Genomic DNA, 69228 nt, shown 5'->3' on the forward strand with positions numbered 1-69228 from the left:
TGTGTCATGTGTCGTCAATCACATACATACAGGAGTGTTTTCACTGTAAAAGGCCTTCTTTTCCAAAATCAGCGATATCACATCGCTAAAAATAAATCTACTCTAATCAAATCAGCTGTTGCACTTTGTGATTGCAAAGTCAATTAGTAGCACTTCAACAGTTCCGTAGTATTTACACGGTTGCGCCTCCTAAATTTATTACAGCTCGTGATAAGTTACTGGGGGTCAGACGATAAGACGGAACCCCAACGAATCTGCATGGATCACACTCGGGTCGGGATTTATATTCTTGCTTTCGCTTTCGTTATTTCGTAATGATATCTGTATTGCGCTTATCTACTGACTGTGAAACAGACGACAAAAAGCTATCTAGATTGGATTTTTAAACTCAAAAAACAATAAATTTTAAAGATTCCCATTAATGTATTTATAATGTACACATTTATACAGTAGTTTATTAAATAATTAGCAATATTGTATTATGTATACAAGATGATGAAAGAATATTTTATCTCATTGTTATCAGCGTTTATATATTGCCATAACGAGCATATATGTAATTGTGCTGCATCGATCAGTTATTGACGACAATTGATCAATAATAGCTTTATGAAATAAGCGGATTGTCTCGAATGCACCGATATTTCACATCAAATGGAATATTCTAGCTACACACTATCGCTTATCAGAAATCTGGATTTACTTCGATTCGATATACCTATTAAATACGACATAAACACATTCATTTTCAAAGATTCATATTTCTGGAATAAAAAACCCATTTTGTGTTTTGTAAAGAAGAAGAAATTAGAAAGTATTTCTCTTTTATTCTTTTAATTTTATTTAAGTAAAATATTTAAATCCTTGCAACGCTTGCGCTGTTTAAACGCAAACGACGTTTAAACGACAATAATGCTAACTCGGTGGTTACAAGATACGCGAAATGTTATTAATAAGTTAACTTAGCAATGAATAAAGATAGTACTAACTTAGAACAAGGACACTATTCGTATATATATTCTGTACATTACGCAACAAGTAGGAATATTCGAGACAGCCTATTTACCCTCGAGCTAACCAGCTGCTGATAGCGAACACACACACACACACACACACACACACACACACACACACACACACACACACACACACACACACACACACACACACACACACACACACACAAATGTCTCTTCTGGATAATTTTTTCACTTTCCATGTTGTTCCAAGCATATATCATCAATAATATACAGAATGTCCCGTTTAATTCATTCAAGTTAAAACTCACGTAACATATATTAAGAAATATTTTATTTTTCTTATTTTGTAATTAATTTTGTTGATATTATGTATCTGCATAATTACATATTAATCATTATTGCATATAACTATTATTTCGCAATTTTTAAACGGAATATTGTATCTCTGTTTCTCCTCTCTTTTTAATATTTAAAAAAATGAATGTTCTCTCTAAAGTTGAGATATTTTCTTTTAAATTAAACCTTGTATTTTATTATCTTACAATAAGATAACACTCTCGTAACAATTTCAATTTAATCAACAGATTGAATACGATATATCTCATTTCCAATTTGAATGATTAATTTGATTATCGAAGAAATATCATTGGATGCAGTGATGTGGAAATATGAGTCGCTATTTAAAAAGCTTGAAATAGCTCTGATAATTCAAGTGTGCATGATTGTCAAGAAATTTATCTAACTCATCATACTGGTCATCATATATACTTAAATCTGAATAAATACATTAATAAATATTCCATATTTTAGCTTTATTTACATTGAACACATAAAATCTCTATTTCTGCAGAACCAAATTATTAATCCGTTACATAAATACTAAATATTCTGCAACATATCAAGTAAATATCTTATTTATCACGCGAGAATTAGATATAAAATTAAATTTAACTACATGAGTTTAGGTTTCTTGCATTTCTCCCAATTTGAAATAAGACTAGAATATGTTTTCACATATTCTATAAAAAAGAAAACGGTAAAATATACAAATATACAAATACATCTCAAAGAAGCAGGTTTGTTATAAGCATAAGAATCAGATGTTTCTCGAATGTTAAGAGATGAAATACTCGCAATAATATGTTTATTCAGGTCACGACTGTATAGGAAAAATATAATGAAGATAGATAAATGACCTTTCTTCATTTTCTCTGTATAGCTTGATGAAGATTTAAAAGCCATTGTAATACACTTGGTTGCAACAATTTGAAGTCATCTATCAATCATAAATTATTATTTTGCAATATTGCAAATTTTCCACGGAAAATTTGTTTAGAGTAATCTCACTAATAGAGATATCATTATAAACAAAGCAGTTTTAGTCGTGACTATTGGCATCGATGGGATGTCATGTTATATTCAAAGAAATAAATTTAAAATATCGAGGTATACAATATCTTAACAATATAATTAATATTTTAAGATATTAAATATTAATATAATTAATATTTTTATTAAAATGATTATCTAAAAATGATATTTACACTTTTTAAAACATGTTTTATACATATTGCTACTGATATTACCAACTAACTATTTATTGATCAAGTGCAACTTTGTTATCGGTTTGTTCTCTAGCGATGTGACTAACCAACGCTCGGTCAATAAGAAACTTGATGTTATAATGTACATGTTTTTCATAAATTTAGTTATGACGAAAGTGACTAAAGTTCCAAAATTATATCATGTTGCCGTCATATTAATATAATTTATATATAAACAGGGTGTCGGACTTTTATAAAACTTGGTAAGAAAAAAATCTGAGAGCAGGTCATCTTGGCCTTTTAGTGACATCGTCGAAACAGCGCCCTCAAATTTCATTTTAACATTTTGAAATCAAATAGCCACTTCTATTTTCAGACACTGCCGATAAAATCCTATTCTAGTGCGTGCTATTTCCACTAGAGAGAAGCTTGAGCTATATAATTATATATTCTTATATGACAATTTATATATGTAAATTTTAAAATGACATACCATAATCAAATTTTTAGCAAGTACACCATTTTCATTTTTCAATTTTTTTAATATTTCGTATGATATGATTTATATTAACATATTTTTATTATTTAAAAGGAATTTATTGAGAATCCGAGAAATTTTTTCAATCCCGATAGATTTCTCCGTAAGAGATCTGGAGAATAAATTCCAGACATTCTATCCTCTAGATAATTTTACATAAATTTAATGTTGAATGTCGCCAAAAAAATGTAAGTGTTGCATTTTGTATTGCAACAAATAGAAATTATCTGTTTGAAGCATTGAAATCTGAACATACAAGTGCTCGATGTAAATTACAACCAAGTATTATCAGGTTAAACTAAGTATCGATTTAAAAACGAAGACATCGATGAAGCCTTTTAATACTGCACGATTAATTGATCAGCGCTTATTTTTTTTTTTCTTGAAGCATAATGATAATTCATGATCTTTGCAAACGATAATCCGTCCAACGGATATTGTCTTGACGTGGCGAAAAAGCTGCATTTTCTTAAGGAATTTTCTTTAATGATGGTCTAAACCATAAGATATACATCGACGTTTTAGAACTCTTCAGAATTTCGAAAAAATGAAGATAAGCGAAGCGATACAATTACCTGTTTCATGTGAGAGTCAGAGGCCTAAATGATAGCGCGCTGCGCGCGCGTCCACAATACCCAATATAGGCTTCTAATATTCATTGTCAGTACCGAAAATATATAGTTCAGGTCACGTATGTTACAGATTTTCAGTATACTGGCAGTGAATATCGGAACGCAGCCATAAACAAAGTGTCAAGGCTCTGCGCCATTGTTTCGCTATCTCAACATAAACGTTTCGACGTCTGCAACAAAATTAAATATTACAAGGTAATAATATTTTTCCATTACATCTTCTCAGGTTCTGCGCATGGAGGAAATATAAGAACAGCAAAAAATATTTTATTATTATATTATTTTCTCTTTTATTAAATTTTGGTTAAGTTAATTTAACTTTGCTTAAGTTTTATCAAATTTTATTTTATTATAACTTATTGTTCTATATTTACTTAAGATATATTTTAATTATGCTATTATAACTTTCATATTTAATCTGTTATTATATTTCTTTAATATTAAATTATATTGAATAAAAAATAGTAAATGTAAGAAAATTTAAATTGCACGTGTAAAGAAAAGAAGACTATTGACTAAAATCAACGGCGGACAGCTTCTATGCAAATTGATCAGTTCCTAAAAATTCGTAATTGATGCAAGATTGGTAATTGTTGGAATTTTGTTTTGAAATGTTACATAATTACATAATCATGTTACAATCTCAATTCTCAGCAAATTAATATTTTTTTAATCTTTAAGAATATAAAAAATTGTTTTGAAATCATAATTTTTAGCGCAAAACGCCAGGGGAATCGCAACAAATTTTTTATCTAATATATATATATATATATATGGAGTAATGTGAATATACTGGAAAAACATTCGGGTCTCGATTACCAAAAAAAAAAAACAAATTTTTTTCAAAACAATCGAATCATAGATGACTAATCGATGATGATTAATCGATGGACAGAGTCTTAATATCGAATAATTTTTCTTCGTTGAATTAATATATTTCAACGCAAATGCTTATATCGTGAATCACCTGTCGTTAAATTATCGAACTTGCAACGTAACTCAAAGCTGTTCGTGAACTACCCCGTTCTTATATAGATAATTAAATTTGAAATTAATTAATTCCCCACTCAATGAAATTCTTAGAGTCGTGGCGCATAAAAAAACTTAAGCAATTAAACTTAAGCAGTAAGCGAATCAACCAGTCACAGTCGAGAACGTAAGGCAATAACATATGAAGTAGCAAATTCATAACGTTGATTTTCATACTGCTTAAGTTTTTTATGTACTAAGGCCCTTATCATAAAAAACATCACTCCAGCCAGAAATCGAATCTAAATCGCTCACTTTCGAGTGTTACAGTGCAAGTGTCGCAACCACGTTATTTGATCATTAAAACATATGGTAATAAAATTTAATATTTATCGCAATAATTAGATAAATCCACTTATAATCAACTGTCTATGATTTTCTTGTTGCTTTAAAAACATATATTTTGTTAGATTATCGTTTATCGTTTATTCTTTACGGTACTGGCGGTACTGGCGAGCGTTTTTTCTCATTATTTGTCTAATTATTGCGATTCTTGAAAATCGATCCTTTTTGCGATTCCTGAAATCGATCCTTGAAATCGATCCTCGGTAACTTGGTGCCTCGTTTCTGAAAATCAATTCGATAAAAAAGACATATCGATTTTTAAAATCTATCCTTTCAAATTTTTGCACCAATGTGCACTAAGTGCAAACTTTTTCAGTGCCACACAGTCAATCGATGTGATTTGCAATGCTAAGTATTAGCAGTTCTAAGAAGTTCTCAGAAATCATAAAAAAAGAAAACTACATCTTTTGTATTTGCATTGTGAGTATTTTAAAATTTTTTAAATCTTCTTGAATTTTTTAATCTTTAATCAAATTTAAGAATTTAAGAAAAGTTTTATTATTTCTACACCGATAGTTTAACCAAAAATATAAGAAAAATTTGATTTTTATTTAGTCTGATCTCATTTTAATATTAAAAAAGTCTCTAACGGAAAAAGTATCTAATCATTCTTTTTTGGATAACGATAATGAGTTATTAAGAGTTATTCAGAATTAAGAATCAATAGTGATAACTAGTTATTTTGTGATCTCGGTAACGACGGTTATTTTTAAAAACTTTGCTTAACCAACCCTGCTTATAACAAAAATTATTACCAATAATTAATATAATAAGATCATGTATGTATATAATATAATTAAAATCGAGAAAACGTGCAATGGTTAAAACAAAATTTTAGTGCACGAATAATATTTCTTGTGATTTTTACACCAAGCCACACCAATTCTGTGCTATTCTATATCTTCAATATCATCCTTGTCAAATCTGCAATATGACTAATCGAGTTTATCCGAAGATCGTACTGTACTAGCATTATACTAGGGTAGCAATGCAGTTCATTGACCTGCATCAGTGCAAGTCTACCGAATTTTCTAGAACATATCCAAATATGCATTCACAAAAACGTGCTGACTCATTAACCTAATACAAAAGATTTTCCGAGCCATTAATTAATTCTGTCTTGGAAAACCTGAAAGGACGAGACTCTTGGGCTGACACGTGATCATTTTCGAAGCTGTAACCCGAAAAGTATTATCGGGATATAAAATTTTAAGAGAATATTTTCAGATAGTGCCATTATTGATTAAGAATTTTTACAGAAAATCGATTGTTTTGTACTCTCTAAACCAATTTCTTTTCATAACAGAATATAGTTGATGAAATGAATGTCTTCATCTTATTATAAAGTAATATTATATACTAATAAAAATAATAAAAATAAATACTATTAATATATAAATACTATTAATATTAATATTAATAAATATATACTAATAAATAATAATAAAAAATAAAAAAAATAATAATAAAGTATCATATATTTATCTACTTACTAATTGCTACATATTTGTGTAAAATAAAAATAATAGCGCGCGTGTGTGTGTGTGTGTGGGGGGGGGGTATGCGCGTCCATATCAGTGCGTGTCATTAAAAAATGCAATTTGATAATTAAACAAAACGTGTGAGAAGCGCACGTGCTATCGTATCGATATATTAATATATTGTATTTATTTGCAAAACTTTTATTCTTTTATTTTGATTTTTTTTAAAATTGGATTCCTCTTTCAGCGGACGAAGAACGATGATACACCGTTACAACAAAATCCTCGAGATCTTTGTTTTGCTCAACATAGTTGCAAAGATGCCAACGAATCAGATAGATTTGCCAAAAACGGATATAATCGAAGAAACGAAAGAATTTACTACAATCCAACGAATTCTATCCGACAAATGCCTTGTCAGGACAAAATCAGGACCTTGCAAGCAATATGTTCACAAGTGGACTTTCAATAAGACTGAAGGAAAATGCCAAACTTTTTCTTATGGTGGCTGTTTAGGAAATGAGAATCGGTTTAACTCAGAAGCGGAGTGCCTGTATTATTGCGGTGGTGCTGATTGTAAGAAACTTTTACAAAAATTTATTACAATGAAATTTATTAATTATTAATTAAGTGCAAGAAAAAGTGTAAAAGACTCAATTAATTAATTAATTAATTAAACATATTTAAATTAAAAAGATAAGTAATAGCATAATAAAATAGTAAAAATAACTGAACAATTAAACCAAAGTTAAAAAAATAAATGGGAAATATTCTGAATATATAAATCTTTTTAAATTACTAAATTACTAAACATGTCTATTTGTTGGTTGAAATAGATTGAAAACATACGAAAATTTTTAATGTAGAAAACTTCGACAATAGACAATATTTAATGATAGCAGAATTATCGAACTTATTGCTTACTTTTAGATATACCGCCTTTTCTTGTAACAAAGGACAGCGCCTTTGTCATAAACACCACCTCAACAACTAATACACGGCCGACCTTTACACTTCCGAAATCAACAAAAGCACAAATATCGAAGCATTTACCAGGAAAGGTAAAATTATCGTCATTTATACAAAAATATATCACATTTTACGCAAACGTTTTAAATGGAAAATTATTTCTATCGTGTATTTTTCAAAGGAATCAACTTTCATGGAATCCGACCGCGAAACATTTACGTTCACACAAAGCAACGCCTTCATCCAACTCAATGGCCCTGGCGTCAAAATCTTCCATCTAAGGTGATACATGGCAATTTAAATTATCTATTAAGATCTCTTTACATTGAATCTTCCAATTTACGAAACAAAATATATTACATACATGTTATTAAATTGCATTAATTTAGTTAATATCTCACATGTAATAATAATAATTTTATATTATTATTTTAATAACATAGAGAAACTAGATATGTTATTTTGTATATTTTATTATTTAATGTATCTTAACAGATTAAGTCGTTCACTATCCTTCAAGTTTCGCACCAAGCTTCCGCATGGCTTACTAATTTATCACAGCGTTAAAGATCGTCCGAAGGACTTCGCTCTTTATGTGATAGTAGAAAGTGGTCAGTTGAAAGTTATTCATCTGTTTGGCGAAGAGTCAACCAGCTTGACAGTAGGCCAAGGGCTCAATAGGGACGAGTGGCGTAGCGTTTTTGTACAAATCGACGTAAACGGAGCAAAATTAATCGCTAGAGTCGACGAAAAGGAAGCCGAGACTACTCTAAATGTTTCAGAACGTTACGTTAATTATGGAGTATCCGAAGTACTAACTTCAGTCGTTTTCGTCGGAGGTGAGCAAAATCTTTTTCTTTATATAAAAATTTCTTCATGTTTTTATTTCCATTTTACTTTTAGGACTGAATTCCGAAGAACGATTATATGGAATAAAATATATACCAGAATCCTTCGTTGGTTGTATCAGAGATATAGTGTTGAAGGCTGGAGAATCTGCCAATGATTTGCTACCCATTCAACCACTAATTGTGAACAAACACGAAAGTGTGAAGAAAGGATGTATCGATAAGTAAGCATTTTTCTTGAGAAAGAAAAGAAAAGAAGGTGTATAAAGTATAATTCGATAATTGTAAACATCAATTTAGATGCAAAACACGAGAAAACTTATGCTTCGTCCCCGATCAATGTGTGAATCATTATAACAGTTTGACATGTGATTGCTTCGGAACGAATTACGAGGGTGAACGTTGCGTGTACGGTACGTAAAGTAGTTGAATTTAATAAAACTATTTTTAACTAGAATATATTATATACCAATTGATCAAATAATTGATTATTTCTACTAAGATTCAATCTGAGATTCTTAGCTGTTATCTAAGAAAATGTCCGATTATAGAATATAGAAATAATGGATATCCTGTATAGATTATATTTATTCGTCGATGAAGACATAGGGCTTTTATGCATATTTAAAAGGGTTTAGATATTATTCCAATACGGGACTAATGGAGTTTAAGATGTAACATCATTTTTCAGCTGCGACGATACTGACATTGAGAGGTTCCTCATATGTGTCTTTCCACGTGTACGATTGGAAGGATCGCGTTCATTCGTCTGTCAACAGGATCAGCCTCTCTTTTAAGGTATTTGACCATAGGCGCTTATTGTAATGAGAATCATGCTTCTTTCTCTTGTCGCGGGCTCATTGAGTCATTAGAGTAAAACGTCATATCTCTTTTTTGGGGGTGCGAGAGGCGCGCATTTTGTATCTTCACGAACAGCTGCTTTTACTTATCGCCCCATCTCTATGACAAAAAATTCACCACAGTAAAACTCCGAGAGAGTATCGAATTCCGCTTTTCAAATTGATATAAACTCGCAAAAAATCATTGTGAGAATATAATGAAATTTATTACTATTTATGTTGAATATGCAATTATTTTCATTGAATATTTTCCCCACTAAGAAAAGATAAGAATATCAAATTTCATTAAATATTATGCTACAGTATCAGCTAAAAGTTTTATTTTTTTTCTTATTTTTTATTTCTTTTTTTATTTCTTTAGTTATTTCTTCTATAATAAAGGCTTATAAATTTTAGACAAAATGGGATGATTCCGCCTTGTTTTATGCTTCTGGTGAAATCAACAGCACTCTGCAATACATCGCGGCTTCCATTATAAACGAATCAATCCATGTTGAACTCGATTTCGGGCACTATTCGAAAATTTCCACTACATTAGGCAATTATGTCACATCTAACAATTGGAATAATTTGACCATCTTCCATAATGAATCTTCTGTTTTCATCAGCTTGAACAATGTTGTGAAGGTACTAAAAATACCGGGTAAAAATTGGAATATGATTTTTGATCCGGAAATATACATCGGTGGTGGTCCAGAGCTCCACAAAAAGAAGGGTCTTCTGTCGCACAATAATTTCGCAGGTTCGATGAAACTATTAATATCTGATATTAATTACAAAAAAATTACTAAAAAAAAATTTAATTGATAACTTCTAATTTTCTTAATTGATATAATTTTATATTTTTTCAGGTTCCTTAAAATATGTGTTTTTCAACGATAAATCAATTATATACGAATTAAAGCATTCCAATCCGATGGTGCACTATATTGGCGTGTTAGAGCCAGAATATTACGAAAACGACGTCGAAGCCATTCCGATCACATATCCTTTTGCAGGAAGTCATATCTGGTGGCCGATCGAACGAACCGATTCATTGAAATTAAACTTTGAGTTTAAAAGCTCAAAGCCGACCGCGATCATCGCTTCAGGAGATATAAAGAGCAGTCGCGGTGTTGGTTACTGGGAGGTATAGTTACAATATTGATCTATATATTTTTCTTATCTCTTTCACATTCTCGATTTCTAATAATTTTAATTGTATATGCTTATAGTTACGTCAAGTGAATGATGAAATACGTTTTCAATTGGTACCAGATATAACGGAAAATAGCACGATAACTTCAATAAAATTTTCGTTATACAACACCTCTTGGCACACGGTCGAATTGAACTACACAAAGGGCCAACTCGATATTCTCCTCGATTATAAGAATAAGCAGAGCAAGCTCTTCGCTATGACATTCGAACTGGGTGATAAAGTTATCATAGGAAGCGGCAAAAGTGATGCGGGTAAGTGAACTTGATATTTAATTGAAATATGAAAAATTTAATGTAAACATGATAAGGGGAAGATATTCTTATTCTGTCAACAATATAGGTTTAGTAGGATGTATGCGTGAGATAAAAGTAAATGGTCAAAGAATCGAACCTAGATACGTGATTCATACTGAGAGAATAGTCGGAGAAGTTTCTTTAGACGACTGTCAGTTTGTGGATCCGTGCAAAAGACCAAATATATGCGAACACGGTGGTAGATGCACAGTCGAGGAAGACAGAATCACATGCGATTGCAGAAACACTGGATATATCGGGAAAAACTGTCACTTTGGTAAGAGAAGTCATGATGAGTAATTGATAATAATTCAATAATAGATTCAGTATACGAAACTACAAATAAAGATTGTAACTTCTATAAAAACTTTCTTTAAGATCAAATTATTATTAGTAGACCAATCTTTTTAATGTTAACCAATTTTGTTAATTATATAGCTTTGGATTGGTCATGATATATTTTATAAACTAATTTAAAATGTTAAATAAAAGTAGTTTAAAATAGTATACGTTAATAGTATACATTAAGAAGTTTTTTTGTATCTTTGTATAAAAGTAGGTAGGTCATTTACACAAATAATTTTCTTATTATTTTAATAATGATATTATTTAATGATTCTAAATATTACGCAACGATGAAAAAATTAATATAATATAATATATAATATTATTAAAATAATATAATTTTATTATTTTTATCTCTACTATTTAAATCTAATTGTTAACACTATCTTTCTAGCACAATACCGAAAGACCTGTGAAGAATTGGCTCTTTTGGGATATACGCAAGATGATGTTTATAAAATTGACATTGATGGGAACGGTCGATTTCCGCCTGCGTTAGTAAAATGCGAATTTCAATCGATGGAAGATTCGACTAAAATAATTATCGAGCATAATTTACCCTCTCAAATGGACGTCAGATCCAGCACTGAGAATGACTTTTCCTTCAATGTCAAGTATAGACAGTTTACCGTCGAAATGCTTCAGAAGCTGATCTCGACTTCACTTTATTGTCGCCAATATATAAAATACGATTGTTACAAGGCACCCTTGGAACTGCGCAATGCTACGTGGTTCTTGGACTCCAAAGGCACTACTGTCGATTACATCGGAAATGTCAAACGCGGGTTTTGTCCTTGTGGTAGTAAGTTCTTTCTTGAATATATTTCTAATGTGACGTAAATGATTTTAAAAAAAAATCTGCATTTGCATTTGATCTAATTGTTGTCTTTGTTGTCGAAGAATGTTATTTATTAATTTTACTTAGTGAACAGAACATGCGTAAACTCCAATTTGAACTGTAATTGCGACGTGTCCGACGGAAAATGGTTATCAGATAAGGGATACTACAAGACAACTGATTCCTTGGTCATCATCGGGATGGAGTTCTTGCAACAGAGAGATCTCGTGAAAGATGCTCGGGGACGCATCACCTTAGGACCATTGGAATGCATTGAAAGAAGTAAGTATTTACGTATTTATGGATAGAAGCGATATATCTTAATTTCTCTTCTAAGGGTTAAACAACGAAAATGTAACATTTTTAAAGCAATTATTTATCGTAAATATTGTCATACAGAAAGTTGAAAATTGAAAAGAACAAATTTGCAAGATTAATTACTAATGACTTCTAGATACACAGAAATACGTGGTAAAATTCACGACGTCACAATCGTATATCGAAGTGCCTGGTTGGAGGAAAGGTGATATAGCCTTCAGTTTTCGAACGACGGACGAGAAAGCTATTCTTCTCTATCAACCGCCGATTCGCGATAACTATCCTTCGTTCATGATCGCGTTAACATCGGAATATCGATTGACCTTCAATTTCACTTTGAATTCTGGTACCAATCGCGAATTACAAATAGAAAGTCGACGAAAACTGAACGATGGCGAGTGGCAAAAGATTTGGATTGACTACAATGATTTTCAAATAAGATTCAAAATCAACGGCGACTTTCGGATGGTAGATTTGGTTCCGGAAGAAAAGTTTGGGCCTTTCGAAGGATCCATGTTTATCGGAGGTGCTAAGGCGTGAGTAACTTTGTACAAATTGATAATTAATTGTTACAGCAAATTTATATTTTATGATGAATAATAATAATATTCATATTTGATCTCGTATGATTAATGGTTTATTCGAATTACTCTTTGGCTTTTAGAGAGCACTTAAAGACTTTTTCCATTCAACAAGGACTTATTGGTTGTTTTCGAGGTCTTATTGTTAATGGAGAGATATTAAACATCCATGGTTATACGTCGAGACACTTGGCGGAAATCGTTAAAAATTGCAAGCCTTTGTGTCAATCGGCCAAGTGCCAGAACGGCGCCAGATGCGTCGAGCTGGGGAACAATTACAAGTGCTTATGCGAAAATCAATGGGCGCATTTAGGTGCTCATTGCGAGACAAGTAAATAATTTTATATAATTTAAGATGTTATTTCCAAATATTATCTTAGATTCATATTTTTCAAGAATGTATGTTCAATATGTGTAGGATTATTAATATACAACATGTCTCTAAAATTTGCCCCATGCTCTATATCTCGAAAACGGCTTTAGATAAAAATATTTCAGAGAAAAGTTGTAGGAGACATATGATGAAAATATGAACTTGATCTCGAGTGATCTCCTTAAGGAAAGGTCAATATAATTCGATGCTTTCTTAAACTGGACCACCATCATTTTTTATTGGATATTCTTGTAGTTTATCTCGAGAGATTTTCAAAATACGATCATAAAGTATTGTTTTATTAAGTACTTTTTGAGTTATGAGATTTGAATTTAATATACAATTTGGTAAAATATAAAATATAAAATACTTCGTAAGCTATTTATTTTTAATATAGCTTAATACTAAGCAATAGCTTAATATTTTTATACGCCGAATCATGAGGTGAATCAATTGGTGTAAACACATAATTGCTGTTTAAAAAAATGGAGATTTGCATATATAACGACATATTCTTTTTAAAAAATATCTATGTATTTTCTTTACATCAACTTAATATCTTACAACTTTAGTCTGAAACATTTTTCCATAAAGCCGTTTCCAAGATATAAGATCTCGGTCAGACTTTAGAGATATATTCACCTTGCATATGAGATATATTCGCTATCTGTGAGATAGGAGAGAACTTTTAAAAAATAATTTATTTCTTTAAATATTAATTTAAGACCAAAAATAAATTATTTAATTTGAAGACGATACTAAAATAATATTTCTAAATTTAGATATCAATAACAAAGCTCTGATGTTTACTTTACCCGGAGCGTTCTTGAACAAGACTTATTATGGATTGAACGACAATGAAGAGTACTTGCAGATGAGAAAAATGTTACTGGAAAATATTTTAATTAATTTAAGGACTTATGACACTTACTCTCTGATACTTTATGCAAATGATCACCTGAATAATTTTGTACAGCTCTACATCTCAAACGGTACCAACATTGTGTACCTTTTCAACATTGACAACGAGATAAAAAATATCACTGTGGAAAATCCAAGTAGGTTAAAATATTTATCTCATCCTCATATGCCTCCTAATGTAATATGCAACATACACAATAAGTGAATATGCGACATGCATATTAGAAGTTATAAGAAGGAATATTTCGCGTTTTCAGATATTAACACTGGAATCTCTGTACAAATCGCTATAATACGAGGCGAGAATTGGACTACGTTGTATGTGAATGAATATAACGTCACATTGAACGCGACACCAGTACTTCTAGATACATATTCAAATAAGCCTTGGACGAATCCGGAGAAAGAAGTTCTAACACCGCAACGGCCGCCTACACCTCCCACCGATTATTTTCAGGTAATGCTTTGAATAAATATTAATCTTTTGTTTCATATTAATCTAATATTAAGCTATCAAATAACACAAGAGTATTTAAAGATCTAAAAGAAACAACTTAAATATTATGATTTCTTTTAATCTTTAGAATATTATAAAATACATAATTATCATATGAAAAATGACTTCTTTGGCTATTTCTAATGCATAATAAGTGAATATGAAAACAAAATATAAATTCATGGACATATTTATTTAGGTAAATTTAGGGGGATTTGATTCTGACAATCTTCTCAGAATCGGAAAAGAAGGCGCTTTAATTCAAGGTTACGTTGGCTGCTTGCGAGGACTTATGATCGGCAAATACCTTGTCGATCTACCGAATTTAGCCAGCGAAACAAATCATGAAGGTGTTTTGCCGAATTGTCAAATGAAATGTGATGCAATGCCTTGCAAAAATTCAGGAATTTGCACAGAAGATTTCCATAGGCAGAAATCTTCTTGCAATTGTGAATTCACATCCTATTTTGGCGAACATTGTGCTAATGGTGAGTTTACTTGTCGCTTTAAGTAATATATTTTTCAAGTTGAAAATAAACAGGAAGATGCTACTGCGAGAGGTCGACATTTTCAAAAAGTATTCCTAAAGAATAAAATCTAAAGGTTGCAACAAAAAAAGATTCGCAGAATCAAAATTACAATCTAAAATAAATTTAAATATAAATAAATTTAATATAAATTTAATTTTTATGTTTTTTTAAAGATAGAAAAATCAAAAAGCCATTAAAATAACGTTTTGTGAGATAAAGTGCTTATTTTACAAAGAAACCATCAAATCAATACAGAGTTGTAGTATTTCTAAAAATTTTTTCCACAGAAAAAGGTGCCGACTTTAGCGGAGAAAGCGCCCTTCAGCGTGAATTCAAACTCGAGGGCGAAGTGAATCAGGTGAAAGTACAACTGGCATTCTCAACGAACGAATTACGACAGCGAACTACTGCATTGCTGCTGGTACAAACTGATAACAAGTAAAACATTGATTTTAATTTTTTCTTAGTACCTACATAATACTCAAAAATTTCTACACCATTCACCGATGCTTGAAATCCTGGACGTCTTTCGAAAAACTTTTTTCCAGAAGGAGCTACTACTTATTGGTGGCCTTAACGTCTGAAGGGCAGCTCATCTTTGAAGAAAACAGGAATGGTTCGGTGATTGGAGTGCGCCTGAACGATCGGAATTTCCTAAACGATGCACGTCATAGCATCTACTATAATCGCAACAACAATATAACCACTCTCTTAGTTAGTTTTTACTTTTTTTTTGTTTTAGAGAACTTTTTTTTTTGTTTTAGAGAATTTTTGCGTATTATAAACTGTAACTCATAATTTTAATTATACAATCCCAGATTGACCGCGAACCTGTTCAATTGCTGCCAATTCCAGGGATATCGATTCTAGACGAGGACAAAACTCTAGGTGCCACAGAAATACAACTTGGTGGATTGAATACGACTGATCCGCGATTTATCGCTTACAAAGGATACACTGGATGCCTTAGTAGTGAGTTTCTTGTCCGATCTCTCTAATTGAAAAACGACATTTTGAATCTTATTATATATCTTCTGTTTTTAAGACAAAACAAGCATAATCAGTAATACAAAATAAAAAAATAATTAAATTATACTTTTCTTTTAGATGTCGCGATATCAATCAATGGGGGTGCGAGTATAAAACCACTAGAGGAATATATGTCCTTTATGAAGCAGGGTAATAACACTGTGCGGGCAACGATACCCGCCGGCATTAGAAACATGCAATGTTCGGTGTTACACCTGGAACCGAACTTTAGCATGGTAAGAAACTCGAAAATTAAACACAGATATCCGTTATGTCATATTATTTTATTATTATCTCAATCTATTATCTCTTCTTGTTATATGAAGATATAAATAATGCAGTAAATTTACATTACGTTTTGAAATAGTTCGTAATCGTTAACTAAATGCAAAGATTGTTACGTAACTTTTTTCGATTATGTATTTAAGATATGTAATTATTATGTTTTTACAATCAAGCAAAAACTTTGAATCTATAACAAAATTTTCCTTAATATTTACACCAATAACCTAACAATATCATAAACAAATGTTTATTCGACGCAAAAAAATGATATCTCGAGTCACAAAGTATCTCTTTAAAGGGTCACAATAAAGCATGGGTCGAAGCTCCACCAGAAAGGACCCTGGACAAACGATATTTAACCACTACAAGATCACCGCAAGAGCAACAGGGTATCGGAATGTATATTTTTATAGTCCTATGCTGCATCTTTGTAGTTGCAGCAATAATCGGGTATGTTTACAAGATATGGCGAAGCAAGAAGAAGAATCGTCAACGACGTCGCGACGCGGCTTCGAGAACGGTTATGAGTACCGTTTTCGATTCACAACGGAGGCATCCGCAACAATATATGGAATCTTCATTAACCACGATCGACGTAAAAGCGATTGGTCTAAAAAACGTAATGGACATTGACAAAAAGTCGAATGGTATTTATGTGTCTAATGCCAAAGAATACAAACCACTGCCAAATATGGAAAGCAGAGACCTAATAAATAATAAAAAAGGTAAGATTCCAATTTGTTTTCATTTATAACAGAAAATATAGAAACAGTTGATGCTATAAAATAGGATATATTTTGTTTCAATCTTTCGGTTTCTGATATAAATTCAATAATAAGTCCAAATTCTTTCGAATTTCTTTCCTATAAAATATTTGAAACAAATCACTATCAATATGTGTCTGTGAAGTTTTATTAATTTTTAAAAAAACAACAAATATTATTTCCAGTAGCACTTTTTATAATTTTACAATTCCTGATAAATGTTAAACAAATTCCCGCATTTTCAGTACCAAAAAAAGAAAATAAGAAATGTACTAATTTCATGTTCCAGCGCGATACATCCTTCTTTAAAATATAAGAGAAAATCAAAACATTATGACGTTCATCAAGAATTCGCGTTAGATCTAGGCTAATTTCATTATTATATAGCACAGGGCAAAATTTCCATTATTCATAATATTTTGTTTTACATGTTATGATTTAATCGATATTTGTATTTTTGTGTGCATTGCAGCAGATGAAGAACGAGAGAAAAAGGAACTCCTAGGGGTAAATACATCATCACTAATCCTGTGAAATCAAACCACTCGTAAACCCTTTTTTTTGTTATAAAAAAAAATGTATATTTATAGCTTGGTCTGATTTGCAAAAAGGCTTTGCTTTGCATTTGTTAAAATCGTCTTTAAGATTCGTCACATTTGTATTTTCATTCACTTTGTGATTATTCCTGTGGATACATTGAATGCACGAAATAAAAATAAGCCGATTTGATTGCTTCTTCTTCAAAGCGTAGCAAGCCTTCTTGCACTCGACTTTACAATTCGTAATAAATTCACAACTTATTATCTATCAACATATTCCGTAGAAAAACATTCGAGCAGCATATCGAAACAATAATATTTCTAAATTTCTACATCCTTTAAAATTTCTCAAATGTGACTTTTTCATGAATTCGTACAAATTCATTGCTTTATTGTTATTTTTATATTATTATTATATTATATTGCTTTCCTCGCAATATCTGATAGTACAATATTTTCCGTATCATCATAATTGAAAACATAATTGTGCTTTCTATCTTTCTCCCACAGTCAACAATAGATCTAAGAGAAAAAGATGTGTTGGAAGAACATGAGAGAGAGGAAGAGGACACTCATGAGCCAGATGAAAATAAACCTGAAAAAAAAAAGGATACGAGAAATAACCAAGATGAATCTCATGTTATACCGATAAAAAAATAAAGTGGCAAGAACTTCCTTGATCGACAAATTGAACTTAAACGAAACGCAAGCCTTTCTCGACAAGCTTTTCCGTGACAGGTTTAAGTGAGTCAAAACTGAACATTTAAGACTGAGAGCGAATGGAATATCACGAGAAGTATCATGGCGAAAAGACCGATGAGTCTCGATCTCATCGAACGCGTCGATCAAGTTTAGAAAACTTGGAGGAGCTCGGCCTGAAAAGTCACAGCGAGGTTGATTAAGGGTGACAAAATGAGTCTCTCTGAGTTTTGAGGTAGAGGCTACATCGACGTCGCGTTTGAGTGCGTATATCACACTTAAAATTAATTAAATTGACTGACGATCATAATTAATATGCTCAAAAGTAGTCGCGCATTTCAATTGTAAGTAAGGAGTAAGAAGAAGATTGTTCTGAAATGACAATCACGTATCATGTAAATTTAAAAATATGATATGTGATATACAATTTATAGTCAAATTTCTAGCAAGCACTTTTATTAGCATTTTTATTTTTCAAGTTTTTTTTTGTGATATTTCTTATATCTCTACATTGACAATTTATAGTGGTATAGCTGGCGAATGATAAAGATATGTATTCGAATATACCTTCTTCTTTCGTTTCCTCCTTCTTCCTTCTTCTTTCTGTTATACATATGTTCTTTCAAACATATGTCTAACATATTATAACGCATCTTGTTCAGAATGACAAAAAGATTTTATGTTCTTTTAAATTTGCAATTTTTAGATATTATATGAATTCGAGATATATTTTATATATAACATGTTATATATAAATGAAATGACAAAGGAAATATATGATTTTTTTTTTTATTCGAGTTTATTGCATCGCTGTAACCATCTCTCAAACCTTCTCCTACATCACCAAACTTCTCCCAAATTCATCGCCTTTTCTCACAACGAAATCTTTAACCGAGGAATGAACAAATAATTCAACAGGTTGTATGTCACACGACAACCGCAGATTGTTATTTACGAATCATCTTTCCAAGCAATGTATTTTATATACCGAATTACTTTTTCTCCCGCTACTACGTAAGCGTAAATTATAAAAATAATCGTATATACAAGAAATCTAATACGAGGAATTTTATAGAAATGTGAAAATATTTATCATATATTATCTTTATTCTATACATATGAATATGAATTTGTCGGCAAAATGTTTGTTAGCAAATGTATATAGTAACGTTAATTAATGTTCATTAATACGTACAATACATTATCAATACATTATTAATACTTATTCTACGAAAAAATTACGCGAACGTAAGTAGATGTGTATATCTTATATATCTTATGTGTAATTATATATCTTATTATATATCTTCGAATTGTGAAAGTAGCATGGATATACTAGAATAGGATTTTATCGGTAGTGTCAGAGAATGGAAGTGGCTAATTAATTTCAGAATGCTAAAGTGGAACTTGGGGGCGCTAATGTATGAAAGTTTCGCCGATCCCATGAAAAAAAGGATGGCTGCTCTCAAGCTTATGTCAAACTTGTCAAAGCGATCAAACTCATGAGTTTCTAACCTACTGCAAACTGTTGACAATATTAAAAGTAAGAATAATAATATGTTAATCTAATAATACGAGAGGCGAGAGTCTTTTCTTTTATAAAATATCTGAGAATAAGTGCAATGTATGATAAGAAATTAATTTATGTAAAATAAGAATTCACGCGTTTCTCTAAAATAAATTTCTGAAAATAAATAATCAATTATTTAATACAATTCTTTAAGTCTGTTTGATTACTTAATAAATTTGACGTGAAATTTCTGTGTATTCTCAATTACAAGTATTAAGTTAAAGAATGGATGATCGTTTTGGTTATAATACCAATCACAAATTTTGTGTACTAACTTTGTATGTATATTATGTATGTACACTTAATCTGTCATTTTGTAAGATCAAAATTTTGAATTTCAAAGGTCATGTCAACATTGGAGGATAAAATTTTGGGAGAAAAATTGCACTACTATTGCAGTAGTTCTAGCGAAGATGAAGGAAATGATTCTGGAGATTCTGATAAAGAATGCGATGATGTAAAGTATACTGAAGAACCTGTGCAATATATCGCACCTTCATATTCAAAATGGGATGGCACTTGTAGTAACACAGGACCAAAAGGTGTTATAAAGGTATAACAATTGTATATATAATGCTATAATTATATTTTGAATGTGGAAAGATATCAAAATTTAGAAACAAAATGAAATACACATATATAAATTTGAATTTTATTGTCAGATATTTAGTAACTAATTTAATGTTAATCTAAAATGTTCATGAAAGGATTGGCAACGATATAAACAATTAGAAGCAGAAAAACGAGAATCACAAGAAAAAGAAAGGCTACAGTTAATCAAGAAACTGAGTTTAACGTGCCGCAGTACTTTAGATGAAGAAAAGGAAAAGCAAAATGAAGATCTAGAATTAGAAAACTTATTTGCTGATGAATTCCTTCTGGAATATCAGAGACAACGAATGAAGGAAATGCTTGCAAAAACACAAAAGCTTCATTTTGGAAAAGTTATTGATTTGGAGAATACAGACCAATTTCTGCAAGCCATTGATCAAGAAGATAAATCAGTGATAATTATTGTTCACATTTACGAGGATAATATACCTGGCTGTGAAACTATGAATGGCTGTCTGATATCTCTTGCAGAAGAATATCCTCATGTCAAATTTTGCAAAATTCTAGGTTTGTTAATTTTAAAATTATACAAATTTTAAATTATTTTCAACAAATTATTTCAATATCTACTATTTGTATAATTAAATTTTTTTATTTGCAGTTTGAATATTTATTTTTTCATCATTCTCATGAATCTTCAAACTGCAAACAAAAAAACAAAATCTTATTTTAATCATGGCTTTGACACTTTAAAATTTATATATACATATATTTTTATATCAATTTTTTCAAAATTTCAGGAAAAATTGTCTTTTTATCAAAATTCAAATATATATTTGAACAAACATATATTTTTTATCACAATATACTTTGTTCATAATATTCTATGTCTTTAGGTTCAACTGCAGGCCTCAGCAAACAGTTCAAGAAGTTTGGTGTACCAACGTTGTTAGCATACAAAAATGGGCAAGTGATAGGAAACTTTGTGCGTGTTACAGATCATCTAGGAATTGATTTTTATTCATCAGATGTGGAAACGTTTCTCACTGAGCATGGAATTCTCACAGATAAAAACTGCGTACCACTTATTATTTTAAACAATGAAAATAGAACTTCTGATAGTGAATAAAAAAATTATCATTCATTATCAATAATCAAATATATATCAAAGTATAATAATTATAAGACAAATACAAACTTTTAAATCAAATATACATCATTTTAATCATTCAAATCGCAAAATCTTCCATTTATTTACAGCATACCCAAGATGTGTCTTTTCTTTTTTATTGCATTGCACAACTGTAAATAGATAGATAATATCTGATCGTATTCTGTATTTTTCAAATTATCATAACATTTCTTCAAGTCTTCCTTTTGGTAGATTTCATCCGTGATTGTTTTTAATTTTTCTTCAACTAATTGATTTAATATTTTAAAAGCATCAATAGTAGTTGGAGTTTCTTTGAACATTCTGATCGTGCAAGAAAGCTTTGTTATCTTTGCTTGTAATTCGGCAACTTGTGCCTGCAGTAATAAATATCCTGTTTTTTCTAAATATGCTTGGCTTGTATCTTCATATTTTAGCTTATTCCATTTATCAATTAAGTTTATATATTTCAGCAAGTTATTTTCATATTGCAAAATCAAATCTTCATTTTTATTTTTCCATTGTACTGCTGATACATCATAACATTTTAAGAATTTGTTGCGCGTGTTACATTCGTTATCCTTCAATGCTTTTTTAACATTTCCACCTAAGGCTTCATATCTTGTAACATAGATATCAAGATGGCTTTATTAATCTTTGTACATATTTAACAACATAAAAATCAATTAATACAAAATTTCACATTTGATAAAATTTCTTCTTTTACTATGATAAAATGCTTACCTTAATATTGTATCATGTATTATTTCTCGTAGCATTGTCTCGATGCAACATTTTATTTCTAATTTCTCATCAGAATTTAAATCACATGATGGTAAATCAATAATTCCCAAAAGTTTTAGTTCATCTGGTATATGTTTCGTTGTTGAAGGAAGATTCATATATTTGTCTAATTGATAAATCAAAAGCAATGTTTGTAATTTGTTCGCTGTGCTTTTCGACAGAACATCTTTGTGATTCAAAGATGCTTTCTTTATACACTGATAGACAATATTGGTTTTTATACGCTCACTAATATTTTCTTCACATAATACCAAAGAGTTTATTGCTTTTTCGACTGTACTTGTTTCTTGAGTTATCGCAAACTTATGATTACTTCTTACAACATTAGAATGATTGTTTAAACTTAAACTTTGTGACAAATCGACTCTATCGATTAATGTGCTGGATGGGGGGATTGTCGAAATACTAGAAATATCTGCAAATAAAAGTATAAAAAATATCATAATATAATTACATGATCAAAACTTTACGCAAATAAATGTGTAAAAAATATACTTTTTTAATATAAATTTATTAGATTTTCTTCAATTATATTTGCTTTAATATTTATTTTAGAAATGAAAATATATTACTCGCCTGATATTTGATGCAGATCGCTAAAATAACTCATGACTTACGTCTCTGCGTAACAATTATTTAATTTTAAATTATAAAAACACAACGTTAATAATAATCAATCTTCCTTTCTCTTCTTTTCTTTTTTTTTTTTACTTTATAGATAAATTATAGATAGATTATTGCTAGCAAGTAGTACTTTTATGTTTTAATAGTTGATATAATACAATTTCTCTCTGTATAATAATTATTTGGTGTAAATGTATACATCCAAATTCAAAACTATCACGTCAACAAAACGACGGATCCAGAACCATTGAATAGAAAGAAATAAGAGATAATGATAATAGAGAGAAATAAAACATAAGCAAAATACGTCAATCCTATAGTCTTTTTGGATGTATTGATTGGCTGCAGGATAAAATATTTCTAGAAAACTCCACTGCTCTATAACCAATCAACACGTTCGAAAAACATTTTATCGTATGACAAATATGAGGACCGATCTCACTATCAGGACCACTTTCATCAATTCCGGTTAATTTAATCGATCGATTATTTCATTGGAATTGACTAATCGTATTTGTTGTTAAATTTGCGGATAAATTGCGATTGGTCAATTCCAATAGAATAACCTGTCGATTGCTCGTTGGAAACTTTTTTATAAGAAATAGTTTATTAATATTTGAATATCTCATTTCATTTCGCATTTTTTGTACTCACACAAATTATTCCATTGCACCCTGCAAAGGAGCTTAATAATCATCATAAATAAATAGACAATATTCAATTGTCAATTCAACATACTCGTCCTTCTTCGAATTTGATCAGTCCGGTTCGAGATTTAAATCGAATCGAATCGAATTTAAAAGGGCGGGAGTTAAGAGCGGGCCCAAAGTTATGTTCCAAAATTCTCGACGGATAGAGTAGCATTTAATTATCCAATCAAGAAATCTTTATTCTTTTTGTTCTACTTGAGCCGATATTCATAGTCAATTCTTACATTTAAAATCGTCTTAAATAAATTCATACAACTATCCTGGTTGGTTGAAATGTTAAATCTTAAGACGATCTTAAATATAAGAACTGATTGTGAATATCGGCCTGAGAACACCGGCCTTGGTCAAGTAAATGCTACTCTATCCATCGAGTAGAATTTTGGAACGTAGCTAGTATTTATAATTAATTCTTATATTTAAGATCGATATCTAAAATTCGATTTAAGATTTCTTAAATTTCTTAAATAAAGTTTTAGATTGATCTTAAAATCCTTGTTCGGCCAAATGAAATGACTGTATAACTTGTCTTGAGCACGTGCTTAAGATAATTTTAAATATGTGTGAGGAACTGACTGTGAATACCCAGTAGTGTAATCCTCTGGTTGTCTACGTTCCCATGGCAAGCGAGCGGCGCTAATCCGCGCGCGAAATGTCAAGTTGGCAACCGTTGCCGATCGGCTTGCAGTGGTTTCCGGCCGTGCGATATATATTATCGTACAACGTATGTGTATGTGCTATACATACGGGCGGCCAGGTGCGCGAGGCGCGTATACCGTTGAATCGTGCGTCGACGATCGGGTGAGATTGCCGTTGGGTGAGATCGTTGCGTAGCTCTGTTATGAGATTACCACGGGGTCGGGGGAGATCCGCCGCGCGGTTGCGTCGCCGATCGGTGTCGGCGTGCCTCGCGGTCTGACGTCGGGTTCCCGGTCCTGGCGCGCGAACCGACTTCCATCCATCAGCTCGTGCCACTTGGCGTGCGTCGCGCGTAAGAGAGAAAGAGAGAGGGAGAGGCGAGAGCGTACGGCGTACGTTGTTCGTACGTCCGTGACGCGGGTCGGCGCGGATCTTCGACAACGCGAGGAGAAGGAAAGAGTTAGCGGACGGAGGAGGAACAGAGCGGCGGCAGAGGTAGAAGAGGATCATCGTCGTCGCGGTCGTCGTCGCCGTCAAGATGCCGCTGCTCCGCAAACAGCCGTTCCAACGGCTTCACGTCTCCTCGGACTTCAGAGACGACGACGAGGTGTACCATTGCGAGGTTACGAACGAGATATTCAAGAATTATACGTGAGTAACGCGGGAGTAACTTTTTTTTTTTTTTTTTTTTTTTTTCCTGAATTCTGCAGAGACTTGACGGCGGACCATCGCGAATCGCACCCGGATGACTTCGTCGGTTTCCGCGGAATTTGGAATAGATATGGATCGCATCTCGCCATGCCGCGTGGTGAACCGCGTTCTTCGAGAATTTGTGAGAACATTGTTGAAGCGTAATCAATCGTTTATCACGAACCACCTCGCAGCAGCTCGCGTTCACCGGCCCGAGTCTGCTGAATTACAGGGGAAAAAAAAAAGTTGATTAATCTTGCTGCAAGGTTAGATCGCGACGCGCGAAATTTCGAGACTTGTTTGCAACAAAATTCAGCGGCGGCGACAGCGAGAGTCTGTACAAAAATTGTGGATAATGGGAATTTTGACCAGATTGACCTGATTAACTCGATCGACAGTTAATTTATCGGCGAAATCGTGATCAAATTACGAATTGTAACATTCGCTATTGTACGTGTTTAATCTAATCTTCCTTCAGTGAAAAGATTGGTATTCCGGTTTATGTCAAATTGAATATCAATTATATAATATTTGACAAATTTTATTTGCTGATTGTCTGTTTCAATGTATATTCATTTTCATAAATAGGCAATGTTCTGTAATTTTGTATATTTTCACGAATAGAATATATTTTGAAAAAGAAAATTATCATTCAAGTCCTGTTTTTAATTTCAAAATTTTTTAATAATGAACTTAAAAAGAATGAAAAAGATATAAATTTTGACTTATAAACTATTTGCTATAATTTAAATTATATAAGAAAATAATTTGTTTAATTTTTAATTGATTAAAGTAGAGAATATGATAAATGTAAATATACAGCCATAAATTAAATTATCATTTCCTAACTTATCAACCTCAAAAAACTTTGAAAATAAAAAAAATCTAGATCGACGATTTTCCTTCTCAGAATATATTTTACACATAAAAATACACAAATTTACAAAATTACAGAAAAATTGAAGGAGACTGCATTATACTGCACATTTATCTTAATTTTAATCTCGATTTTATTTCTTTTGTATACCATTTCTTAATTTTTAAGAACTAACGAAGATAAAAGACAATAGCGAATTTGTTTGGTAAATTAATGCACATTAAATGTTTTTATGAAATTATTGAAATATAAAAATAACAAATATTTCAAACGACTATGTAAGTAGAATATATCTTGTATGTTACATCGTTAGTTTATAAATATAAGTGGATCTTATTATTATTATTGCGTATTCAGTATTCATCTTTACTATCAATAATGGGAATCGATTGTGTATTTTGAAACAAGGTGAAAATTACAGGTATTTAGGTGAAAAATAAGGAAATTCACTAGAATATTTACTTCATATATTAAAAGTTGGCAAATTTCTTCCCCTTTATAATTTTCATTTCATTTTCAAACTATGGACTCTCTGAAAATCCTTAATATACATAAAGACACAAACTATACATTTTTAGTGTTGGCGTGAATATTGGAACGTAGCCTATTGGGTACATTCAGAAGCACAGGGTGCTTTCCATTTAGTGACACAAGTCGACACAAGTTCTATCTTTCTTGACTTTCAATGATTAACAAGGACAAAATGATATTTATGTCGACTTGTGTCACTAAATGGAAAGCATTCACAATCACTCATTGAGTGCTTAGTGAGCTCTTGTATTCGATTGATATATTCTGGTATAAAAAAATATACCAATTAGATGCAAAAGCTCACTAAGTACTCAGTAAACGATTGCACTTCTATGTATCTATTTTATATTATTTATTACTTTGTTTTACGTGAATATTTTATTTGCTATATGATAAAATTTATTTAATAAGATAAGAATTTTTTGAAAATCTGAAAACTTTACTGTATTTACATAGTCAATTGATACGTTCAAAAAATTTGTTGTACAACACATGAAATATCAGTCTTATAAAATAGAAAATTTCTGAAAAAATTAAGAAATTTTTTATTTTGTAGCCAATTAACACATTCAAAAAATTTGTTGTACGACAAATGAAATACTAGTCTTATAGCATATGGTGCTATTTTTCATATTAACCCGCATCCGATTCTGTAAATCATTGAAAATACATCATACAATATTTGTAATAATTTATTGGATCAAATTAATAATCAAAAAACATTGTCATAAGTTTCAAATTAGTATAATTACATTATATCTATATTATATAGATATCTATATTATCTAGAATATTATATAGAAATTTATTAATTTTAATCTCTAATTTTAATCTCTAATCTCTAATTTTTTTATTAAATTTATTAATTATTAATTTAAATAATTTTTTATTTCTTGTATTTACTGTTTAAAAATTTAATTAAATGTATTCAATATAAATATATCTAAATAAAAATCATTTTATATGATGTTGCGATAAACATTATACATTTTTTGTTCTAGTGAATTTTGCGAGCGGATTATCTTATGCAACTCCCTTATATGGTCGTGCAGCATTACAGGTAAGACTAACATGACATTTGAGGAAGCTGTACAATGCGAAGAAAATGCAAAGAGGAGCTTAAAGGAATTTCCAATGGAGGTATAGTATAATTTTATGTAATCTATACATTGAATTAACATATCTTTAATATATTTATGGTGTTTTTTAGCTGCGAATTCCTATATTGTATCTTGCTAGTAAAACAAATAGATCCTCTTTCAATGAGATGATCGAAGACGTTTATCAGTTTGCGAGAGATCGCTATTTTGTAGGAGAAATGGTAGAAGCTAGCTTTACTGAAGACGCTTGGTGCAACTGCCATGTTCTTCAAGTTATTGTACCTACAGAACAGCAGATTAAGGCATATATGAATGAAAATGGCAGGTGAATAGATTTGAATGAAAATTGTTAGACTATTTTATATTTTGTAGCGATCTAGCTTTATTACTGCTATTATTTCAGAAGTCCACAAGAACATTATTATCATCCACCAGCAAAATTATTTCGTTATGAAGTGGAGCAATTAGATTCTGGGGATTCCGATGTCAGTCAGATTATGATCGTAGAAGCATCTCAGGTCAGAAGACGAAAGCAACATTACAGTAGAGATCGTAATAAAATATTTCTTCGTCAACTGTGCGAACAAAATGAGAGTGGTATATGGGTTGTTAAGGTTAATATAGAATTTAATAAAATAATTATTAATATAGTTTTAAATTATACATATTTAAAGACACGTTTTTGCAATATTAATTTATTTCTATATTATTGCCATATAGGAAAGCGTTTTGGAAAAATACGGAATTAACAAAGTACGTTTTGATACCATATTTGCTGGAACACTCCCAGATTTTACAGTGCGCATAAAGAAATCTGTCAAGCAGAAACAGGAATCCATGGATAAATTTCTCACCTCAAATGTATCGAAACAAAAAACACTCGAAAAAGCAGATCCTCTGAGGAAGGTGAATGATACTGGTGTGAAGAAATTTCGGAAACCAAGGTAAAAGCTATTGATTAAGGCTTTATAAAAAATTTTGTCTATCTTAATATATCATTTTTAATATTTCTGAAATATTTTATTAACAGAATGAATGGCAAATTTAAAGAGGAACTTAAAGCAAAAGCTTTGGAAGAAAAAGCAAAACGTAAAGAAGAAAGGGTGTTAAAGAGCGAGCGTAAAAAAGAGAAAAAACAAAAATTAGCAGCTTTAACTGCATATATGAAACAATGGAACAAGCCGAGGGAAGATCTTGAGTGTGAAGATCTTAGTCTTATTCCAGAACCTACTGTTATTAAATGCAACATACCAAATGAGAAATTTGGAGAATTTGCTATGATATTGGAATTTCTTGATTTTTTTAATGAAGAGTTAGAGGTATTTGTATATTTTCCAGGAAGCTTTAATCTGGAATTATTAGAGAAGGCATTATTGACCAAAGAAATATCTGGTCCTTGGAGTGATCTTTTACAATTATTGTTATCAAACATATTTAAATATCAAGCTGGAGAAGACAATGAAATTGATGCACAAGCATCTACATTATTGGATGATATTAGTACTTATGAAGATGCATCATCGATGACAAAGGCTATTAAACTCGCTACAGTGGCTTCTAGATGGTGTCCGACTTATCAGGGATGCAAATTATCAGAACTTACATTGGATCATGTAACTTTGAGCGAGATTTTGAGGCAACATTTATTAAGTTCCGGAGGACGTATAAGCGAAGCCGCTTCGAAATGGCGATATTCTCAAAAAGGTAGAATATAATATTTATAACATTTGAGACACTTAATATTTAAGATACTTTCTATGTACTATGTATTGTATTTACGTACATTACAGGTGGCTATACAAATTTTGATGAACCAGCGCTTCTTCTGAGGATAAATGAAAGTTATCTATTGCGATTGTTAGGTCACCGAAATGTCTGTGAATTTGATTTAGATGATAAAATAAAAGTCGTCACATGTCTGATCAATCAGTTGCTTACATTTGCATCGATACGCGATGCAATTGAAGAGCGATTCGATAAATTACATCAAGCAAAAAGAGAATTAAAGTTATTCTTGCTTGCTGAACAGAAAAAGGAAAAAGAAGAAAAAGAAAAGATGCGAGAACGTGAGAAGGAAGGAAAACTCGAGGAAGAAGAGCCGAAACCGAAAAAGATTACGCGTGGTAATTATGAGGAAGAAAAGAAAAAAGAAGAATATGAAAATAAACTAAAAGAACTACAACAAGCATCGAGGGATGATAAGATGATGCTTTATCTCGGAGCAGACAGAGCTCATCGAAGATATTGGAAGTTTAGATCTATACCAGGTATATGATTTTATTTCTATAAAACATTAAATATCCAAAACTGACGAGATTTTTTAAAATTTTATTGCATCTTTTATAAACTTATTCTACAATTGGAAAAATATAATCTGATACCTAAACATTATACCATAATTTTGAATTAAATTCTAATTTGTATTATCTTTCTCAATATGATTTTATTTCAGCATTTTTTTCCAAAAAAAAATTCTTAATAAGATTATGTCAAGTTAAACAATGTCTTTAAGTTTTCATAATTATATTAAAATATCAAGAAAAATGTATTTAAAAATGTATATTATGTTGCACTTTATCTACATTATTATAATTAGGAATAATTAAAGAATAAAATTTATCGAATTTATTTTTTTAATTAACGCAACTTTTGAAATTTTATGAAATATCTGACGAAAATAATTGATGATTAAGTATAATAATAATATAATAATAATATAGTGTTAATATTTTTTATATAAAAAAAAATATTATTTTAATTCTCCTTAATTGATCCTTTTCATTACAGGAGTATTTGTAGAAAATGATGAACATTGGCCTGGAAGTTGTCTTCCTGAAGGTACTCCACATCATCCAGAGTTGCAAGATAAAGAGGCAACTTACGCATATCTAAAAAATAAATTTGAAGATGAATTTAGCGATAAAGAGAATAGTTTTAAAAAATTGAAAAAGTCGCCCAAGAAGCTTTTATCCTCAGATAAAAATGGCATCAAATCACCACGGAAAGAAACAAACTCTCGCAAAGAATTTAAGCAGGATCTCACCAACATTAAAAGAAATTTGATATTATGTACAGGAGATAAAGATTGTCCTGTTCATTGTAAGAGATCACCAGTAAAATGGAGCTTTTATGGCAATCGAGAGGATATTCAAGCACTAATAGATAGTTTAAGCACAAGAGGTATTAGAGAGAGCGAGCTTAGAAATAACCTTTTACAAGAGATGGATAATTTGCTTCTTATTATCGATGAATGTCCTAAATACAGATTAAATCCTGAAGTTGTAAGTATATTTTTTGTATAATTTATCAAATACGTTATATATCTGTGTATACGTGCGTACACGCGCGCGCATGCACATGTGTGTATGTGTCTACTATGTAAGAACCAGAAGAGTAAATGGATATTTACATAGTTTTCAGAATTAAATAAAGGGCAAATTAATAAGGCAGTTAAGAAAAATAAATATGAAAATGTAAACTTAAATTTTCCTCCTGATATGCCAATCGACGACGTATTGGAGTTGACTTTGAGAGATCATATTTTGGATTTTGAAGATAAGATCAACGCAGGTTGTTTAGGATGCCTTAAGATTGCCGATCGAGCTCTTTGGAGGAAGGCGATCGATCAAAGAAGTTATGACAAACAGTGTGACAAATTGCTATGTGCTGGTAGTGAAATAGATATCGATATGCCTCCTAATGCTCTATTAGACAAAATAAAGAACGAATCTAAACACAGTAGACCCGGTACTCCTGACTCCGAGGTTGGAAGTATCAATATAAAAACTTATAAAGATCCAGGAATATATTTAGGTCTACCTGGTGATGATGAAATGGTTCCCGATCAAAAGCAACAAGCACTTATTAAACAATTAGCTTGTGCCATTTTACAGTTGTCTCAAGCTATAGAACAGAGATACTTACAAAGACCATTGGGGCCCGATCAAAAGGATAAAAAATGGTCGGGTGAAGAGGCACGAGAGAGATGGGAACAATCATTATTAGCATCTACAAACTGGTCTCAATTGTTTGTTCATTTAAGTACTTTACACAATAGCGTCGCGTGGGACAGAAGCGCGTTAAACGCTCAGTGTCGTATATGTCGAAGACGTAGGGATGCGGAGAACATGTTGCTTTGCGACGGATGTAATAGAGGGCATCATCTCTATTGCCTGAAACCGAAACTTACAGTAATTAGTTTATTACACTGATGCTTCCATATTAATAATCTACTGAATTTTATTCTTATTATGTCCCTAATATTTTCTATATACAGGCTGTACCAGCGGGAGATTGGTTTTGTACAGCATGTAAGCCACCGGAGATAAAACCTAAAGAGAAAACTCAAAAACGAAAGAGATTTGAAGATGAGATTGAAGATGAGACGATATTGACCAAAGAGACGCGACACAATCGCGCGAAACGCTTAACATATAGCGATGATGAAAGCGATCAAGAAGAGGATCAAGATGATGAAGAAAGCGAGGATGATATGTAAATTATCTTTCCGTTACATTAAAAAGTTTTTTTTTTATTACTTTTTATTAATATTTGCTTTTATTTTATTAGAAACGTGCGACTAGAAAACCTATGCGTGTCATGTGAAAGCGGTGGAAAATTAATTGCTTGCGACACGTGTTCAAATCGTTATCACTTAGAATGCATAGAACCGCCATTGTCGAGAGCTCCTCGAGGAAGATGGTCTTGCCCCAAATGCAAAGAAAAAAGAAGGAACGCAACAAAAGGTAATGCAGAAGTAATAACGGAAAAGTATACAGACGAAACTCTTTAACAAATTATTCTTTTTGTTAATTAAAAAAAAAGATTCCCACGTTGAATATAGATCGAAATTATAAAAGTTGCTATAAGAATATTGTATGAAAGATTTTTAGCATTAAAATTATGTTGATAGTGAGGGGGCGCGAGAGGGAAAGAGACAAGGAGAGACTGTGCGCAGCAGCAGCACGCTCTCGCATCCATGGCTTTGCCAAGAGCCTCCTCACTACAGAATCTACAGACTGGGACGGTCTGTATTGTCCCTTTTTTTATTGTACACATTAAATATATATATATGTGTGTGTGTGTGTGTGTGTGTGTGTGTGTGTGTGTGTGTGTGTGTGTGTGTGTGTAGTATCATGGCCATTTTCTTTTTTCTTTTTTAGAAAGCACAGCACGTTAAAAAGTCGGGGTCTGTTCATTAATACCTAAACAGGTCTTATGATTTTATTTTAAAATTCGACTTTTTTAATAGTCAATAGTTAATAATCAATAGTCAAAAGTCAATATGAATTAAAGTGATTAAGTGAAGAGTATCTATTATAAAATTCAATAATTCTTTCATTTATTTTTAATTCTGCCTAATTATTTGTATTCAGAAAAATTATATTTCATTATTATACAAAATTCATTATTATCCCATATTAATAGAAACATTTGTATATCTAATAAACTGACATACAAAAAATGTCTTAGATAAAGGAATTAAAAATTTTATACATGTTTAAATTCCCATAATGTAAATGTATTAACACATTAATATATATATTTGCGTTTCCACATATGAGATAATTTATTATAAAAGTTTATTTTAAAATATATTCAAAATTTTTTAAATTGTTCAATTAAAGCTGCTTTTAAATATATTGCCAATATTGAAAATATATAATATATGTGGCATGAATTATATATTTTCAGTATTATTAGTGAATTAGAATGCAATCTAAGTTTACGAAACTATATCGAAAATATATCAAACTAGTTTATATTTCTTTCGGAACTTTAATATTTAATAATAAATAATTAATAATTATAACACGATTGTCAATTTTAATTAGTAGAACTTTAAGCTAATTTTATGATGTTGATTCTTCTTTCTTTGAAATCTATGTATATATAAATTTTTTTTTATAGAATAATTTTAACAATAAAATATAAAATCATATATCTTAACTTATATTTAAGTAAAATATAGCACACATATGCACATATGCACATATACACGTGCGCACACATGCATATAATTCCCATTTTGACATCCAAATAAAAAGGTACTTCTCATTATGGACAGACCCTAATAGCATTACATCCTTGTCATGTAAATGCTTAATATTTACCTTATCATCTTAGCAATGAAATTTGCTCTTGCTAATCCATTTCTATCACATAAAAATCAATCATATCAAGAACTTCAGCTTTTAGTATAGTCTTAATAAATAACTTCGAATTGAAATGATACAAAATATACAATATATGTCAATATAGAAATTTTTCATATACAGATAGCAGTGCATCGGATGACACTGAACCAAGACAAACGCGACGTGCAACAAAAAGAGCCGCTGAGATGGAACATGAAGAAGACAAGAATTCAATTAAAGGATCCATGACTAGATTGCAAGAATTATTAACTGATGTTTGGCATCACAAAGATTCGTGGCCATTTTTGTCGCCCGTTACAAAAGAAGAAGTTCCAGACTACCATGATATTATCTCTAATCCGATGGATTTTGGAACTATTAAGTATAAACTTAATAACGGCAACTACGAGACACTAGATAAATTCTTTAGCGATTGCCAATTGGTTTTCGAAAACTGTGGATTATACAACAAAGAAAATAGTTCTGTGTACAAGTAGGTATCAATGTGTCATTCTCATCTACTTCATGCAAGTTCGGATGCCAGAGATTACAATGTTAAATAATACACAGTGTTAATTTATATATTTCATCTATCAACAATAATTATATATACATATTGATTTCAATTAACATCCATATAACTAATCCATATTACTTATATAATAACAAAATAATAAATTAATATTTCTATTATTATCTACAAGTGAATTATTAATATAATTATTAGACTTATTTAGGTCGAAAAATATTGCAAATCAAAAATAGAATATAACAAATTGAACACATTGTACTTGTAATATTTGAATATGTCATTATTATTATGCATTAAAATGCTAGTTTACGCGTTATATTAAATTATTATATATTAATTGTGATTAACTATTTCATGATTGCTTAACAGAAGAATTCCATTTTTCTTACATCTGATTATTATAAAATTTATGAGCGCGCTTGATCTGTCTATAACTTTTAATACAAATAAGGTTTCGTTGTTGATGTAAATAATCTTTGGCCTCCGAACCAGTTTGGACATGTGTATACAAGAAGCGAGGCTATGTCTTGTTAAAAATAGTTACGTGTACAGTGCAGGTATGCGATTACGCAAGTACTTCGAGAAACGTTGCAAGGAATTAGGTTTGAATTTTGATGAAACGCTTTTTCAAGAGGAACCCAAGATCAAGAGGCCGAGATTAGATAGCGATGATGTTAAAGAGAACGGCGCATCGGAAAGTGAAGATGACGAAAGAGAGATACAGAAAAGAAGATAGAATGAAAAAAATTAGTTGTATACATATACATATATATATATATATTTGGTTATGATGTATACTCATAAAATTTAAATCTAAAGCCGCTCATATTTTATATATTTTGAACTCAGCATATATGGACTTACGTACCGATATTGAGCGGTTGGAAGATTCTGTATGTAGCTCAAAATGTAAATTATATATACTTTAATTCTTTCGAGTAATATAAAATTACGACAAATTCAGGAGATAGTACAACTATAAGATCATATTCTGCAGAGAATCACTGATACAAATATACGAGAAAAAAGATTTTTTTCACTTCACAATCAACTTTTTCGAAGCTTTTGTAATAAAGACATTACGCAGTATTATTTGCAGGAATGCATATACATAATCACACTACATATACTTTTAGATATATGCATAGAACATTTTGAAATGTCTACAACTGTTTAGCTCCATTTGCTTCGATCAGTACAAGGATAGCACTATTTTCTCTATAGATGTGAATGAAAAAAGATGCTCGATATATTCTTGCATCGACAAATTATTTATTATTTTAATATTCGTGTAAAATGGCAACATATATATATACTCATTGCCGTAGTTATATTTAAGAATTGACTGTATACGTGGTAATCACTACTAATTTTGCTTTTCTTGAAATCATCTATACGCGAGCTTTAATAATAGAATACGAGCACGGCTTTAAAGAAATTGCGTAAGTTATAAAAGCATCATCCATAAATTTATGTTTGTAGATCCAGACAATAAAATTGGATACTTTTGTACTGCACGTTGTGTAATTATCATCAACCAAGGATTATTTATTTTGTAATGTTTACAGAATAAGTTTCAATTTGTTGAAAAATTTCTGTTAATAGTACTTACTTTTTTCTTTTATGTATTTAAAATTTTTAAGATTTATATATCAATTATGGTACAAAGTATCGACTGTATTCCTAAATGATTATAAAAGTATTATCTTAGTTATCTGTATTTTATACGATTATTATTTTGATAATACAAATCTTTAGACTTTTCTTTTTAACAGTTCCCTTTGCCTCTCCTTCATAAATCATCTTTTACATGTATGATTAAAGATTTATTTCTTCTAATTAAGTAACAGAGAAGATTACAGCTTGCTTTTCTCTTACATGTTACATTCAATATATGTCTAACAATTATATTACTTTAATGATGGCCGGTACCCTCAAACATTTCTTTATGGGTTTTGTCCCACTTCTGAACATTCTCAGGAGAATACGCTGAAAACAAAAACAACATGTATCCAATAATTCAAACAGATAATAAAGAAGTTTATATGAGACTTACATAATTTTTGTATTTTATAAAATATAGGAACTGCAATGAGTGCACCAATTATCGTATATTTAAACATCCAACTGTGGTTCCAGTAATATTTATAAGGAAATTGGGCCAGCTTCGCGGTTAAAGTATATGGATACTTCATGGGTCGAAATGATGCATTTTGCGACATGTTGGTTATCTGTAACAAACAAATTGATTGTAATTAGCTAATATGCGCTAATACAAATAGTAATGAGGCATGACAAATTTGCACGGAAGATCAGCTTAATTGTAAATACTCTTGATGAAGAGCATTCAATACAAGATAACACAATTATTCGTTTCAATAACCTAAAAAATTGAACAAAAAATCTTTTTCGATATATATATATATATATATATATATATATATATATATACACATTCAATTTAAACATGAATAGAAATTACACATGATACAGATCATAAATGCGAACAGAAAAAGTTTGAAATAGTGCGATTTGTATGAATCAATCCTCGAAGGAAGAAAATGACAGATGAACGACCGTATGTGCGGTGGTTTAACCTCGCTTGTGCCAACAATTTTGAATTATAAAATGATCATAACACACTTGGCACTTTTTTATTTTCATATCTAACAACAATTTCAAATTACTTACTGATTTTATTTGATTACTTTCGGATTTATAATATGATTATGAAGATAACAAATTGTGTGGAATTATATAATATCTTCTGGAAATGCCTTTTCCGAATCAAAAGGAACACGGCATGCGGCACGAAGCACGGAATAAGAGATGGAAAGACGAGATGGCCAAAATTGATTGGTTACGCCATCATTGTTCCTCTCATTTTGCACATTGGACAAATGTTTGATAATTTTAATTTCTGTTTATTTTTTTCTAATTTTTGAAAATAAAAAGAAATAAAAAATAAGTTAAATTGAGATTAATCTGTTGATCATTCTATTGATAAAAAAAGAAATATATACTTTGCATCCACGATACAAAATTAATGTAAAAAATTAATTTTATTTTATAAAATTTAAATTTAATTTTTTTAATGTAAAAAAACATCTAAATATAGGTATATCAAACACAACGACTGCCTTGGGGAATAAAAATACCTTAAAAATACCTTAAACTGTGAAATATCTAATTTATTTAACAAATACAATCTTTAATCTAATATCGTCAATTGAGAGCATATTCAGTCTCCTTTTTTTTTTCTTCTTTCTAATCAAGTTTTTCTGTTTTCTGTTTTCGTAACAACTCGGAAAATTTTGTACAGTCGAGTTTTCATATTCATTTATCAGACTCAAAATTGCTCTTCCTTTTCAAATATTTATTCCGATGATTTAGCAGTCTAACTCAATCTAATTCAATCTTAAATATAGAAAGCTCGACTGTAGTAGCAATATGTAACAAAGCTCGAATAAAACATATATATATATATATATATATATATATATATATATATATATATATGTATATATGTAAACTATAGACAGGATGCCTATAGAGATTTATTATTGCCTGTAACATTTTTCATTTCATCAAAGCGTGTACCACTGCTTTGGCATTCAATGATTTCAGATCAGTATAAGTTTGGCCAGTTCCAACAAAAACAATAGGTTGACCAGTGATATAAGTCATTGTAATAGCTGCACCGACCTATAAATGTTTACATGAAAAGATTATTAATATTGCATAGAAAACAGATATTGCGTAAAAAAATACATTTACTTATATGTATAATTATATGTAAAATATCTATTGTTATATATAGGAATTAAATTAATCAAATATTATTTAACAAAATATAATTTTTACCGGACAGAAAATTCTCTCTACAAAATAATTCTTAATTTTATATATATATATATATATATATATATATATATATATATATATCCGTAAACTTTAAGGGCTTTTTTATATATATAAATTTAAGTTTTAGGAAAAAGATATAATATATTTATTACATATCTTTCTTGTGTTTTTTTAAAATTATATATATAGAAAAAACTTGCCTTATCATCGATTGTGTCAAACTTTGTCAGCACAATACCATCAATAATATGAGGATTGGCAGATTGACTGTAGTCAGCTAAAGCCTGATTAAATTTTATCAGTTGATCCACAGCCTCATTGCCGACGAGAGCTTCCCCGACGAACAATACCAAATCCGGCTCGTTTACTTTAATCAGCTTCGCCAGAGCTCGCATCAATGGTTCATTATCCTGCATTCTACCGGCAGTGTCGACTAAGACAACATCAATCCTGGAATCCTTTGCGAAACGTATCGCTTCCAAGGCAATACCTGCGGCATCCTTACCGTAACCTTTTTCATATAATTGCACCATCGATTGATTTCCGTGCTTTTCTGGTGGATGTAGAGCGTTCAAATGTCGCATGTGTGTTCTCAGTTGCTCAACCGCTCCAGCTCTAAAATGTGAAATTATTATTATTATTATAGGCTATTGATAGTTATAATGTATTTACATTAACTTATTATAATTATATATTATATAGAAAATAAGGAAAATATTAATATATCAAAAAATATTTTAAAAAATAAAAGAAATGTATGTAAAAAAAAAAAGTATAAATATAAAATATAAAATAATATTACACATTTTTTGAGACACGCTTATAAAAAGATTATTATTACTATTATAAATATCTTCTTTACAAAATACTATTAGGAAAACTTAATATTTTGAATATATTAATTAATAATGAATTAATTTTGAATATAATGATAGATTCACCTGAATGTATCACATGCAGCTATCAACACGCGGAAATTGTTTTCTATTAACCAGAAACAAATTTTTGCCAGATTCGTCGACTTGCCGACCCCATTGACGCCACAAAAAGTCATCACATAAGGTCTATTACTCTTCTTGGCTTCTAAAGCGTCTCGTAAAATATCGATTCTTCTTTTGGGAGACAGTATCTGTACTAAAGCATCCGTTAAAGTGGCCTTCACAGTACTTGCTACGCTATCAAAAGTGCCAAGTACTTTTCCTTCCAACTTTGTACCAACAGAATCGCATAATTTTTGCGCAATGTCCGCAGCGACATTTTTGGTGATCAGATGATCTTTCAATTTTTCCAAAACCGGCAACATGTCCTCTTGTTTAAGAGATTTGCTGCCAACCAGACTCTTAAACATGGAGAACATACTTGTTTTCTTTTGCGTTTGTTGCTTGGAGTGCTCTATTTCCTCTTGCTCGGAATCATCCTCAGATTCACTATTCACTTCTAGGTCACGTATACTACCCTTCATCTGTCCAATTAGCTACAGAAAGTAATAAAAATATAAATAAGCAAGACAAATCTCAATTCCTTCGGCTAAATTTTCAATATTTTTTTTTCACACTTCTGTTTATTTTATTTTAATTATATTCAGATATATATATATATATATAAATAAATCTAAATTTAATTTTTTTAAATAAAATAAAATGATAAAATCTGATGAGTTTGAAATTCTAGAAATTCTTAAAATCTTCAAGCTAATAAAAATAGAAAATTGAGCAACGAATTTGATAGTAAATAAAAAAATATTACAGCTGTATTGGCTCCCACATAATCATTATTCTCTTCGGGCTTGTCTTTAGTTCGTTCTAGCATAGCCAGATCTTTAGCTGTTCCACCCAGTTCCCAAATGCGTGGCTTTTTGCCAGTTTTCTCAGGTTTAGGACTTTTCCTAATATTCATTTTATTATTAACTTAATTATAAATATCTAATTATATAAATGTATATTTATTAATTTGTTTCTAAATTTGTTGTTTTGTATATATCATCAATATAAAATTATTTCTTTATAAAAGTAAAATTCAATTAAAAGTAAAATGTATGCGCAACTTCTTAAATATTAAATATTTTACAGAATCAATTAAACTATTACAATAATCTGATTACATGCACCGTGTCTAATCCAATTACGCATGCATATATATGTACGTGCACGCATATGCACATATGTACATAATCTTAATAATTATTTATTAATAGATGGAGAAAAAAGCATGCTTACTGCTTATCGGCTTTTTTCTTTTGTCCTGCTATTTTTTGAGCAAGTTTCATACGATTTGCAATTAGTGTTTCTTCATCAAGTTCCCCATTATGTTCCATTTGCTGTTTTGGCAATTCCTGTTTTGGAACATCTTGAATTTTTGCTGCAGCATTAAAATATTTAATTTAATACAAAATATTAAGTAAAGAAAGAATTTCAAACAAAACTTTAATAAAAAAAAAGTCACATTTGTTAATTTTATTATTTTATCCATGCAATATATTATGCATATGCAATATTGCATTAATATAAAAGAATTTAGTAAATTTAGTAAATGCTACTTACTATAGCAATCCCCATTACAATTATTTGCTTTCTTCTTTTTGCCTAGAAGCGAAGAAAATCCTTGTTATTAGCATTACTCAGATTAAAAAAAGAAAGTTATTGAATAAACATAACTTACAATTTTAAATTAAATTTGGTTACTGTTTCATATAAAAATAAAATAAGCGCTACATTTCTATGCTTTTGCTATAGTATATTTCTTTTCTTTCTTGAGGATATTGTTTACTGCATAAATTCCATGTCCCTAATCTCTAAGCTTCAATATAGCAAACCTGAATATTATATATAACTACACATAATATTCACTCTTCTTTTGTTTCTTTAAACTTTTTTAAATTATTGAAATTTTAGGCCTCAATCTTATTTTTTCCAAAAATAGATAAAGCTGTATACATTGTTATTGCATATAAATTAATTGTTACATTGTTATTAGTCATGTTGCTATACCTGACTTCTTATCATCCTTGTCATCTTTCCTTTCGATCATACTAGCGACAGTCTTTTTGGATTTTTGACTCTCATCAAAAGTACGCATTTGCTTCGGTATCTTGGCCTGTGAACGTGACCACTGTTCAGACCGTTCAAGCACTATATGATAAATATGTTCAAATTCAAAGTTAGTAAACCAGCTTGAATTCTCGAGTTCATTCTTGAAGCGATCCCTAAATTCTAAATGGATGTCATTCAGGAATTTATCCACATAAGATAATTGTAATATCTTCTGATATGCCACTACAAATACCAATTCAAACTCGTTATCAAGTTTATATTGCAGTCGTAGAGAATCATGTTCAAAGCTATGATTCCCTGTACGTTCCTGAAAAATTCAACTTTGATAGAGAATTTTATCTTTTTAAATAAATACCTAGCAAAGGTCTTAATTTTATCATTGCTGATTCAATTTAATTTTCAAAATAAAGAAAGATTGCTAGAATAAATAGTTTTTATAGTAAAATAAAGTATAAAAAAACTTGTTTTACATATAATTATTATTAACCATTTTCATTTAATTTCATTTTGTTGAATAAAAAATTTATTAGAATTTATTGATAACTCCAACCATATGGTGTATTTAATCTAATGATCACATATGGTACATTTAGTTAACAAATTAAAAAAATACATCTATATATTTTAAACCTTTATGCAACTTACATATCATTATTCTTTTTTTATTTATAGAAATAAAAAATGTATAGAAAAATGTATAGAATAAAAAATGAGATGAGCTTTAAAGATGTACAAGAATCAATACCTATAGAGTTACAACAATTTAAGAATAAATAGGATTTTATATATATATATATATATATATATCATCAAAGCATTATTCAAATAATTAGAACGTAAATCCAATACGAGAAACTTGAGAGAATGCGTCGTGCAATTTAGGGTCAAAGGTCGCCACACGTCGCTTGTGCCTGTCAAAAGATACACTTTCCCGACTCACCTGCAATATAACGCTTCTTATCAAGGCATTGACGCTAGGTGCGAAAATCTGAGATGTACTCTGAAAGCACCAGAGTACTATGCCGCCCTTGCTAAATATCGTGAAAAGATCGAGCATGATTTCACGATGCTTGAACGCGAGAGAGGAAAAATCCACTTGCCTCTTGACACTTCTCGAACACAACTACACACTACACAATGCTTCAACCTAACCTACTGACAAAGCAGCGCTCATTAACACGTCAGACTGGAGCATAGATTATAGAGTCCTAAATAAGAGAAGAAAAAGAAGAAGAAGAAGCGCAACAATTTCTACTGCAACAATTTCTGATTGGTTCCGCCATTGTTCTACGAATAGTCGCGCGAATCTTTTTGTTTTGAATTATATGCTTTGATAAGTATTTTAAAAAAGATAAAAAATAATATTTGATAAATATCTTTTTGATAAATATCTTTAAATCTTTTTCTCTTAAATAAAATATATTTTATTGTATTTCATACCGAAGTATGTGATATTGTAAGCATAATACTAAATGACTCCATCCTATAAAAATTTTTATTTTTCTCTTATCGTTTGGATTTCAAAATTTATGCAATTCTCGTAACAGTGTTTCTAGACCACAAGGAAATATTGGTCCTTTTTTAAGGCTGTCCTCTCGGGAAAATTTCGATATAATATGATATATGTTACGTATATTATATATTTCCAGTAAAATTTTTCTCGAAAAGGATTTAGAACATTTAGCAGCAGAGGGTTAATTGTATTTTGAAAACGAAGTGAAAATTATAGAAGTGAATAAATTTACTAGTTTTAGATATGATTACAAATACTCTAATGAATTTCTTCACTTTTATAATTTTTATCTTGTTTTAAAATACATAATTGACTCTTAGAACACAATCTTTATGATGATATAAATAGATTAGACTATAGATTAGACTATATTAGACTGGCCGGTTTTCACAGTCAATTCTTATATTTAAGATCGTCTTAAGATAAATTTCAACCAACATTTTTTGATTGATACATTAGTAAAATTCTTTGTTTTAATTGGACAATCAAAAGCTTCGAAGCATTTGTAGTGTTAGGGTGAATTCCCACTGAGCACGAGTCACGAGTCATGAGTCGCATCATCCATTGCGTTACGACGCGAGGTAAATTTAAAAATAGCGTCATTCTTATTCATATTGAATGCGTCGCTGCCGCCGCACAGTGTGATATTTTCGCAATTTAAGTGGACAAAATTATTGCGCCAAAATATACTGTTTTTTTTTTGCATTGGCAGGATTGAGTAATAAGAAAATGTTATTTAGGATATATTCCCCCCCTTTCCTCTTTCTTCCCCTCCTTTCCTCTTTTCTTTGCAGATACCGAGAACAAGTCAATAAAGATAATTTTATGTTTCTCAAAAAAAAAAAATTCATTTTCTAGAAAAGAATTGGAGCCTTACAAAGCCTATTCTCAATTTTCTTAAAATCCTCTTAATCGTTTTTAATATCTCTCTTTTCTTAATATTTTAAAATTTTATTTTATTAAAAATTTATTACATATTTTTGAAAGACAGATTTGAGAAGAAAAGTGATTTTTTTTAACAAACGTAGAATTAACTTTATCGATTGTTCTTGGTATCTGCAAAGAAAAGGAAAAGGAGGAGAAGAAAGAGGAAAGGGGGTGGAAGGATATAATAAATAATGTTATTATTCAAATCCCGCCAATGCAAAAAAAAACAGTATACTTTGGCGCAATAATTTTGTCCACTTAGATAGCGAAAATATCACACTGTGCAGCGGTGATATTTTCACAATCCACGACTCTTTATGGGTCCAAAATTGAACCTCTATTTTCAATTGTATCAATATAAATAATACTTTTTGCCTAACAAGCATGTGAAATCGATATTTTCGTTTTCTATATGACGCCAATTTTACAGTTTGGCACTATTCTCTTTAAAAATAGATTCAATTCATAATGTAAGTCTCACGAAAAAGTAATCCATTTTTTTGTTTCATATAAATACAAGCAGCACTATACTGCACGCCAACTTCTGGGTAAAGTTTAATATTGGCATGCAAGATAATTCAAAAACTATTCACTCGATTGAGTCCTTCCTGTGCACACATTTCGATAAAACTTTCCTCATAAATTGAATCCTTGCAATTTTATTGTTTTTATATATATAATCTGTAATGTATAGTCAAATATGAAAAACTTTGTGGCTAAATGGGGAAACTAGATTGAGGCCTAGATGGGAAAAACTATCTGGTGACTAGATAGAAAAAACTAGGTAGAAGCTAAATGGGAAAAACTAGATAGAGAGCTGATTGGAAAAACTATATAGAGGCTAGATAAAAAACTAGGTGGGGTTAAATGGTAAATACTGGGTGGGGGCTGGGAAAAGCTAGATGAAAATTAGATCGGGGTTAGATGGGAAAAACTATGTGGAAAAGCTACATGGGTAAAATTAGATGGGTTTTAGATGAGAAAATGTAGGTGAGGGATAGATGGAAAAAACTATGTGGGAGCTAGATGGGTAAAACTAATTGCTAGATGGGATAAACAAGGTGGAGGCTCGATGGAAAAAACTAGCTGACGACTAGCTGGTAAAAACTAGCTATTAGCTTTGCTTCTCATAATCCAAGCAGCGCACCGCATCGCCACAAATCAACATAACACATGAGCGAGCACTGATTTAATATCAAAGTAAAATTGTACATAAACGTAACCTCTCTATCTCTGTATATTAATTTGTGCGAGATACTAATTTTTGCGAAATAAATATCTCAAGATTGGAAGCATTCTTAAAAATATATATGTGTGTATATATATATATATATATATATATATATATTTACATATACATATACAAATATATTATTTTAATTCAAGTGTTATTTCTTTAATTTGTGTTTGTAGAATTATAAACGTGCGCGATTTGAGATCCATTTTCTCCTTCTTGTTGGAAATCCTTTTGTGTCTAGAATATCGAGCAATCTAACCGATGCGTCGTGCAAGGAGTCGCGTGGCAAATGATACAATAAAATGGGATGTTTTGATTGGTCAATTCGTGACGCGACGGATGACGCGACGCGTGACGCGCTTAATAGGAATTCACCCTTACATTGACCGTAGCTTATGAATACCGGCTTATGAATGTCGGTCCACGACTCTCAATTCGTCTCGACGCCCGCGATCGATAAAGTTGAGTCGATCATTAAACCTGCGCGTATTTGCGTCGTGTGTCGTGTGTGAAGTTTTGTGAACGATTTCGTTTCACGGTGGTAACCAGTTCGTTGTGATTCAAATGTCGGCGACGATGACAGCCAAGCTTCAAGACGACATGAATAGTATACCTCTGGCAGACGATGATCCTCAGGGTGAGAATTTAAAGCTAATTACGCGACGTCTGTGTGAGTAACTGTTCGTTACTCCGCGCATGTGATGAATTATAACCTAATTTATTTGGAGCAACTTACGCTAATTACTCTGATTTTTATTTAATACTTATTTGTTACTATTTGCTAACTTCTTTCGTTTTCGTTTATATACGAGATTGCATTTTCTAATAGCATAGAAATTATACAAGTTGCATTTAGCATTGAATGGACACTGCCTAATGTGACATTTACCCCATTTGTCAGAATTTACCCCATTTGATATGCGAATAATGTAAGATTTAATTAGGTTTTCTACTTTGAAATCTTTAATTATATTTTATGCAATTTTATTTTTATGCAATTTGCTTGTTCTTTGACGATTATGGAGGAGAAAACATATCGCATATTTACCTGATATTTACCTGAATCTTTGAATTTTTTTAATTGATACCGTAGAATCACATTAATAAGGTCACTTCTCACACATTATTCATAGTGATAATACCAGAAGAGGAAGTTTTGGACAATGCCTCGCATATGTCCGATGCACTAGGGAGAGGACGTAGTATGGATTCCATTCCATCAACATTTACTAATGGAAGCTGTAGTCCTAACAGTAAGTGATATTAGTATCAATTTCTTTTGATGTCTCTTGTCACTTGCTTCTGCATTGCTTCTGCATTGTTTGTCTTTTCAAGTAAATATTTCAAGTAATATTAAAATGTTAATATTTTGCATGTTTATAGATGATTGAATAGAGTAATATTAGATAAACAGAATTTTGGTATCTATTATCAAGTCATATTCAACTATTACTGTATGTCCAAATAAAAATTATAACATTTTGAGAGAATTTTCATTTTTTTTTATATAATTGTAATATTAAATTAAAGTGGTTCAAAAGAATTTATATTAATCATAGGTTTAGATCCAGACATTAGCCCAGATGAGCAAGAAGAAAAAGCCAGATTGATTGCACAAGTTCTTGAACTGCAAAATACATTAGATGGTATGTATATGTTGTTCCATTAAAAAACAATATATTTATTGTAATTTCTGTAAATATATATATTTTGTTTAGATCTGTCACAGAGAGTAGACAGCGTGAAGGAAGAAAATCTTAAGTTAAGAAGCGAGAATCAGGTTCTAAGCCAGTATATTGAAAATTTAATGTCAGCATCGAGTGTATTTCAGTCAACAAGTCCTAATACTAAGAAAAAGTAAATTATCATATTGATTAAATAAATTAGATTGTGTATAAATAAGTTACAATGAGAAGTAATTCTGATTGTTTTAGAAAGTATGTGCATGTGCATATAATTACAATTTACGCTTAGTAGAAGATATCGAATTTTTAAAAATATCTTTCTTAGTATTTTGTGCTCTTAATTTATTTTCGTTTGTACATACTTTCTACGAGAAAAAAATAATTTTCTAATTAAACAATTTACTTTTTCAGTCAGATATAATCAAACATTTTTTTTATATGTATAAGATTTTATAATATATTTACTGTGACTGTAACTTGAAACACGCTTATAATTATGATTGTACGCACCAAAGAGATCCATTTTATACTTTTTACAATTTTTATGAAACATAAATGCTTCGCAAATTTTGAAAAAAAATTTATTATGTAAGTTAATTATTTTAGATATAATTTGCTTAATTTTTAAAAGAATGTTTAGAACTTTATTTCTATGAAACTAATATAGTAATATCGATGATATTTATTTGTTATACTAGATAAAATAATACAATCTAGTACAAGTCGGAAGTAAGTAATATATGAGGCTAAGTAAAAATATTTTTAAATAATTTAATAATTGTATCTTTTAATTTTTTATTTAACGTACACTATTAACGTACACTTTAATTAATAAATTTGTTACATGTAATTACTAATTCATCTCTCTTTCATACATTTGCTTTTCATATATTTCTTCGGAAGCTCGAAATGCACACTTTACATTTGTAAAACCAAGTATTAAAACATTTAAAGCTACATATATATGTATGTATATCGAGTTATTTGCTTTTTTTAATAAAAATTCTTGTTTGTAAAATCTTGATATATAAACGCATTGTATGTAGATGTACAAAAAGGATAAGATTATATACAATTGCAATACGTTGTAATGAATAACATATTACACAAAAAGCTAATGTTCGTACACATGTGAGCAAGATGGCCATATAAATTTGTTTACCATGAAACAATTTAAATTATGTATGCAATCATCTTGCTTGTAAACGACGATAATAATAGATATGTATTTATTGCAAATGAGAAAAACTGCAACCTGCGAGTTTCAGTTAAGGGCACAAGCAGAATGCACAATCCTAATTATTCCATTGTTGAGTGACACAGCGTTATAATAAATATTATATTCTATTGGAACGTTACTGTGTTCGATGATTATCAATTCTTCCGATAATTTTCCTTATTCCTTATCAAACAATTGTTTCTATTTATTGTTTCTATTCATAAAGCGTTCATTTATCACTATCCTGGATTTCTTTTCAGTTTCAATGTTCTTGTACGCAACGAATAGAATGCTGGAAGTAAGAAGCATGCCTCATAAAACATGTCTTGAAAATTTTTGATTAATCCTCTTGAATGGCCGAAAATTGTATCGCTTTTTGTCCCCAGGACGTTTTCGGTCCTGGTTTTGCTCGTCCATTTTTCTTTATTCCTATCCACCATCCGTAATGCACATATTTACGCGATCGGAATGCATCGTAGGAACCAATGCTCCATTGTTCCCATTCGGTATTGTCATTAATCATATTTACCTAAAATTGAAATTAAATAAATCACATTTATAATAAATTTTAACATTATAGAATTCTTATTAATTTTTTGTAATCCTGTATTGAGTTGATTCAATTTAATTTAGTCTAACATGTAATTTACCATAATTAGCAAACATATAATAATACTTTAAAAATCTACAAATTTCTCTAGATAATAAAAATTCTCATTTATTTGCGAGAAATAATTTAGAAATAATTTTGCAAAGAATTAATCAATATTTTGCGCAAGAGATAATTTATTAACTAATGTGATTAAGTAATATTAATTATTTATTAGTTTTTATGTTCCCTTCAATTATCAATTAATAATTATATAAATTTATGTCAATTATTATATTCATTACTAGATATTTTTGACAGAATTAAATTTACAGTAAAATTATTGTGAGAATCAGGCCGAATAAAAGCACTGAGGGAATTTCACGCAGATCTGCGTAGAATTTCATAGAGTGCTATATATAAAATTCTGCGATGTGAGTGGTACAACGGTTATAGCACAACGGCTTTATATTTTTCTCAGCCATAAACAATTTTGTTGTAACGATAAAATTTACGGACAGGCCGAGTTAACTTGTGTTCTTATATTCTTATAGTTAATCATCCTATAATTAATATTTCCCTTTCATGTCTTACCTCTCCATATAATCGGCCTTTCTTGTTGAATGCCAAATAGAGTCTCGTTTCAACGCTTTGTATTCGGATAACACCAAAAGAGACTGGTGTTACATGAAGTAGAGCTGCAAAAATAAATAAATCTTGATAACGAAAATCTTAATATTGTTCATAACCTTAATAAATTGTTGTTACGTTACATATGTAATATACATATCACGTTTCTTTTATTTCACGATTTAGTGATGAAAATTACCATGCGATTCCTTATTTCCAGATAATCCTCGAACTCGTCCTGATGATGTAATTGCCAAATGATAACCAGTGCGGCAGTATAGTTTTATTATTCGACAATTATAGATAGGATTTTTTGCTGGTTGTCGAGGATCCCATATTATGTAAGGCGAGTACTTGCGTGATTTGGAGTTTCGTTCAATGTTGCGTGGTGTTCTACAATTGCAATCAGATAGTCCATAGATTGCCTGCATATAGTTATATATTACGTAATGCAGACAAGAATAGAGAATAAATCTATTTATCTTTTACAGCAAAGGTAATTTATCAAAGTATAAAGATCAGATTAATTAAAGAGCATTAATTAAAGTAATGAATTAGTTTTACCGTTAACAAATGATAGCAAAATTGTATGAGAGATAACTATTTGTAGTATTTTGGAAAAAAATATCTTTCTTATAAATGAAAATTGAACTATGATAAAAAATGTGAACGATAATAATTCTCAATTACAATTAGTGAAAACGAAATGGTTTAAATTAATATTTTATTATATATTGATATTATATATTTTGACATATTCTTGATATTTCTTTTGGCGTATTATACTTCCTAAGCCTAAGTTAGATGTTAGGGGTTTATCTTTGCTACTACTATAGGGTGTTCACGCCTTTATGGACGTTGCGGAATATAGGTCGGCCGGTTTTCCAGGTCAGTAAGCTCCCTGAATGAAGCGCACCACGCGATACCGTAGGCGCTCTCCCGCACTTCGTTAATTTTAAACCGATTCTCGGGGAAGAGGAAACGAAATGTCAATAGGCTTTGTGCGAAAGTTACGCGAACAGCTTGGTCATCAGAAGGTATATTTTAACGCTGTTAATTTTATATGGCTTCGCATACAAATGGTGCTCATAGTAATCTTCCGCGCCAACAAAATTGATTTCCACACAAAAATAGAAAGGAAATCATCAAAATCCTTAATTTATTATGTACTTTTCTCTTTGCTTAAAAGCGACGAATTTTTTTTCTTTCTTTTTTTTCTTCTAAAAAAAAAAAATATAATAAGCGATATTTTTCACGAAGAACGCATATTAACTTGATATAATTTTTCTCACGCATCTGCTTTTAATTAGAAACTATTATTTTTATTCGCAAGATCAAGATATCAAGAAAAGGGCATCTCTTATTTTTTTCCGTTGAAGCATATCTTCACCGTTAAATTATTTTATTTCTATATGATATAATTACATATAATTTTATGAAATAATTTTTCGAGATATTTAATGACTCGGAAAATAACAAGCCACAGATTATCTATAGATATTGTGAATTAATGTTTATTATTATTTTAGATATGCAACTTTTGCTGATTCTAAAAACTCTCTTTCGCGTGACGCAAAATTGTTCTTTTCCGACACAATGGAAACGCGATAAAAGTGACTCTTTTTCATTCTTGCAAATTTCCATTTTTCCATCGCGAACGGTGTGCACCGCATCTCGCGGTAAACTCGTTAAAATGTGTGTCGATCATAATTTCGTATATCGCGTTGTCGCGTTATAACGTTGCGCAATACACGTGGAATTATAGTCGCGACGTTGCACGGCAGCCGTGCTCGTTTGATACCGTTAATAACACAAACTACACCTAGTGCATCTGTTGACCCTGCAGCGATATGGAGCAGAAAGTTAATCGAGTCAAGTGATCAATGAATGTACGTTGTAATGTACGTGTTGAAGAGCGACTAGGTAGACAAACACATTTGCCGTATATCCAGTGAAGGACAGGCATACTTTACCCTGTTTCAGTAATTATGCTAATCGTCTATTTATGCGAATTGCACATTTCGCCAGCATTAAAATTCATGAAATCCTATTAAAGTCCGTGAACGAAAATGCAAGTAAAAGGAACTCTTACAGAAATATTTAATACTGACTGAAATATAATAATTGGAAAGTATTTTGAGTGCTAAATTTGTATAAGGGTAGTTAACAATTTGTTATATTTTGCGGACAAGTTTTTATTTTTATTTATTTATTTATTTTTTTTTTTTATATCGAGATATCTTTTTTAATTGCACGATTTATTTGATTTGTATTTATTTCTCTTGCGATTTAATTATAAATCCAAATCCGACTATACCCGTTTCCGTCAAAGGTGACGGTCGAGGTTGGAGCTCTTCTAGTTTCCCTCTTCTTTCGGCCGTCGCGAACCACCTCTTTCCCATTCTCCGTTACATCGTAATCCTCTTGAAGGGACAATTCCGTGTCATAGCTGTCGTCGCTGCAACTGTCATCGATATCGCTGCACTCCTCGTCGCACGTTGGTGCTTCTAGATTCTCGTGAATCCAGCGCAAACTCATTTTCCCAGTTTCTCCGCTGCTGCATAAATTCACAAATTCATTTTCATTTCATTATCTAGTACCAAATGTGCGATCACCTGATTTATCTCGCTACCGCATTTAATATTGTTACAGTGTAAGAATCGTATCGCGTTTGCGGCTAAACATGAGACCACAGAATGCGAAATTATAGATCACAGAGGCATACATTTATGTGCTATTCGATCATAATTCTATGTTGCAAAAAGCAACATAAAAAACTCGATCTATCATTTGAATAATTGCAATAAGATTACTGTGTTAATGAGAGCAATACTAATTTTAAAGAAGCTAAGCTGAATTATTTAATGAAATCAATATTTATATATTTCTCTCTTAAAATTATTATATGCCAATTCGTTTACTAAATTGCATTTAAAATTTTAATTTGTCTAATGGTACAATTTTATTAATAACTGTAGTAACTGTATTATATCATCTTTCTATTTTTTAACTTTTTCAGACTATTTTTATATTAAATAAAATTTCATAAAACAGAGAAATTGTATTTTATCATATTTTGTTACACTTTTCAACTTGCTTTTCTCGTAACATCTTAAGTGGAAATTGAATTAAATAATTATTTATGTCTTTTGCCAGAAAAAAATCCAGATAGCTCTAAAGTTTCTTCTGAGCAAACAGCAATATTCTCATGTTTATCGAGAAAGACGGCGGGAAGATAGCAGGTGAAATCTCTTTCTATTCACGAATGTTGGGAAGCACCCACGCGTGCGAAACACTTTTCATTCGGGGCAGAAATAGGCACTATAGCGTTCGAGATTTAACGGTGATCTCGGTCTACTAGTGGCCGTATTAGATGTCGAGTGTATAGATAGATCGCGCGTATCGAGACGTATTTAATGCACGAATAATATTAAATTAATTCAAGCAGAAGCACACAAGTCACACAAGTTAAGCACAATGAATTCAGGGGGCGATCATCCGAGGATCCACATATAGCAACTGCAATTAGCAACTTAAATTCCTCTTCGATGTAGCAACTCACGACAGTAACATGCGCATTAATTACTTTACAGCTGTCGCTACATTGTACTATTTGCAAGAAGCACTGACAGCAACATCGAATATGTTACATAGATTACATTACGGAGATTATACTTTTTCCACACACGAACGTGAATATATACATCGTGTCAAATTTCTTGCGAAAATTAAAGAAGAAGGAGGAAAAATTAAGATGTACGTTGAAGAAACAATTGAGCTTGAACGAATTCGATTGAGAAGATATATGTCCCTTCGATCACGTGACACTTTAGACAGACTCGAGGAAGAAAGCTGATTTCTTCCGCGCGCACAAGGATCCATCGAGCTTGATAATTGTACAGGCGCCCACCTACCTGGGTGCTCCACGTTTATCACGCGACTGAGCCCGGTTCTCCCGTGGCTCGTCGAATAATAGCAAACATGACGCCGGCCTACTGACAGTCACCAGCGTCGGCGGTCTGTGGATTCCTGGTGAAGCGAATTAAAAATGGAGCACGCCTCCGAGCGTTCCAAGCGCATGCACGCGCATCTTTTTTTAAGGCTCTCTTAAAGGAGCCGCTATTAGGAGGCCGTTTCTGAAGAGGTGCGCTGGCTTTGATAGATGTTGAGAGACACGTCGGGAGACCTTTGACCTTTTAACGGCGAATCATTTGGCACGATCTGGCACGCCTCGAATAGAATTATTGATAATAACAAATCAATCGCGGAATTTTTTCCTGGTGAGCCTCCTCTTCCTGCGGTTTATCGTTTATTAAAGCTTCTGTCGCAGCTAATCTATAAATTTATAAGAATAGATAATAATATGCCCTATTAATTTATTCCAAATATTTATAAAAACATATGAATTTTCAGATATATTCTTCTTTTTGTGTAACATCCGATTGTTTCATTGAGTTTATATGTAAGTCGACGAAGCAAATGTATAAATTTGCAATTTACAATGAAAATCACAGTGTTCTGATTTATCGGCAACATTCTATAAAATTACAGTCATTTCTTCTTTAGAATTATATAAGTGATGATTAATATTAAAACATTTGACAATAGAAATGCTTTTCTTCGAATTATTACAAATTTGTGTTTTTGTTAATTATTCACTTTGTACTTTCTGTTAACTTATATAGATGGCGAAGCTGGTATATAATTACAGTTCTATAGATTGATTTTCTATAGTAGAGATGCTTAATTCGTATCATTTGAATTTAGCGAAATCCGAATTCAATATACTACAGACGCTCGCATACATTTACATATCATATACATTCATATACGAATGCAATAGATATTTGAATAATAAGAAAAAGAAGAATTAAATTTATGTACACGGTATAAATCGCAAGTAGAACAGTGGAAGCTAAAATTTATTTTTTGTTTATCCCTTAATTGTTATATCCTCTAATTGTTATATCTCTTAATTTAAAAATCTACAAAAATTGAAGTATATCTGCTCAACGATGTTCTAAGACATTTAATTTATCTACAGTATTCTTGATAGTCTTAAAATATATTGTTTTGAGAATTCTTGTAAATTGGTAAAAAGATTTTAATATTAAAAAAAATATTATAAAATTTTAATATTAAAATTTTTAGATTACAAGTATTTGGAGATAAAAAGATGTTTTTTCCGAAAATCCTATCGATAATAGGATAGGATGTCTGGAAAAAAATATAAAAACATTATAAATATTTTTATTATAAATATGCATTATATTTATAATAATATAAATTTTAATTTACCATAGTAGACTAAACTAAAGAAAAGCAAAGAAAAAGAACAACAAAATTAATTTTTTATATTAATTTTTTTACATGTTTAATATTTAATTTATATTTTTTGATTATTAAATTTTCCATTCGATTATTGGTGCTAAAGTCAAATTAATCGCGCTGAAAGTTTTATTCTTATTCACGAAACACATAAAATGTGAGTCGTCTTACGATTCCACCATTAATGCTTGTGCTGCTTTTATCAGCGATAAGGTCGTCGTCCCGGAGTTCACCGTTCGTGATTGTACCTGCAGAAAGTGTTATGGCTATCGATCGAGCGTAGCATATTTCGATACATTATTTGTACAACTAATAATAACGGCTCTAGTATGAGGTATGTTGAGTATGTTGAATCACAGCGGAGCAATAAGGTAATGCGTAACATATTAACCCTTTGTGGAGTGCCATGCAATTTTCGCTGCGTGAAGTGACCGTGAAGTGACTAGGGATCGGCTTTAATAGATTCATAGACCGCGCAATTTTTGTCGCTTAATCATAAAGCAGCGGATCTATAGCTGTCAAGGAGAACAGCTACAATAATTACAAAATACACAGCGGTTTGCAAAGATATTCGAGCAGTTTTGTTTAATTTATAAATGTATTTAATTATATTTATCACTGTAATTGCAAATTTATTTTTATTACAAATTAGATTGTGCGCCAATTTAAAAATTCATATGTATTTTCTACAGATTTGCAAAGAAAAATTTTTAATTGGTTATTCTAATCAAGAATAAATTATTTTTTATACTACTTCTGAAAAAATTTTATTGATTGGTATTATTATGTAATTACTATTATATATACTAATGTCAGTCAATTTTATAAATAAAATACAAAATACACATTTACGAAAAAACGAGATGAATTACTGTATTTATATATTATATTACATATGCCATAAAAGTTTCCATAATGTTTAAGATATATAAGAAACAATTATATGCCTATAAATCGGTGGATATCTACTTAAAAGATTAAGATATAAATAAAATATTTAAATATACTAGACCGTATTTTTTCTCCTGTCTTCCTTGTAGATTGTGTTTGCAAGGATACAAAGGGTCAATTTCATCGAAGCGTTGACTCAAGCGACGTCCACAAAGAGAGCAACTCCATGACAGTGTCTATCATTACCATACTGTCGATGGATAGCTCTCTTCATAGCAAGCGCTTCACTCTTCTGAATTTTCTTCCACTTCTACGTGTGCATTATATGAAAAGATAATAAAAATAATTATATTACACTTGAGAAATATCAATGTTATATCTTATTGTTAGTTATATTAATATACTCAGTATACTATAATTCCTAGATCAATATTTTGAAATCATCTTTAGAATCATCGATAGAAGTATCTCTAAAAGTGATTTATAGCCAATCAAGAAGCTTATAAGTCACTTTCAGGGACATTTCAGAATATGGATCCTAGCGTTCAGAAAATCTCATTCGTAAATATCGAAAAAGAACATCTTAAAACTATCTATAAATATTTTAACGATATTTTTGATAATACAAAATGAATTTTTTTATAACTTATTGAGAAATTAAATATTTATTTACCTGGAATCTATTTAAAATTAACAATAATGATCTAGGCAAGTCTTATGCGAGACTTCAAACTCTTGTCTATTTATAAATAAATAGATAATAAATAAATTAAAATTTTTGTCTATTTATAAATAAGAAGCTATCAATAAATTTTAATATTAAACTAAGTAACATTTCACTTTTAGTATCTGTAAGTGGAAAAACGTATTATTATTTCACATCTATCCTATCCATTTAAAACAAAATTTTCCTCAAAATACGTCATTGCAAACAATTTAAAATATATATATAATATATATATGATATAAATAAGTATGATCTACTGTCTTTTACGGAAAATCTCTTTGTATAAGTCATGTGCTGAAAAAAACTTTCTTGAAGAAAGAAGTTTACTAGGAGTAATAAATTTTGCGCGATAATCGTTATCGCGCGAGAGTCATTATGTGCAATACAGCAATGGCGTCGTAACACGAGAACCCTGGGTAAACTCATCAGTAGGATTTTAACTCGCTGGCATACAGAAAGATGGATGAATTTATTCAGAAATATTTACGTGCTTTATGATATTAATCATTTTAAACAAAAATAAAAGATAAAAAATGAAACTAACATTAGGTTGCTATTTACAAAATAATTAGCACGTATTTTTTATCTCTGGACATAATATAATTTTGAACGTACATTGTACATTATCAACAGATGTTTTTCAAAAATAATATTCTCAGGAAATAAAAAAACTACAAAATTTTTTAGAAACATTTAAGTTACTTTTCAACTTTCAATTTTCTAATCTTATTATTCCAGCTTAATCACACTATATACTTTGTTTTTTTTATGAAAATCAATATACCATAATTTCTTGCACATATTAAGATATTTGATAATTATTTTATCATTTTGGTATGCAACTTTTTAATTTTAATTTTATTAATATTAATCAACAATATACATACATACATACATACGTTAAGTTACATTCACCAAATGCAAATATCTTCTTTTTTTCATTTGCGAAATTCATTATTTCCATTTTATTGGTAATACGCTGGCCAATATTAGCGTTCTCCTAGCAAACTGGTCCGCGATCTCAACTCGAGGAAGGAGGCAACCCCTGACGCAAAAGCGTGGTACGCTCTAACTTAGCGGCACGACTCGTTATCAGGAAGGTGCGAGGAGCCTCTTCCTCTTTAGCGCGCCGCCATCTGATTGCATCGCAAACATAACTGCTCCGCTACCAGCTCGTGCCACGACTCATTAGCACGTCCTTTTGGCCACTCGACGATACCGCAGATACGAAAAATTGCAAGTTCGGTGCCCCTTAAAATTAATCACCAAATTAGATATATATATATATTACTCGTTTCTATCTGTTGTTTTTTTCACTTTGAACTTTGAAGGTGAAAAAGATTTAACAAAGAGACATAAATAGATTTATTAATGATTGATTAATTCATTAATTTTGATTGTTTCCGATATTATTTTGATCTTTCGCAATAACTATCTCATGAATCTATTTCAATATTTAAAAATAAAATGATTAATATTGCAACATTATGATTTCTATAGAAGGATGATATATTATTTTTATATTTGTTTAATTTAATTCTTTCTAGCCGACGAAATTACAAAATAGTTGCTTGCAAATATTCGATGCTTGTAAAATTCCAAAGTTGTGCCAACTTCGCGTCACCCCTAATTAACGTGTTTCAACTAATCTATGTACAAACCTGTATGACATAAACGAATGTCGCGACGACATTCCCAATGGAGCGAGATCGTTCTGCGTACTATTTACTCAGATGACATTTTCACCGCAGTTACAAGCAACTGCTTAAACAGTCGTTGATTTGGTGATTGCAGCGCGAAAGGTGTTGAAATTTGACTTGGACTTTAGAAATTGCTCTTCACATTTTTAACGGGTCTCTAGATCGATCTGAACAGAAGCGTAAAAGTGGAACACGCTCCTAACATGCTCCCGCTTTTTTTAGTATACCCAGATAGCGATAATTTTTATAGTTAAGACATTTTTATAGTTAAAATCATTCCTAACTGAAGATTATTGCTAATGAGACATACATTCTTTAATAACGAAAGTAGTTTATAAATAGCTATAAATTGTAGAACTTTACTATTCTGTAAAAGAATATTTTAAAAGAATAAAAAAAGAAGTATTACTAACTAAACTAAATGTGAATACTTTATAAATATTACAAATAAATGAATATTTTATATATGAGATATGAAATTCCTTAAACATAAAAATATTTTTTTTCTAGATAGAACGTATTACATCTCGAGAAAAAGCTTCATATTTACATTATCACGAGATCGGTTAATAAATCATTAACAGACTGGAAGAGTTAACTCACGTTTTCCATCGCTTGATAAACGCGCGATGAAACATACGAGGTATCGTCTTTGAGAGTCGCGATTGCACCTTATCAGCGGGCGATGCGATAAGACGATAACGAAGCGACTCACTTTGGTATTACCAAAAATCCTCGACAACCTCGGCAATAATTCCCAAGTAGTAAATTTTAATAAATCGCATGCACAAATGTGCGTGCAACTTCACATTTTATCACACATTCGCGGTTGGAATTGCCAACAGTCTGCATTAATTACAACCGCGTTAATTTACAAGTGGCTGCACATCTTCGATAGCTTACTTGCATTATGTAACTGATTTTAATCCATTCGCGGTCGAGATGTTTTTTTTTTTTCTAATTGATTACAATAGACAACGTCCCGCCGTTGTGAATTTGTATCATGTTCTTCTTTGAGAACACAACCGCACGATCGCCGAATGTTAATTAACAAACAAGCATAGTCTAATCGACATCTGTGTTAATTAAAAAGTGAGTGATCAATGATATTACTATCTTAACGCGATATCATCGAAACGATCGACGAAAATTTCAGCGGCGATTGTTCCATAATACGATACGATCACTGCTGAAATTTCCAATTGGTGATAATATTCTATGCAACTAATCGAGTTTACGCGAACATTCACGACGAAATCTTATCTTCACTGACAAATTATTTTTGAGAAGATTTGCAAAGACTCTTGTAAAATCGTCCGACTATGAGATAAAAAAAGTAAAGCGAAGACAAGCGAAATAACTTGATAATGCAAATTATGTCGCGTTTGTTCAGCTTAAAGACATTTTGTATTTATAGATGTGTAAAAAAAATTAATTTATTAATTAAGATATAATACGAAATATTAATAAAATATTTAAAATATTTATATGAATTTGATGTCATAGATTTTATTTAATAAAAAAATATTCCATAATTTTGTTGAAATTATCGATGTAATATTTTGTAATATTGATAAAATACATAATGATTATAAATAAATGAGAAAAAATTATAAATAAATAACTTAGTTGAAATTAAACTGTTTCTTAAGTTAATAAAGATTATCGGGATAATATTCATTATCTTCAATCTTATTATTTTATTTTGAAACAAAATTTTTCTTAAAAAAATAGAAATGTAATATTTATATATTTTTTATCTTATATGTATCTTTTTCATTAAATTTTCTTTTAAAAAAAATTTGCGTTTATATTATTTGCAATTATATAATTAGTATTGTTAGCTTTTATTTTAATTTATTATTTTTTTATCATTATCATCAGCGAAGTTATTGTACTACACTGAGACGCTAGTATTAAAAATTGATTTTATTATCAAATTTTTAATGATATCTACTTTTTTATAAGAAATTAAATTTGAAAGAGAATATATATAATCTATTAAACGTTTTGTGCTCCATTTATAGTTTTAATTGTTATATGTAATTTATATTTAACATAGCATAGCGGAGAGATATAGTATTACATATAAACAAACATAGAACAAATAATTTATATTTCACATTTTATAAACAATGTAAATGATGTAAATAAAAAATTATTAATATAATTTTTAAGAGATTTCTCATTTTCAAAATTTATAACTGTAAACATAAATATGTATACACAAATTAATCTTGTAAAAGACTTAATTGTACCCATAATTTTAAAAAATTTTTATTCCAATTTCTTTAATTAAAAAAAATTGATTTAATTAATATAATATATATAAATTATTATAATAAATATCAACTATCGAATATCAGAAATTGAAATAAATGAATTTGTACTGTGCGTACTATGCAATATATGTGTATATGCAATAAGCAGACTAAAAATAGTTTTCAAGCAAGAAATAAAGATATTTTTATCTTATATGATTTTATATGATTGAAAATGTTATATAATTGAAAAATTAGAACACAATTTTAATTTTTTCTATATATTATATAATAATTTATAGAGTAATTTATTGTGAGTATCGCGAAATTTGTATATACTTTGAAAAACATGTTTAATATAAATTTAATATGAATTACTCCTTAATTCTTTTAATTAAATTATTAGTGATATATCTTAATGGCAAAATACATGCTACATTTATTTATTTCTTGATTTCATATATTAATTATCGATCGCTTTGATATAATTTTGATATAATTTTTTTATTAAATTATAATGCAGATAGCATATCTATTTGTTTTTAAATAAATTACAGTGCTAAAAAGCATTGCAATGCAAATAAGATGTTATCCTATTTTTTACTAATATATTATTAATTTATATCTATTTATATCTATTATATTAAAATTAATAATGTATTATTAAAAAATAAGCTAACATCTTATTTGTTTTAACATTGCATAATAGAAAGAACGAAAATTATATTTAATTAAGCTTTAGATAAGCGGTAAATACAGTATTAAATACGCGTTAACAGATCAAAGTTTAATTTGTGATTGTTGAGCGGTAATATTCAATTGTAAATTTTTGAACAATACATAGGTATAGACCGAGTACATGTTAACTAACAAACAACTACAACTCGAGACATGGCATTTCCTCGGCAAGCAGGATCTTGATTGCTAAAGTCTTTTTAATATGAAATAAATTCAATTAATTATATTACCAACTACGTGCCACTTTGGTTTAGCAGACTTTCAACTAGTGAGTCTATAATAATTCGATGATCAATATTATTGATATCGATTAAAATCCCTTTTATTATCCCCTCCATCAGTAAATTTTTGATTTTATTTCGATAATCAAGTTAACCATTGTCGATGAGAATTGATTTAATTACTTGCTATTAACACTATTACTATACCATCAGTACTTGTATCTAGAAATGATAGAAAAAAAAATAGTTTTATTTTATACATCATATATGAAAAAAATGAAAAAAAAATTGAAAATAAATGAATAATTATTTCTATTTAACATTTATGACGTAACGTTACACTACGGATTTGGAAAATTTAACTCTTATTATTTTACGAAAGAAAAAATAAATAACTGTGTTGATTTCAATTTTTTTAATCCATATCTCTGTGACAATAAGAATGCGATAATTATCTTTCCACTTGTCGCAGAATATTAAGCAGTTTCGGTCTCAGTGAAAAATACCTCGATATCATTAGGGTTGACACGTAGATACCGAAATTATCATCTCCATAGGCTGATGAGTAGCGACGGCCTCGCGACTGTATATTACGTAACGAAAGTGGAGCGTACGTTTTGTATTGCCCCAAGCGTGCAATTGTTCCTTCCAATTTACACATGAAAAGACAAACGAATGAGTGAGAAAATTTCTTTTCAGAAGAGACGGGAGAGTATCATCTTTCGTGAACTCGAAAAATTTCACGTAGAAGCCGAAAATGCGATCGATTTTATTGATCGATTGACGAATCAATTCTAATTTCACAACTAACTCTGTGCGATATCCGCGGACAACACAAAAATCTAAAAAATACATAAAAGATAAAAAAATTTTGGAAAAAATTAAAATGTCTCGAGTATCTCGACATTTACGATCGTTTATCCATCCCCTTTAATAATTACCAGGTCGTCGCCGGGTGTCATTCGCCTGGACATTCGACTCCTAAATCGATCTCGACGGCGGATCGTGGACGCGAAATCCATCTGGCTTACCTGCGGAAATCCGATCGAGCCGCGAATCGACCTCCGCGCTGCGGCAGACCCCTCGTTTCCGGTGAACCTCCGGATGACCCAACGACGATGCAGAGCGTCGATCGCGACCGGTGATATGGCAAAAAATTCACGGCAAACGACTTGACGGAATGAACGAACGAAGGAGGTTCAAGAACGAGTGACGTGGACGTCCCACGGCGTTGACTCATATACTCTACCCGCGCCAATCTGACGTCACGGGCGCGTTTCTTATCAGCCAGGAGGCCCAACACCTGTAAAGCCCACACCTGTCGGCGGTGAGCTTAAGCGCCGTCGGAAACACGCCCAGCTCGTCCAACGACGACAACCACGACGACGACGACGATGACGACGATGATGACGACGACGACGACGACGACAACGACGACGACGACGACGACGATGATGATGATGGCGGAAGTTTTCGTGGAGCATTATCCACAAATTATTAAAGTCCGTCCGGTGTTCGATATTACCTCAGTAATATTTGATTTTCGTTATCTAAATTACTAGGTATTTATTCTAATATTTTAACTTCGTTAAAACTATTAATTCCCTAGTGTCTTAAACTATAATATTTTTTATTTTAATTGACGTGGAAAATATTTAGGACAAGGAAAAGGTTTATCTTCGAGCCGTTTACGCAATAAAAATCATAATTTAGATATCTATGTAACTCTTCTCTTAATAATTTTTACGATTTTTACTCCGATGTGACTTCCTTAACGTAATATGTACATATATATATATATATATATATATCGTGTTCATTTTTTATCAAGAATTTCATGAAACTTCAAATATACCAAATATACTCAAATATACCAAAGCTTGATTTTATAAATATCAGCAAATTTTTTCTACTTTTTCAGTGAGTCGGATTGGAATTTCACAGTTGTTAAATTCTACTTATTTCACATATAGTAGAGACAATTTGCGATTTTGATAATGTTCATCTTTATTCATTTTTTCATTTCTTAAAAAAAAATAATTAATAAATCTCTGTTACGTTGATCATCTTGGATAAAAATAAGAATAAGAAAAACCAGATGGAAGTTGGATGTTTGTCACTGGTCAGAATTGTACAATATATTCCGCAAACGCGCGTAGCCATTGATGAGATGTTATGTAAAATGGGTATACCAAGGAAATATTGTTATGTTAGCTACAATGTTAAATGGGACACAAGAAATTTCAATGCACGTTAATCAATGAATTGATTTTCAAAACAAGATATGACCAAAGTACAAAAACACGTTCGATAAATTTTGAATATTAATAAACATTGAAACGTAAAATATATCTGCATACGAGCTTAATCATTTTTGCTTGATTATAAACCATCATTTTAGTAATAAAGTTTTATTTATTTTTTAGCTACAAAATATCTAAAATTATATTCGCAATAGAGTGCACGAGAGAGCTGCATGAAATTTTTATATATTCTTTTTTTGCCATTTTTGTCTTATGATATCGCGATTTATAGATCTTAGCCATGCAAATATCTTTCGAACTTCTAGATTCGAGAGAAGACAAAGTTGAGAGTCGTCTCACTCTGTTCTTGGGTAATGAGAAGCGGGATGAATTTACGGTCGCGGTGCCGCCACGTGTGATATCAATGGCAGAAGTAAACGACTCGACCGAGGCAAACACCGAGGCGACTTTAAGGAAACGGAGAGGAATGAGGTGGAGACGAAACCGTGAGTTTTACTCCGGCGGTGTCACGCGGGTTTACGTGGAGGCGTTGCACCTTATCTCGTGTCCCAGTTACATCACCATACCGCGGCTTTGTTGCTGCTACATCTATTCTGATCGCAGGCAACTGACTCGATCGCCTGTTAAAAGAATACCTTATTTTAATTATAGAGCTATTTCTATAATTATAGAGCTATTTTTTTCCACGAACTATCAAATTCCTTTGGACCAAAAGGTCTGTCTGTCTTAGAAATCATATCGATAAGATTTTCCGGAATACTCACTCGTTTCTTCTCATCACGTCTCATCTTTTCTTTTTTTCGTTAAACAGTTATCGTGGAGCGGCTGCCGGCAGCCAGCAATTTGTTTCTAGAAAGAGATAGATTTGGTTCAAATATAGAAAGATTATAAAAAAATAATTTATCGGTTAAAAATTAAATACTCTTGCATTAGTTTAACAAATAATATTATATAATAGAAAATTGATTGTATAACAGATATCGAAAGATACTTAAAATGATGTTGCACATTGTGCTAAGAAATAACTACGCAATCGATCTTACAGATAAATTTAGAAAATGCATAATTTTGAAAAATTACGATAATTTTTAATAATTAATGTATAACATCGAAGAGACAATCAAAGCAAATATATCTTTTACGCATTTAATTATCTTAAAAAAATAAAACACAGAAAAAGCTAGAAATAAAGCGCTGGTTGTCTGCGCTTCATAAAAAAAGTATTCCTAAAAAACCGTATTGGAGAGTGAGACGATCGTGAGATGAGCCACTCGTCTTTTGTAAAAGTATACATGCATATTATATACATGCACGCACTTGCGGTCATCAAGCGGAATTTAGACGTCGCTTATGCATATGCGAGTTTGGACACGGTCCAGATTCTCACCTGCACGCGTCTTTAAAAGTCTTTCTAGTTTGCTCGAGTATTTGCTTGTACGTGGCGAGATCCGATGCTTTATCCTGTTGCACGGTATCTAATCTGGCCTTCAATGCCAGACACTCCTCTTCTAGTAATTCGATTCTACATCAAATACATATACGACGATAAAGACGATATAGATGCGAGGAAGGAAGTTAAGGCAAAAAGAAATACTACAGAAATACTAACTTACTTGTAGCGAACTTCGTCGGGATTAGCAGTTTCTTCGTGCCCTCGTACACTCGACATTGACTTCGTGCAAGATTTTGCTCTATATCCAGTATTCACTTTAGCAAGTCCCACTTTCTCTTTTTCTAAATCTCGCAACTTCGATTCTAATTTCGCACACTTACCCTTTTCCTTACGCAGCAATTCCTTCCGAATGGAATATTTAAATTGGTTAAGACTAGACTACATCAAAATTCTAATGAATCGAAATTTTCTGATATACAATTTCAATATTCATTCCTTTTCATCAATTTTACATACACAGTATCATTAAGAAATAATTTATTATTTAATTTTTTTAAATAAAATCAATAAAATTAATTTTCTTTGACTTTTTTAAATTTCATTAAACAATCAAACAATACAAACATTAATACAAAGGCAATAACAACTTACTGCAAGTGCGTCAGCTTCGTTTCTCTCCTTGTCCAGCCGTTGATTAAGGACGGCTACTAATTCTAACAGTCTCACTCGTTCAGCTTCAGCAGCCAGAGCCAAAGTCACATATTCATTTGGTTCGCCTAAACTTCGTGAACTATCAATCGGACTGATCGATCGTTCGCCAATTGGTCGGAAATCTGGATGGAGCGAGGTTCGGCACTTGAAAGACTCGTCCATCGTGCCATTTCTAAAAATTGAAAAACAAATATGTTTCTCCCATTGAACGGGGTAACTTGCGCCGTATATTATCTTGTAGTTTTTTTCGTATAAACCTCAGTTTGTCGATCTCAATCTCGCGCTCCTCCAATCTCCTGCGTAATCGCTCCACGTGCAACTGCGTTGCTCGCAGCTCGTTTTTAATGTTTGCGCTCTCACGTTCAATCTTGTGTTCCCTATTTTGCACCTCTACCTCGCGTTCTTGGTACCTCGCTTCAGAAATCTTTAATCGTCCCTGATAACGTCACAAACACATCACTTTGATACATAAATATCGGAAAGTTTTTTTAATTTACTACGTGAAATAGAAAGTCTCTTTTCGTATTCGTAATTCTTTCCGGATCCTTTATTCAAGTGAATACTTTTTTTAACGTTACTAACGTTGAGTGCGTCGACCAGACGATCGTCGTGAGATCTCTTTTCATTCAGCATCGTGATATTCCCCTTTGCAATACTCAGTTCTTGTTCCAATATTTTTATTCTCGCCTTGAAAGCGTCGAGTTTCCTTTTCGAGGTCTCCAATGCTACTTCCGCTTGTCTCAGCTCCTTCGCTGTATTTTCCATTTGTTGCCGTCTTTCCCTTTCAACATTTCGTAGACACGTCAGATTTTGTCGATCTAGAAGAATTAAAATAAACAGAGGAATTATAATAAACGGCTTGTTTGTAAGAGAAACAAATAAATGTGGTCATGACCATATTACGAGTCGCAATAATACAAATTGTCCGACAATGGGGTAACGCGATTGGACGATGAAGTTTTGCAAATAAGTGGGATGAAAAATAATGAAAAAAAAAAAAAAAAAAAAAAACAATTTACAATAATTCTGATTGTCGGTAAAAATGTAAAATTTCACAATTTTGTTTTCTACCAGAGGATTCCTTCTGGGATTTTTCGTTTTCGGACAATCTCGTCTGCAATTCCGCCACTTTCTGTTGTAGATTCCGGATTTGCTCAGCTCGTCCACGCCAACCACCCGGTACGCTCGAAAGCGCGCTAATACTGACATTTTCACCCACCTCGCTGCACAATAACTGACACTTGTATTCTTAATGATAACTCTATTACACGTGGAAAATGTAGAATAAAAATCTTTAATGCAAATGAACGAAAAGAAGCATGCCTCGCTTTTACTTATTTCTGTAACTGTAAATCTCTTTTTTTATATCTCTATCTTTTTTATTTTTATCTTTTTATTCTTCTCGTCATTTCAAAAATAATTAAAATGGAATGGCTTCTTTTTATAAAAGTCATCGCTATTAATCAAGTTTACAGGAGCAACAAGAATGTAAGGTACCTTTTGTGCTTTATTAATCTCTTGCCTAAGAGCGGCACACGTGTTTCTGGATTCACAAAGTTTTGCTTGGACTCGTTGCAATTTATTCTTCAAACATTTAATTCGTTCTTGGTCACCTCTGCCCAATGAATTGCTTGAATCTTTCTCTTTTATATTATCTAGATTTTCATCCTCTTTGACATTGCAATCACATGAAAGATGTAAAATGATTAAATAATGTGAATAAATGACTAATTTTTACAAGTTGCTACAAAATTATTAATGAATAAAAAGATTTAAGTTTAATTTCTTTAGAGTTGTTTTTTTAAGCAAGAAGTTAATTACGAAATAAATATGTAACATTTGTGTCGTTTGCAAAATAGGAAAGAAATGCAAACTGACTATTGCAAGAATCCTTGTGTATTTCAGATTTAAAAATCTGTTGTAATTCTTTTCTTTGGCGTTCTAGTTCATCATCTTTGATAATTAGAGTGGCTTCTAAATTCTTGCATTTTGTCTTTAAAACTTCCATTTCGGCAGTTCGATCTCTATATTTCTTGCTAAGTTCGATTAGCTTTGTCGTGGCCAATTCAGCTGGCATTGCATTTTGCAAATTCTGTTTTTCTTGCGACAGTTTCCGCAATTTCTCCTCCGTTTGTTCAAATGCTCGTCGCAAACATTCATTCTCTGCCGTTAAATCCTGTTACAGAATCATTATCTGAACACGACAGTGAATTGATCAATAATAATTATAAGATTGATTCACAAATGAGAAAAAAATAAAAATAAAAAGATTAACGAATTATAATTTTCCAACTTGTAACTTTGAAATATACTATAATCGAAGGGTGTACTATAAAGAAAAGAAAATTATACATATAAATCACGAGTAATGTTTTTATTGTTATTAATATTTTTATTCGTTTAATTATACATACATTAGAATTCTATTATTTATATTTACTATATGGCTATATAATTTTATTATACTTACACGAATACGATCCTGCAAAAATTTATTCAATTCTTCTGGAAATATGATGCGTTCGGAAAGTTCTTCCTATGCAAAAGCATAACGATCCATAAGCAACTTACAATATATATAAATATAATCGAGAAAAATATAATCAAACAATTAATGATGTATATACATTCGCAAAGATCTATCTTTCGAAATTCGTTTATATTTATCATTAAGATTAAAAATATTAGAGACAATACCTCTACGAGTTTAATTGATGGCATATTTTCACCATTAAAAGAATCGTTTGTCTCCAATTGGCCAGCACTATTTGCCATTCTCACATTAAGTATTTAATAAACAATGTTCAGTTTAATCTTACGATAATACTCTCGAATAAATCGCCATGCATTGTGTTACTGTTTGTATGTTATCCGCAAAATTATCTGCATGAAATTTGCAGTTTCTTCCTTATACAAAATTATGAATTATTGATAATTGATAAGACACCAGGAATGATACAAACCCAAGTGACTCATTCTATTCACGAACGTATTTTTTGTAAATGTCAAATATGCTAAATAGAAATATGAATGTATTCGTTTGTTTTATAAATATAACATACTGTACATACATACATGTAACATTATTGATAAATTGTCTTCTTAACCTATTTAAGTAAAATTATAGCTATTTCTTATTTTTTAATTAAAATAAACCAATGAAAAAAAATTTTATCGTATGAACATTTAGTTGATATCATCTATATATTTATTTCATATTTTATCAGAGAATAAAAAAATGTAATCATAGAAAATAAAACTATATGTATCTTTATGTTAAAGTAGTTCTTACATTGACATAAAAATTGCTTTCTTGTGGAAGTCATAATAAAGTTATTAAATGATTAAAACAAATGATTAACAAATAATGTATTAATTAAATCTATTTATTTTATTATGAATTCGATTCTTCAGAGTCTTATTTCCTTTGTTTTTGAAATGGCTTCTGCTTTTGATTCCCACCAGCAAATTTTCCTGCCTTCTGAAACGCTTGGAACTTTTTATTCTTGGAAACTATGAACTGCTTGTTAGCATGTGCCTTTGTACCGATCGGTAACGCATATTGAACATTTATCTTCCTTTTCTTTAAGAATGTATGATTCAGCAATAGTCCTTTCTGTTAAAAGTACAAAAATCATTAGTTATATTGAAATAAAAATAATAAAAATTTTTAATAAATCACAATAAAATGCTTTTACCTCACAATCAGTATGATTTGTCATCTCCACATATGCAAAGCCGCGTGATTCTGTTTTACCTGGCATAGTTGGTATTTTAATGCTAGTTATTGTATTTACTTTAGTCAAGAAATGTCGTTTGATCTCATCCTCAGTTATACTGCAATTCAGATATTTACATTATAATTTAAAAATAATAGAATATTGAAATATAAATATTATAAAAATATCTCTTACTCTGATGGTAAATTG

The 69228-nt window shown here is 30.7% G+C and overlaps 11 protein-coding genes, 2 long non-coding RNA genes and 1 pseudogene across 20 annotated transcripts in view; 6 read left to right on the forward strand and 8 right to left on the reverse strand.

Annotated features, from left to right (window-relative positions):
- Positions 1 to 3429: 3429 nt before the first annotated feature.
- LOC105422429 (uncharacterized) lies at positions 3430 to 6091 on the reverse strand. Its single transcript, XR_967253.2, has 2 exons — positions 3638 to 6091; positions 3430 to 3556 (listed from the first exon to the last, which is right to left on the reverse strand). It is a non-coding gene; the product is annotated as an uncharacterized LOC105422429 (long non-coding RNA).
- Positions 6092 to 6785: 694 nt separating this feature from the next.
- Positions 6786 to 19229, forward strand: LOC105422428 (axotactin-like). Its single transcript, XM_089075799.1, has 25 exons — positions 6786 to 7125; positions 7480 to 7610; positions 7700 to 7800; positions 8014 to 8357; positions 8422 to 8590; positions 8667 to 8779; positions 9058 to 9164; positions 9623 to 9968; positions 10078 to 10355; positions 10441 to 10678; positions 10767 to 10997; positions 11460 to 11867; positions 11991 to 12185; positions 12358 to 12757; positions 12886 to 13133; positions 13958 to 14233; positions 14354 to 14553; positions 14792 to 15080; positions 15410 to 15560; positions 15671 to 15836; positions 15941 to 16094; positions 16230 to 16387; positions 16735 to 17161; positions 17676 to 17747; positions 18250 to 19229. Exons 1-24 carry the CDS (start codon positions 6810 to 6812, stop codon positions 17732 to 17734), a joined length of 5505 nt encoding a protein of 1834 aa, XP_088931925.1. The 5' UTR covers positions 6786 to 6809; the 3' UTR covers positions 17735 to 17747; positions 18250 to 19229.
- A 593-nt stretch (positions 19230 to 19822) lies between these two features.
- Positions 19823 to 21794, forward strand: LOC105422425 (phosducin-like protein 1). Its single transcript, XM_011631784.3, has 4 exons — positions 19823 to 19981; positions 20352 to 20561; positions 20716 to 21127; positions 21457 to 21794. Exons 2-4 carry the CDS (start codon positions 20355 to 20357, stop codon positions 21687 to 21689), a joined length of 852 nt encoding a protein of 283 aa, XP_011630086.2. The 5' UTR covers positions 19823 to 19981; positions 20352 to 20354; the 3' UTR covers positions 21690 to 21794.
- Positions 21543 to 24008, reverse strand: LOC105422426 (uncharacterized). Its single transcript, XM_011631785.3, has 3 exons — positions 23091 to 24008; positions 22455 to 22929; positions 21543 to 22331 (listed from the first exon to the last, which is right to left on the reverse strand). Exons 1-3 carry the CDS (start codon positions 23122 to 23124, stop codon positions 21815 to 21817), a joined length of 1026 nt encoding a protein of 341 aa, XP_011630087.2. The 5' UTR covers positions 23125 to 24008; the 3' UTR covers positions 21543 to 21814.
- Positions 24009 to 24555: 547 nt separating this feature from the next.
- On the forward strand, positions 24556 to 35868 carry Acf (ATP-dependent chromatin assembly factor large subunit). Of its 4 annotated transcripts, none has more exons than XM_011631787.3 (14): positions 24556 to 25135; positions 27584 to 27722; positions 27793 to 28007; positions 28086 to 28296; positions 28403 to 28626; positions 28713 to 29386; positions 29473 to 29949; positions 30470 to 30963; positions 31096 to 31872; positions 31959 to 32176; positions 32252 to 32427; positions 32595 to 32708; positions 33961 to 34312; positions 34904 to 35868. In XM_011631787.3, the coding sequence occupies exons 1-14, from the start codon at positions 25023 to 25025 to the stop codon at positions 35085 to 35087; spliced, it is 4368 nt and encodes a 1455-aa protein (XP_011630089.2). In that variant the 5' UTR covers positions 24556 to 25022; the 3' UTR covers positions 35088 to 35868. The 4 variants fall into 4 exon arrangements, with proteins under 4 accessions (XP_011630089.2, XP_088931927.1, XP_011630088.2 ...); XM_089075801.1 differs by having other exon boundaries at positions 28089 to 28296; positions 34892 to 35868; XM_011631786.3 differs by having other exon boundaries at positions 24557 to 25135; positions 34892 to 35868.
- Positions 35869 to 36155: 287 nt separating this feature from the next.
- On the reverse strand, positions 36156 to 37203 carry roh (reduction of Rh1). The gene is made up of 3 exons (XM_089075804.1): positions 37043 to 37203; positions 36408 to 36582; positions 36156 to 36340 (listed from the first exon to the last, which is right to left on the reverse strand). The coding sequence occupies exons 2-3, from the start codon at positions 36571 to 36573 to the stop codon at positions 36267 to 36269; spliced, it is 240 nt and encodes a 79-aa protein (XP_088931930.1). The 5' UTR covers positions 36574 to 36582; positions 37043 to 37203; the 3' UTR covers positions 36156 to 36266.
- A 314-nt stretch (positions 37204 to 37517) lies between these two features.
- SrpRalpha (signal recognition particle receptor alpha) lies at positions 37518 to 42452 on the reverse strand. 2 transcript variants are annotated; one of them, XM_089075803.1, is made up of 8 exons: positions 42206 to 42452; positions 41203 to 41308; positions 40756 to 40797; positions 40432 to 40573; positions 39962 to 40100; positions 39157 to 39689; positions 38416 to 38830; positions 37518 to 38056 (listed from the first exon to the last, which is right to left on the reverse strand). In XM_089075803.1, the coding sequence occupies exons 1-8, from the start codon at positions 42320 to 42322 to the stop codon at positions 37931 to 37933; spliced, it is 1620 nt and encodes a 539-aa protein (XP_088931929.1). In that variant the 5' UTR covers positions 42323 to 42452; the 3' UTR covers positions 37518 to 37930. The 2 variants fall into 2 exon arrangements, with proteins under 2 accessions (XP_088931929.1, XP_088931928.1); XM_089075802.1 differs by having other exon boundaries at positions 41203 to 41572.
- Positions 42453 to 45375: 2923 nt separating this feature from the next.
- On the forward strand, positions 45376 to 47980 carry LOC105422422 (uncharacterized). Its single transcript, XM_089076239.1, has 4 exons — positions 45376 to 45579; positions 46076 to 46195; positions 46502 to 46588; positions 46661 to 47980. The coding sequence occupies exons 1-4, from the start codon at positions 45507 to 45509 to the stop codon at positions 46801 to 46803; spliced, it is 423 nt and encodes a 140-aa protein (XP_088932365.1). The 5' UTR covers positions 45376 to 45506; the 3' UTR covers positions 46804 to 47980.
- LOC105422421 (putative fibroblast growth factor 1) lies at positions 47385 to 53379 on the reverse strand. 4 transcript variants are annotated; one of them, XM_011631779.3, is made up of 5 exons: positions 52980 to 53379; positions 51383 to 51619; positions 49265 to 49458; positions 49030 to 49133; positions 47385 to 48375 (listed from the first exon to the last, which is right to left on the reverse strand). In XM_011631779.3, the coding sequence occupies exons 2-5, from the start codon at positions 51601 to 51603 to the stop codon at positions 48187 to 48189; spliced, it is 708 nt and encodes a 235-aa protein (XP_011630081.2). In that variant the 5' UTR covers positions 51604 to 51619; positions 52980 to 53379; the 3' UTR covers positions 47385 to 48186. The 4 variants fall into 4 exon arrangements, with proteins under 4 accessions (XP_011630081.2, XP_011630082.2, XP_011630080.2 ...); XM_011631780.3 differs by having other exon boundaries at positions 51383 to 51622; positions 52980 to 53377; XM_011631778.3 differs by lacking the exon at positions 52980 to 53379 and adding an exon at positions 52349 to 52522.
- Positions 49422 to 51520, forward strand: LOC148936585 (uncharacterized). The gene is made up of 2 exons (XR_016139089.1): positions 49422 to 49561; positions 49954 to 51520. It is a non-coding gene; the product is annotated as an uncharacterized LOC148936585 (long non-coding RNA).
- A 4935-nt stretch (positions 53380 to 58314) lies between the features above and the next one.
- Positions 58315 to 62383, reverse strand: LOC148936586 (uncharacterized; annotated as a pseudogene).
- Positions 62071 to 69228, forward strand: part of LOC105422444 (uncharacterized) — a 19425-nt gene continuing 12267 nt past the window's right edge. The window contains exons 1-2 of the mRNA XM_089077072.1: positions 62071 to 62258; positions 63501 to 63680. The gene's annotated coding sequence lies outside the window, so the exon portion shown is untranslated. The remainder of the gene's footprint in view (positions 62259 to 63500; positions 63681 to 69228) is intronic.
- LOC105422445 (uncharacterized) lies at positions 63985 to 66627 on the reverse strand. Its single transcript, XM_089077085.1, has 7 exons — positions 66371 to 66627; positions 65882 to 66117; positions 65557 to 65735; positions 65240 to 65471; positions 64809 to 64990; positions 64583 to 64717; positions 63985 to 64044 (listed from the first exon to the last, which is right to left on the reverse strand). Exons 2-7 carry the CDS (start codon positions 66062 to 66064, stop codon positions 63999 to 64001), a joined length of 957 nt encoding a protein of 318 aa, XP_088933211.1. The 5' UTR covers positions 66065 to 66117; positions 66371 to 66627; the 3' UTR covers positions 63985 to 63998.
- The window catches only part of LOC105422420 (uncharacterized), a 3153-nt gene continuing 1595 nt past the window's right edge, over positions 67671 to 69228 (reverse strand). The window contains exons 2-4 of the mRNA XM_089077075.1: positions 69214 to 69228; positions 68998 to 69136; positions 67671 to 68915 (exon numbers count right to left, since the gene is read on the reverse strand). The exon at positions 69214 to 69228 is cut by the window's right edge and continues 1192 nt beyond it. Of these exons, the coding sequence (XP_088933201.1) occupies positions 68718 to 68915; positions 68998 to 69136; positions 69214 to 69228 (352 nt within the window). The 3' untranslated portion in view covers positions 67671 to 68717. The remainder of the gene's footprint in view (positions 68916 to 68997; positions 69137 to 69213) is intronic.

The sequence above is a fragment of the Pogonomyrmex barbatus genome, unplaced genomic scaffold, assembly GCF_055798465.1.
Source record: "Pogonomyrmex barbatus isolate J1 unplaced genomic scaffold, ASM5579846v1 scaffold2, whole genome shotgun sequence".
Classification (NCBI taxonomy): domain Eukaryota; kingdom Metazoa; phylum Arthropoda; class Insecta; order Hymenoptera; family Formicidae; genus Pogonomyrmex; species Pogonomyrmex barbatus.

What these genes read in the sequence shown, in the direction of transcription:
- LOC105422428 (XM_089075799.1), top strand. Translation starts at nt 6,810, where the DNA reads ATGATACACCGTTACAACAAAATCCTCGAGATCTTTGTTTTGCTCAAC. An exon ending in GTCGCACAATAATTTCGCAG is followed by an intron (nt 9,969 to 10,077) that starts GTTCGATGAAAC and finishes ATATTTTTTCAG; the next exon opens with GTTCCTTAAAATATGTGTTT. An exon ending in CCTAATAAATAATAAAAAAG is followed by an intron (nt 17,162 to 17,675) that starts GTAAGATTCCAA and finishes GCATTGCAGCAG; the next exon opens with ATGAAGAACGAGAGAAAAAG.
- LOC105422425 (XM_011631784.3), top strand. Translation starts at nt 20,355, where the DNA reads ATGTCAACATTGGAGGATAAAATTTTGGGAGAAAAATTGCACTACTAT. An exon ending in GACCAAAAGGTGTTATAAAG is followed by an intron (nt 20,562 to 20,715) that starts GTATAACAATTG and finishes TGTTCATGAAAG; the next exon opens with GATTGGCAACGATATAAACA. An exon ending in CAAATTTTGCAAAATTCTAG is followed by an intron (nt 21,128 to 21,456) that starts GTTTGTTAATTT and finishes CTATGTCTTTAG; the next exon opens with GTTCAACTGCAGGCCTCAGC.
- LOC105422426 (XM_011631785.3), bottom strand. Translation starts at nt 23,124, where the DNA reads ATGAGTTATTTTAGCGATCTGCATCAAATATCAG. An exon ending in CGATCTGCATCAAATATCAG is followed by an intron (nt 22,930 to 23,090) that starts GCGAGTAATATA and finishes TTTTATTTGCAG; the next exon opens with ATATTTCTAGTATTTCGACA. An exon ending in ATACATGATACAATATTAAG is followed by an intron (nt 22,332 to 22,454) that starts GTAAGCATTTTA and finishes CTATGTTACAAG; the next exon opens with ATATGAAGCCTTAGGTGGAA.
- Acf (XM_011631786.3), top strand. Translation starts at nt 25,023, where the DNA reads ATGCCGCTGCTCCGCAAACAGCCGTTCCAACGGCTTCACGTCTCCTCG. An exon ending in GTGGTATATGGGTTGTTAAG is followed by an intron (nt 28,297 to 28,402) that starts GTTAATATAGAA and finishes ATTGCCATATAG; the next exon opens with GAAAGCGTTTTGGAAAAATA. An exon ending in GAAAATAGTTCTGTGTACAA is followed by an intron (nt 34,313 to 34,891) that starts GTAGGTATCAAT and finishes TGTTAAAAATAG; the next exon opens with TTACGTGTACAGTGCAGGTA.
- roh (XM_089075804.1), bottom strand. Translation starts at nt 36,573, where the DNA reads ATGTCGCAAAATGCATCATTTCGACCCATGAAGTATCCATATACTTTA. An exon ending in TTATAAAATACAAAAATTAT is followed by an intron (nt 36,341 to 36,407) that starts GTAAGTCTCATA and finishes TTTTGTTTTCAG; the next exon opens with CGTATTCTCCTGAGAATGTT.
- SrpRalpha (XM_089075802.1), bottom strand. Translation starts at nt 42,322, where the DNA reads ATGCTCGATCTTTTCACGATATTTAGCAAGGGCGGCATAGTACTCTGG. An exon ending in TAAGAAGCGTTATATTGCAG is followed by an intron (nt 41,573 to 42,205) that starts GTGAGTCGGGAA and finishes TGAATTTTTCAG; the next exon opens with GAACGTACAGGGAATCATAG. An exon ending in ATGTGGGAGCCAATACAGCT is followed by an intron (nt 39,690 to 39,961) that starts GTAATATTTTTT and finishes TACTTTCTGTAG; the next exon opens with CTAATTGGACAGATGAAGGG.
- LOC105422422 (XM_089076239.1), top strand. Translation starts at nt 45,507, where the DNA reads ATGTCGGCGACGATGACAGCCAAGCTTCAAGACGACATGAATAGTATA. An exon ending in TGGAAGCTGTAGTCCTAACA is followed by an intron (nt 46,196 to 46,501) that starts GTAAGTGATATT and finishes TATTAATCATAG; the next exon opens with GTTTAGATCCAGACATTAGC. An exon ending in ACTGCAAAATACATTAGATG is followed by an intron (nt 46,589 to 46,660) that starts GTATGTATATGT and finishes TATTTTGTTTAG; the next exon opens with ATCTGTCACAGAGAGTAGAC.
- LOC105422421 (XM_011631777.3), bottom strand. Translation starts at nt 52,368, where the DNA reads ATGAAAAGTGTTTCGCACGC. An exon ending in GTCACCTTTGACGGAAACGG is followed by an intron (nt 49,459 to 51,382) that starts GTATAGTCGGAT and finishes TTGCAATTGTAG; the next exon opens with AACACCACGCAACATTGAAC. An exon ending in TGGAAATAAGGAATCGCATG is followed by an intron (nt 49,134 to 49,264) that starts GTAATTTTCATC and finishes TTATTTTTGCAG; the next exon opens with CTCTACTTCATGTAACACCA.
- LOC105422445 (XM_089077085.1), bottom strand. Translation starts at nt 66,064, where the DNA reads ATGGAAAATACAGCGAAGGAGCTGAGACAAGCGGAAGTAGCATTGGAG. An exon ending in ACGAAGCTGACGCACTTGCA is followed by an intron (nt 64,991 to 65,239) that starts GTAAGTTGTTAT and finishes TCCATTCGGAAG; the next exon opens with GAATTGCTGCGTAAGGAAAA. An exon ending in ACTTTTAAAGACGCGTGCAG is followed by an intron (nt 64,045 to 64,582) that starts GTGAGAATCTGG and finishes ATCTCTTTCTAG; the next exon opens with AAACAAATTGCTGGCTGCCG.